A 72,089-nucleotide genomic window follows, 5' to 3' on the forward strand; every position below is an offset into this window, starting at 1 on the left:
AGGGGCAATATTTTTTAGCTATCTGGAGATGAAAGAAGTCCCGCTTGGAAACTAATGCAACTCAGCAAACAAGTTTACTAACAACTGAAACACTATGTATGACCTGATATGACTCTGACGAATAGAAGCTATGTGCCCCAGGTCGACATGAGACGCATTTGTAGCTAACTCTGCAAAATCTTGTGGTTTCATACAATAGCCTGCAGTGCCACAGTCTGCAGAAGGACACACTAAAATCATATTGTGCACAGTCCTTGAGAACAACTAATACTGTCTCATGCTCTGCTCTGGTCTTAGATTATCATTAGACCTTTACAAAATTCACAGATGTCACAGGCTGCTTGCTGCCCCAAAATATTTTAGTAAGGCTGAAACTGAACACTCCACAGTGGGCTATAAAATACAATCAAAACAACCACAGAATGAGATCTGTTGTATTCTGGTTAATGAGTAGGATCCCATGTAAGTATTTGGCTTTTATTAATATCCTGCAGCATGGTTGCAACTGTATTACAGTTTGTATTACAGAACATGGTTTGAAAATCATTTTCTATCATACTTGTGTATCTTTCCAGGAATATAACAAAGATATCAAAAGGAAGTATTTGCATCCCAGTCAAAACACACTGCTCCTCCCCTCTGGAAAAACCCAGAGAGTTTTAACACTCTTTATGTCTCTCTTGCCCAACAGATATGAGTAGGAAAGCAAGAAAGAATCTAAGAAATATTTGATCCTGAGACAGTAGTGCTTTTTATATGCTGCACAGAACTTTTATGCATGCCCTTAAGAACAGGTATTTCATTTTTACAGATGGGGTTTTTCTGACCCAATCATTCTGACTGCTCTTACTAGCAACCATATCTGATGTGACGTGGTAATCCGCTATCTGCCTGTATTCCTGTTCACAGGATAAGCTGGCACTGAGTGATAATTGGGCCACTGACAGTATGTGATGATGACTTTAGACAATCAGTCAGTACAGTTCAAAAGTACTAACTCCCTTTCAAATGTCACACTCCAGTGAAATATCTGGGAACTGGCAATACCACTCTGATAGATCTGATTATAGGAACTGTGGCAAAAAATGTTACTCTCATCTTCAACATATTACAAACCAAATTTAAGAAACGTGATCTTCTATCATCATAGTTTACAAATGTATGTCTTTTATCCCTAAGATTTTCAAAATCCTTAAAAAGCAATTTTACAAATCACATACCAATCTAGGCATATGTATATAACACATGTAGGTCGTAAATGGCAAAATGGACTTACACCACAGACATTGTGTCCACTGCGGAAGTACAGCCACACCTAAGATAAAAAAGGACAGCTAATTTTATAGAATACAGTAGTCCCACACAATAGCACTTGCACAGAAAGAGCAAATGAGGTCATTCATTTAAATTCCTGCAATCACATGGAAACTCCGGGTATTTAGAAACCGGAATTGACCAGAGCACCAAAGGTAATTGTAATGAAAAATACCCAGAAAGAAATCAATTATATTTATCATCCAAAAGATAAATATAGTCTTCATGTTGCTGTAGAAAACAAATCCTATTACAAATACTTTTTGAATTGTATTATTAAAGCCTCTGAACACTAAGAAGAAATATGCAGGCTCATAAAGACATACATGCAAGCATGTCTTTTCACTTCCCTCACACCACGTATCCCACTCACTCACACTTAAGCCACAACACTTACTCTATATGTTACTAGTGATTTGTTTCAGCACTCTTTCAGCACCAAGTAGCCCTACTGACGACTATGCCAGGGCTGCAGCAGTGAAGATGACTGTGAAGGAATACTTGAAACTTTCCCTAAGTTTTTAAGGATACTCATGGAGAATCTGCTTGCTTGTAGAATCTAGTTCTTCCAAGTCACAGCCTAAAGAAGTGTAAAGCAGCAAACTTAGTTATGGAAAATGCAAAGAGAAAAATGGGGACATTTCTATAGCTTTTCTTCTAGGAGAGTGAAAGCCAAGTAAAAGATGCATGCCCCATGTTAGCTCTACTGCTCTTCCCAGTGTCTGCGTTGTACTCTGTGTCAGGAGACCATTTCCCAAACAGCAGCAGAGTTCTGTCCCCGCTTGCTAGACAAACTCACGGAACTTGAGAGGTACAAAGGTACACCTTTGAGAACATTCTAGTGTATATACAGATGTGATCGTTGTGTTTTATGTCTGAGGAAGAGAACAGAAAAGATAACAGTGAGGGACAATGCCTTCTCACTACTGGCCCTACATGAATGTTTATTCATACACAAAGAGGTTCCCCAAACTACATTAAGCAGCCCTTCAGAGGGTGTGACAACTGAAAGATGCTTGGAGCTGCACTTCAGAAGAGAGAAAACATTCCACCTTAAGACAAAGAAATAACATTTTTTGAATGCTCTTAGGAATCTTTTCCATTTTCTCAGAGGTTTATTTTGAGTTCTTAACTTCAGTATTGCTGTGTTTACCTGCAAGTCCATCGTATTGAAAAATCATGGCAGTCAGGTGAAGTTCCTGATGACTGGAAAAAGGGTAATATAACCCCCATTTTCAAGAAGGGGAAAATGGATGACCCAAGGAACTGCAGACCAGTCAGTCTCACCTCTGTGCCTGGCCAAATCTTGGAGCAGATTCTCCTGGAAGGCATGCTAAGGCACATGAAAAACAACAAGGTGGTTGGTGACAGCCAGCATGGCTTCACTAAGGGGAAATCCTGCCTGACCAATTTGGTCGCCTTCTATGATGGGGCTATGGAACTGATGGACAGGGGTAGAGCAGTGGATGTCATCTACCTGGACTTGTGCAAAGCCTTTGACACTGTCCCACACGACATCCTTGTCTCTAAATTGGAGAGACACCAATTTGATGGGTGGACCACTCAGTGGATGAAGAACTGGCTGGATGGCTGCATGCAAAGAGTTGTGGTCAATGGCTTGATGTCCAGCTGGAGACCAGTAACGAGTGGTGTCTCTCAGGGATCAGTGTTGGGATCGGTCTTGTTCAAAATCTTTGTTGGTGACATGGACAGTGGGATTGAGTGCGCCCTCAGCAAGTTTGCCAATGACACCAAGCTGTGCGGTTCGGTTGACACACCGGAGGGAAGGGATGCCATCCAGAGGGACCTTGTCATGCTTGTGAGGTGGGCTGATGCCAACCTTATGAAGTTTAACCATGACAAGTGCAAGGTCCTACACCTGGGTCAAGGCAATTCCAGGCACAGCTACAGGTTGGGCAGAGAAGAGATTCAGAGCAGCCCTGCAGAGAAGGACTTGGGGGTGTTCGTGGATGAGAAAATGAACAGGAGCCGGCTTCAGTGTGTGCTCGCAGCCCAGAAAGCCAACCGTATCCTGGGCTGCATCAAAAGTAGCGTGACCAGCAGGTTGAAGGAGGTGATCCTGCCCCTCTACTCTGCTCTCATGAGACCTCACTTGGAGTACTGTGTACAGTTCTGATGTCCTCAACGTAAAAAGGACATGGAACTGTTGGAACAAGTCCAGAGGAGGGCCATGAGGATGATCAGGGGACTGGAGCACCTCCTGTATGAAGACAGAGTGAGAAAGTTGGGGCTGTTCAGCCTGGAGAAGAGAAGGCTGTGTGGAGACCTCATAGCAGCCTTCCAGTATCTGAAGGGGACCTATAAGGATGCTGGGGAGGGACTCTTCATTAGGGACTGTAGTGATAGGAGAAGGGGTAATGGGTTAAAACTTAAACAGAGGAAGTTTAGATTGGATATAAGGGGGAAGATCTTTACTGTAAGGGTGGTGAGGCACTGGAACGGGTTGCCCAGGGAAGTTGTGAATGCTCCATCCCTGGCAGTGTTCAAGGCCAGGTTGGACAGAGCCTTGGGTGGCATGGTTTAGTGTGAGGTGTCTGTGCCCATGGCATGGGGGTTGCAACTGGATGATCTTAGGGTCCTTTCCAACCCTAACTATTCTATGATTCTATGATACTAAGTTCTAAGATATCTTCATTTTGAGCTCAAGTTCTTGATCAATGATCCCAGGTAAAACAATAAACATTTTATACTGTTCTCTCAGAGTCACACACTGACACTAATTTGGAATGGAAAGATAACCAGGATACCCAGCAGAGTCAAACAGCTTTATCGCAAAAGTACAAAGGCTGATGCACAGAACCAAAATGTTTTGACTCAATTTGGATTCTAGCAGATTAACTGTGCTCTAGAAATTGTTTTTTCGGGCATAGAATTTGCCTTAAGATGAGGAAAGGCTAAGAATACATTCCTTACAATGTAATGAAAGACAGAGAAATGAGGTGGTCTTACAAATCAGCGATATAGGAATTATTAAGGAATAGCTAGATGGCATGAGAAGTTTAAACTGGTGTATCAGGACTAAAAGTTTCTATTTAATTCTGTAGGCAGAATTAAAATTGTTATACAAAGGATATCCTTCACTGTGAGCTCTGGTTCTATAGGCTTCCACTTAAATAACCCTGCTTAGACCTTAAGTCTGCAACTTCTTGTACACAAGACAGTGTACAGCAGCAGTCCACAGGATTTTGACACTAACACAGGGTATTATCACAGGCCTACAGATTACTCTGTTTAGAAATCATCCCAAGAGAAAATTATCTTCCACATGGAAAATGTTAAGAAAAAAATGGCACCTCCTTACTCTGGGCACACATTCCTGGCTTTATTACAATTATATCAATTACTTCAAGTACACAAAGACCAAAAAATGTTACTTCTTTTTGTAACTAAAACTATGACAAATGGATTCATACTGTGTTCTACATTATGCACCATCAAATAGGCATATTTCAGTGACAAAACACACATTACTGACCACAGTGTAATAGGGAGAAAGAACTCAGTTTGACTTTTTAGATTCAAAACTTAGTTTGCAGTGCCTACATTTTAAAAAACTGCACTTTTGATTTGTAAATAGAACTAACTCAGTATAGGATCTATTCAGACAGAAAACATATAGACTACCAGAAGGCCGTTTTATCAAGATACTTTCCTGGCTGCAATTCTTAGAACAAATATGCAGAAAATTGCTTTCTTCCAAAATAGGAAACTGGGTCTCTTAGATTGCTGTTCATAAAGAAAAAAGGGGAGCAGAAGAAACTACATTTTTGTTCTGCTTAAAATGAATGTAGCATGAAATTTAAATCCCAACCTCAGGCCTTTTAAAGACAGATAGTAATAACTGCCATGAGCATTAAATTTAAAAAAGTAAAAATAAAAAATTCACACAAAAGCCAGGGGCATTTTCATCAAGAAGTTATTACAGAACCAGAGTCAACAGTTAATTCCACTCGACTCTGAGTTACTGTCTGAGCTGCAAGTATGGAAGTCTAGTTTTCGAGCTTTTCAATCCATATATTGCATTTTTTAAAATACAGGAAAAAAAGGTATTTTAGAGCACTGTCTGATACACTGGCTCCCACACAGCTGTCCAGGAACTGCCCTGATTACTCTGTGCCAGCTCTCCTTGTTTCCAGCTGCTCAGTCTCATTAGAATCAGCTAAAAATACATCAAACACTTTCCTAATACTACTTTTCTGTAAAATCAATTGTTGTAGTTGTCACATGGATAACAGAAGACAGAAGAACTGGATCAGCAATAAAATGAACTCCTTTCAGAGATGTGTTCAGCAAAGTTAAAATACATGCAGTCTTTGATTTCTGGAGTTATCAGGCACCTAATACCCACTGGATTTTCTTTCTAAATTCTTTAGCAGAGCACTGTCTCTGCTAAATTAAGTTTCAAGACTGCTTAATTTGCCAGAAGCACAATCCTGCTCTCAAATCTGTGACTAGCTAAGGGCAGACAAAAAATACAAAGTCCCTGCAATTTCTGTTGCAATGCTCTGCTTTGAAAGTGCGATGAGTGCACATAAATGAAGCAACTGCTAGATGATAGCCTTTCATTACAGTCTATTGCAGAGGATTACAGAGGAAAAGCATCCTTCACCAAACAAAAGAAACAAAAAAAAGGACTGGCTGCTGATGAACTGAAATGGACCCATGGAGCTCACTGACATGATTCTGCACTGGTTAGCCAATACAAGCTGGAGCTGCAGTATACAGGGTTTACAGGGAGACAGTGAAAAACAGTAAAGCCTTGACTCAGATGTTGATTTGAAAGATTTGGAACCAACAAATGCTAGGATAAATTAAGACATTAACCAGATAACATGAAACACACTGAACAAGCCAGGGCCAGTATATGTAATCCAGGGCACAGAACGTCTCATGTGCATAAGACTCAAAAGCCATACAAAGGGCTGTTTCTGATATTTTAAGAAAGTGAGAGGCTAGAGCTATTGGAACTATTCATTGGGTCTAAAAGCATGCATTTATATTTGGAAATTATGGGGCTTTGCTGGGGACTGTGCACTTCAGCATCTTGATATTAATTGCAATCACAGGATAAGAATCAGTCTCTGTTAGATAACAGTATTGTTGAACTGAGATCCTGTTTACTTCTGGTTTTGCATCTTGCCGCTCCAGAATTGCTGGTCAGGCTTGGCTTGTTTCTGATATAGGGATTAGGATACAGGAATTCCTTAATTAACTTCATGCAATCTCTGACACAGAAGCCAAGGCCTCTGCATACAGAAGATGACATGGAAAGTCAGTAATGGCAATACAAGATCACCCCTTCACTTCCCTGTTCTCTACCAGAGAGACAGAAGGTGGTTACAGGATCTCTGTAACTGCTCTGATTAATTTCAGTGCAATGGAGTTCCTATGATTCTGAAGAACAGTGGTTAAGTAAGAAGAGAAAATAATCCACGTAAAACAGATGCCAGCTAAACAAAAATATTTGAACGCAAAAAAAGTAGGCAACCTGTGACAGCATTTTATCACCTTCATTATAACAATTTCTTCCTCATGTCCAGCCTGAATCTCCCCTCCTTTAGTTTAATACCATCACCCCTCGTCCTATCGCAACAGACCATAAGAGTCTGCTCCCATCTTTCACATGGCCGCTTTTTCAGTATCGGAAGGCGGCAAATAAAGTGTGTCCGCACAACGTACTGCGGACGATAATACTCGGAAGTTTCCAAAACCGCCTAACCATGCAGAGGAGGCGGCTTCTGCCAAGCGGGCAGCCCTCACAGCGGTGCTAACTCCCGTTCGCTGCCTTTCGCTGCCGGATCCCGGCTGCTCACTTGCCCTCCGAACCTTACTTCCCCACTCGCCAGCACCTCTGCGCAGCACCATGGCAACCACCCACCACCTCTCTGAAAACAACTACGGGGAACTTTTATCAAGCGCACTGAGGAAAAGCTCCCGCCGTGCAAACAGACAGAGTGAATACAACAGGCTTCTGCAACCCAGCCCCGCCTACTCCCCATACACATACACACCCCCTCACCACAACACCGCCTCCGCTCAAAGCCCCACCCCCCCCGCCGCAAGTCTCGCGAGGACGTAGCCAGGCGTCGCGCGCGGGCCGCGCCATGTCGGAGCCTGGTCGGCGCAGGCCGGGCTCCTCCCCCCGGCGCGAGCCCGGCGGCCTCAGCGCCCTGCACTGAGCGTGCGGCGCAGCCCGGCGATCCCGGAAGCGCTTTCCGGCCGCGCGGCGCGTTCCAGGACCCCCTTTCCCCTGTTCCCTCCCCCCCATCCCCTCTTAAAGATCAGGTGCCATACGGAGATCCCCCTCCCCACTTCCCTTTCCCCTTCCCCGCTCCAGGCGCCCTCACCGGGGGGGACCCCGTTTGCCTCTCCCGTTCCTTCTGTCCCACCCCCCCTCCCCCCGGCTTATCGCTCAGGAGGAGCGGGAGGGCTCGCGCGGGGCACCTCGTCGCGTGCCGTCCACCACACCACACACACACACACACACACACACACACACACACACACCCCCACACCCGCCGCCTTCCCTACGTTCGCCATCCCGGAGGCCCGGGGCAGAGCCGAGGGGCCGGGCGGGCGAGCGGGCATGCAGCCTCCGCCGGAGCCGATCCCCCAGCGCAGCACGGTGAGGGGGCAGGCCCCGGGACCAGGGGTGGGAAAGCAGAGGGAGAGGTGCGGGGGTCTGAATCTGGGGAGCGGGCAGGGCTGCCCGGCTGCCGAGGGTGTCCCATCAGGGACAGAGTGTGTGTCGGTGGGGGTGATACCTCTGCGCTGTTTCCCCTCTCCAACCGGCTGTGGGGTGAGCCGTACCCCCCCTGGACAGATGAGAGATAGGCTAGGGGGGAGACGGGCTGCCGCGGGGAGACTGAGCTGGCGTGGGCCGTGGGTGCCCGCGGGATCGGCGGGGGCAGGGGTGTGGTGATGGGAGGGTGCTGGTGTTGATACTGGTGGTTGTTTTGCTGCTGCGCTCCCACGCAGCGAGCAGGGAAAACTTTGGTCTTTGTGTTTTGAAGCCCTTCGGAAAGGGTGTCCGCCCGGGGATCCTGTGCCTGTGTCTGCTTAGCAGGGGCTGTGGTGTGTGCTGGGCCGCAGATGCTGCTCTTGCTGTGTAGCAAAGACATAAAAACCAAGTAAACTCACAGGAGAAAGAGCTGCCGCTGCCTTTTCGGCGTGTTGACTGCGGTATGATGATGCTGCTGATGTGGCTTGGCTTCTGCCTTAGAGTTAGAAGGCCCTCAAAGGTAGCAAGACCTTAGTTATGCTCTGTCCAGAGTCTTGCCTTTAGGTCAGATTTGAGATCAAATCCGCTGTTTGTGTTGGCTGTTGAGAACAATAGCTTGGGTCTTATTTTGGTTTGTTTTTTAAATATAGGTGGATATGGTGACAGTAGGCTACTTTTATGGCTTGATATTGTTCCAGTACTAGCGTTTGAGTGTGTAGCTGGTGTGTTTTCCCCTTGTTCAAACAGGACTTGTAATGTGATATTGGCTGTTCATTCCCTTGCTTTAGCAAGGAGAAAACGAGAGGAAAGGCAATTGCTTAAGTGGCTTGAGAATAACTATATTTGGGAGTTTGATAGAGAATCGCTATGACCAAAAATAGGGAATGGTCTGAGTATGTCACACTGGAAGGTAATGGAGAAACTTGAAAGCAAGGCACTATGTTCAGGTAGATATGTGTGAAACTGTATTTGAAGATTTCAGTGATAGCTAATTTGAAGATGCTGTTAGTAGTCTATTGATATCTTTATAGCTGATGAATACAGTAAATATTAGATGAATAAATTAGCTGAAAAGGTAGCTATTTATAGTGCTTTTATGATTGTTTTTATAAGTACATTTTAGGATTTTTTCAGCTTGATTTTGTGCAGTAGGTTTCCTTTCCCCCTTTTCCATGCCAACCCATCCTGCTGATGTATTGATAGGCGCCTGTTATTTTTAGTGCTGGTGTTCATGTTACAAAATTGAGTAGTAATTGTATATAGGCTCATGTTCTGTGGCAGGTCCACAGCAGAACAGACAAGTTCTGTTTTCAGAGAGCTTTGCGTAAAAGAACTCTTAAAATTTACAGGTACAGCCCGCATGGTCAAAGGTCTGTTCTGTTAGTTCTTCTTTTCTGGATCTGGGAGAAGAGCAATACTTTCTTTTGCCCTTTTTCCAGTATATTTTCAGTTAGCATATTTCATGTAAAAAGAAGAAATTTTACATTCATTTCTCTTAGTAGTGAGAGACAAACAGGATTCTTAAAAATAAAGTATTTCACAACATTTGTTAAAGCCTGCCCTTTGTCCTGTCTTGTGAATGGTGTTAGTTGATAGCAGCAATCTGAAGAATGCTGTAACAGCCTGTATGACTGTATGTATAGACTGTCTCAGTTCATCCATAAAATTACTGATGTGTCAGATTCTACACACAGTAGTAAAGAGTAACAAAATCAGCACTTAAGCTTCTCTTTAATCATAAAACTTTTGGTTTAGGTGCAGTGAGTTGAATAAGTGTGATGGATGCTTAGTATGAAATTATACTTTTATATTGCATTTTTGTCTGGCTATGGTCATAACCTTTACTATAAATGATTGCAGATAAATGTAAAGAGGGTATGATGAGATCTGTGTCCGTTCTTTCTTGTTGTTTCCTGGATCTCATCAAGGCTTCTTTTTCCTTTCATTAGCTGTCATCTCAAGGAAGGCAAGACAAGTTGAATAGGTGTTGTAAAAATGTGTCTTCTCTTCCACCCAGCTCTGGTGGTGCTGGTGTCTGTCTGCTGAGTTGCAGAGGAGTAATGGTAAACAGTAATCCTAATGGTAAAGGATTTCTTTGAAGTCATCCAAGACAATACATTAATACGATTCTTAAGGTTAGTCAGTAATAGCTTGTCTCTTTCTGTACCCTCTCAGAAATTATGTAGTGCTTAAATGAAGTTAAGGTTTGGTTGCACTGGACTGTATATGCTTCCTCCTGACTTGTGTGATGATTCATTTTGTATGTATTTTTAAATGGCTTAACTAGCCTCAAAGTATGACCTGCAAAAGTATTCTTGGTTAGGGTCGGATTTACCTGTTTTCTTTATGTACTGCAGTACATAATAAATATGAAACTTAAGAAGATGGGTTTTTGAGTTACTTTTCAAATGACTGATTCTTCTAGTGGGATGATAGTTCAGATCTTTACTTGCAGAGCTGCAGTGACACAGTAAAATCACTAATACCACAAGCAGAAGCCTTCGATATTTTAGTGCTGATCCAAATGTTGAGTAAATGACCAAATCCAGTAATTTTTGGGTAATATCAACTCTATCGTGTACGCTTAGTCATCCAACTCAACTCTGGTGTGACACATTCTCCTCTAGGAGTGTCTGTATGATGCTGCTCTTTCTACTGCTGTAAGCTGAAGTAGGTGCAGCACCTGGTAAGTATGTACCTGTCTACACACATAAATGTATGTGCAGTGAGTTATTTTTGTTACATGGTACCTTTATAAGGCAAGTCACAAATGGAGAGTGAAACTAACAGTTTATACAGAGGCTCACGCTTTTTCATAGGCACATTTTGGACTAAGTGTTTTAATTTACAAGGTAGAAGAAATAACTGTGACTTGTGGTTTCGCAATATTTTTTCCTGTTCCTATTACTGTCTTTTCTCAAACAGAAAAGTAAAGCTAAACTGGAAATTGTTGCTGCTTAGTGCCTAAAGTGATATTAGGGTATTACTTTCAAATCCCTGCCAAACTTTTCTGGTGGTATTTGTCTCTTTTTTTGTTCTTGTTTTTGTTTTCCAAGTAGGGGCTATCCTTCAGTTACCTGTATAGCGTAAACTGTCTGTAGAGTATTATTTCTGTAGGGGCATCGTAGACTAAAATACTGTGTGAAAGGTGGTATTAGCTGTCTTGTTCTTGTGAAAGACCAAGAATTATTTTGTTGAGGTTGAATGTGTGGTGATATCATGGTGCAAATTTGCATGTGTGAAACATTCTTTCTAAATGGAAAGATGAGAGTTTTGAAATACTTGTTTAGGCTTATGTATGTAAGTATTGAAGGTGTTGGTTGAAAACATTTCTAGAATAGGTTCTTAACTGATACTTAAAGTATCAAAGTTGTCGTTTGAAAGGTTTCCATATTGTGAATATGCTAGTAACACTATGTAAATTTGTCTCTTCAGCTTTAGAAAAAGATCAAAGTCCAATTTAGTAGTGTAGATCGTTTTGTAGTACTGAGTATCCATTTGAGTGTGTCTTATTCTGTGTGGTGTGGATAGTTGGTCAGTAACTTCTGATGTGTTGATCAGTGCTTAAAAGATGGCACTGTGATATTAGGGTCCACTAGACTATCAGAGAAAACATCACTGGAGCCTTTTTATTGACCTGAGAAGCTGAAATGCATCTGGCAAAATTCAGTGTGTGATAAGAAGACAAAGTTACAGTGTTGCTAATAAACCATACAGATCAAGATAGGCAGTGAATTCTTAATGTTTGGGGGAGGTTTTTTGTACTTTTTCTTTTTGAAGTTTAATTATACTAGATAGGTCCCACCATGTGTGTGTCTCCGTTTAATGTTGAGTGAAACTAACGTTTCAATATCCTTACACCCTGCTGATTACTATGTTAAATGTTTCTCCGCCTTCAGGTGCTGTTTCATAATGGACAGCACAGCACCACAGTCTAAAAGTGAAAAATGTCATCTCTATTAAGATTATGTAGAGCTTTGTGTTCTTAAAAAGCATTAGTTCTTGAATTCCAGATAGGCTTTATTTTATTTGTGGCTTGAATTTGAATTGAAGCATCTTCAATGCTTTTAAGATGCTTCAGGTTTTGTCCTAACCTAGCTTTATAGTAAGGAAAATTACTTACGCTTTTGCTCTTTTCATTGGGTAGTAATAAGCAGGGTGGCTTCATAAGCAAACAGTAAAGTTATAGAAAGATATAAAGGTTGTTCTGCTACAGTTAGTTTTTGGTAACCTTACTGTCATAGCTCAAGTATAGATGTTTTCCTACCTGCCTGTGGGCTTGCTGTTGGAGAATTAAGAATGTTTTCTTAAAAACACCTTTCAGCAAGTTCAGTCAGTCGTGTTCTACATGCAGTATGCTTTAATGCAATACTTGCTTTCAGATGAAATTATGTATCCACTAAAGTGTGTTAATTTGGAAAGTGGATCAATTTCTGTGAAATCATGGGTGATCTAGGGATACTTTTAGAAAAAAAATCTAATATTTTGAGTATGTCTTGGATGTTGTGGCAGAAAAAAAATTGGATACTTTTCTAAAACGTATTCACTGCCGACTGCTTCTTATCATACTTGGTAGTGAGATCCACAGCAGCACTAGTATTTTAATCTCATTGCAGCTTTAAGCTTTCAGTTTTACTTTTCTTGGTTATGTTCTAAGTTAACTTATCCTGAAGTCTCACCTGTTTGAACAATTCATACTGGTTTAAAACATCATAACTTCCTGAAGATAGCTGGCAATTGGCTTGCTTTGTTCTATGTATGCCATAGCATTTGTTGGATTGGTATAACTCTTTAACTGTATTTCTTTTTGTTCTGTAGTCAGTTTGTATACTTTGGCTTAACACAACCTGTAGGCTTTTATTCCTAGCACTTAAAAAAATATGGATTTGTTTTCTTCTTTGTTTTTTGGCATTGTACATGGGATCAGTAATAGTTCAGAGCAAGTAGAGGGGTGGATATGAGTTTGCTTGTGTTTTTTTGTTTGTTGGGTGTTTTTTCTTTTTTACCTGGATATTGTGCAAGTTATAATAGCAATATAAAAATTGGCTTTCATGTTGATGGTTTTGAAGATCAGCTTGCAAACTTAGTAAGCCAGGCATTAAGTCTTCTGTGGAGCATTGCTGCTGAAGTGTATCTGCCTTCTTTCCGGAAATTCTTAAGATTGTCTTGATGCAATAGTAATTCTCACTGTAATCCTGCTAATGGCAGATCAGAAATGACATGTCCAGATAAGGAGAGGCATTAACTTGGTACAATTTCACTGTGCTGCTTCCTGTTTGCTCCAAAGATGTTAATAGGATATGTTTCTATTGACAAAAACTTCTACATGAAATGTTATCTTTCTTCCTGCTGCTGACTTGGAGGTGGCAGAAACTTTACTATTTTTGGGGTAGTTCTACTGAATGTCACTGTAAGTCCTTTTCTGGTACAAATGAAGTTTCAGCTGCTGGATGATCTGGCACTGTGCAGATGTGTTTTTAGTTATCTTGAAATTGTCAAGCAACTGAACTCAGAACACTTAAATTATATGTAAAAATAGACATTTTTGTCAGTGCTTTTGTGGATTAGTGTGGGTTTTGCAGCTCATTAGTAAGTCTTAAATGGACAGCATGGGGTAACAGTTGGGTCTCTCCTTCATTTCCTGCTGTTAGGACAGCATTGTGAAAATGTGGTTATAAAAGCTTGCTTGCTGTTCCTTCATGAGCATCAGTGTTTTATACAGGTATTTCAAAACAGATCTCACTGCTGGTCTGGGTATGTTTCATGTGTTGTGAGCTTATGAGCTTTTTGAGTAATTGTTAAGGGTGATGTATGCAGTTTTGTACTCTTGCTTCTGTACTGAAGACGTTAGCCTTTGGTGTGTACTGGTTTTAGTAGCAGGTAGTGACAGTGGGATAAGCTCACATCCAGCTTCCTTCTGTGTTGGTTTGAGCTTATTAGTACTTTCTGTAACAAACATATTATCTTACTGTTGTTTTCTTACAATATCCAGTATAAAGGAAGAGAGGACAGAAGGGAAAAGCACTTAGTACTGTATCTGTTGCAGTGGAGTTAAGTTTATAAATGACAGAAAGATCCCTCTTAAATGAAATCTGCCTCTTTGCTTTTGAAGCCCTCTCTCTAGATATAGTAACTGCTGCTGTTGCTTTAAAAGTTCCAAGTCAAGCAAATGTTCGACCTGCCAGTCCTTTTCCGGATTTGGGAGTTGAGGTAAATGAGGCTCAAGGTAGCCTTAGGCCTAAGTGAGACCTAAGTAAGATCAGTTCTTTTGGTCTGTCTTTAGAAATGGTCTTCTACTATGGTGAAAAAAGAGAGGGTGGGGGGAAGGTGTGGAGAGAAGAAAAGTCAAAGTCACCAAAATGTTGAAATAGAATTCCTTCATATAGGAGGAAGGGGTCTGTGAGAGGGAAATAAATTAGTGGCTTGTCTAGAAAACAGCTTAAAGTTTTCCAGAGACAAGAAACTTGCTCTCAGCAACTTTATGCCACAGCTCCTGATGCTTTTAGTACTGTTAACTGGCTGACGTCTTTCTTTAGTAACGTGGACACTGAGGGGTCTTCACTGATCTCTTTCTATTGTTACTCAGCAAGGCACTAGTATCAGCAGCACTGACATTGCTGGTACTGTGACAAAACAGTACTTCTGTTTCTGGAGGAACACGAAAGCTGCTTTTCCCTAACTGAGACCACTCTCTGTAAAAGTTGTAACAAAAATGCATGACACATCTCCTAAGAGCATATGTTACCCAAGATGTGAGCAGGGCATGTTTGTGTTGTTTGTTTCTTATCTGTACAGTTCAGTCTACGCTTTTCATTTTCAAAAGTCCTGGTGCAGTTTGTTCTCACGTATGTCTGTTAGTGAGAGGTCAGAACACAGTGTTAGTGGACAGATGTCTTCAGCGTGATGGAGGATTCCCTTCCTAGAAACAACAGAAAAAATGAGGGAAGAGCTTCTACTTGCTATCATGAGACCTCGCTTGGAGTATTGTGTACAGTTCTGGTCTCCTCAACATAAAAAGGACATGGAACTGTTGGAACAAGTCCAGATGAGGTGCCATGAGGATGATCAGGGGACTGGAGCAGCTCCTGTATGAAGACAGAGTGAGAAAGTTGGGGCTGTTCAGCCTGGAGAAGAGAAGGCTGTGTGGAGACCTCATAGCAGCCTTCCAGAAGGGGACCTATAAGGATGCTGGGGAGGGACTCTTCATTAGGGACTGTAGTGATAGGAGAAGGGGTAATGAGTTAAAACTTAAACAGAGGAAGTTTAGATTAGATATAAGGAGGAAGTTCTTTACTGTAAGGGTGGTGAGGCACTGGAACGGGTTGCCCACGCAGGTTGTGAATGCTTCATCCCTGGCAGTGTTCAAGGCCAGGTTGGACAGAGCCTTGGGTGGCATGGTTTATTGTGAGGTGTCTGTGCCCATGGCATGGGGGTTGGAACTGAATGACCTTAAGGTACTTTCCAACCCTAACAGTTCTATGATTGTATGATTCTACTCCTCTCATCTTTTAAGGAATCCATATCTTCTCAAAGAGAAAATTCTGCTTCTATTTTGATGGTTGGGGGACGTAGAGAAAACTTTTTATTGCCCGACTCACTGAAGCAGTCCCTTTGTGATTGCTGTTCGCGCACTTGGTTTCTCCAAGAAGTGTATGAAGGGGAAGTGGTGTTAGGGAACTGGCGGAGAAGGATCAAAACAAGTTTGTCTCTATTATTCTGTGAATTCAGTTTTAAAATAACCACAAAACCAACCAACAAGCCCCCAGTTCTTTTCTGTCCTGTCCTGTGCCTGTCTCCCTCCTGCATTGATTCCTGTTAAAATCTACGTCATATGTCATTATTTAGTCCATCTTTCTGTCAGAAGAATTCTCTTAATGTCTCTTGGTTTTTGGAAAGGTCTGAAAGGTCAGGGTTTTATAAGTCCCTAGAATGCTAGAAGAAGAGTGGGTTGTGGTGGGATTGTTTAAGTATTTTTCTTTGATTTATAGTCTTTGACTCAGGAGGGGAAAAAAAGTAGCTATGACATTAATGTTTTTTTATCTCTTGTTCTTATGTTTTTATTATGTGCTACGACATAGATTCCAGAAAATACATATGTGCCTGGACTTACGTACAGTGTAAAAGTTACTGTCTTATGACAGTGGCAAATTCCTGCTTTGGGACTATTCTGTATAAATTTTCTTGAGCATAATCATTGGTCTACTGTACGCACTTGTTCATTCACAGAATATCTGAGTTTAAGCCTTGTTAACAGTAGTTTGTAGTAAAGTCTACTGGTATTTTGAATTAGTTCCTGAATGCTGCATTCTGAACTGACCATGTTTATATACTTTTTTTGCCACTGTTAGTTGTATTGCCAACAGTAAAATGGTTAAGATGACTGCTACATGCTTATGTAAGCTGCACTCATTTTTAAATCAAACTATTTATGGTACAGGCTATTTAGTCTGTTCAGAAAATGAAAACTCTTAAATGCATTCCCCCGAGCATGTAGATTTGCTTAGACCTTTCTTATGTCTGACTCCAGAAGTATTTTTTTGTTTTCTTACTGTAGTGGGCTTTTTGTGGTTTTTTTTTTTTTTTTTTTAAATTGTAGGGCAAGATATTTCTGTGTATTGTAGAATTTGAGAATTATGTAAACAAGTTTTGTAATTGTAAATAATCTCAGTTTTCATTAAACTGCAGTAAATGTCAAGCAACCAGAAAAACGTAATGGTTCGAGTATTTGTTCATGAGTAGCGATGATCCCATGTGATGTAGCATGAGCATCCTAGGTCCTTGGTTACCTGATATTATGTAAAGCATGACAGAATGCTGCTAGACGATTATATTGCAGACAGATACTCTACAAAAATATTGATGGATTTTATTTTTTTTTTTTAGTATTCAGGAAGTATTCAGGTGGTTATTTCAGGAGTGCATTCTTAAAAAGCAGTGAAATATTTGTATTGCAGTTGAATTAAACAGTATTTAACTGGGGTTCTTCTAACAGTTAATTACATTGCTATGAAAAAAAGAATGCTAAAACAGTAAATGAGTTTATGATGGTGTAAACCCCCAGATTGATTTATAATGGCTTGTTGTTATGGATATATTTGAGTACATGTATTTTGTCTTAGGTTTATGAATTAAGTTGGATAGTCAGAGGTGCGTAACTTCTGAATTTATTAATGTAATTATAAAACTTTCTGCTGAATAACTTTTCAGGAGGGATCTGTGAAGCTTTCAAACTTTTTAGGTGTTTTAATTCTTTCATGACACTAGGTTAAACTCATATCGCTTCTATACATCTAATATTAAAATACTAAGATTTTTAAGCACACTGTAGGTATTTTTACATACTTTGCCCTGCTGTTTGGGTCATTTTCTCTGTTCTGTGATTCTTTTTTGCTAATCCCTGAAATTCACAACTAATCCAGACTGATCGTTTTTTGGTTTCCTGTGGTCAAGGCTAAGAACTCTTCCTGGTTCTTCCAAATAAAAAGAAAATGAAGACTTAGGCAGGTTTTCAGGGAACCTGTGGGCAATTAACTGTTCACAAAGGTTTAGTTTCCTGGCTTGCTTGAACGTAGGTGATTTGGATTTCACAGGGATGCTCATTGTTCTATCATTTAACCTTGAAAATAAGAGTTCTAGAAATGTTACCTGTTTTCCTTCAGTGGCTAAAACACTAAGTAAACTATGACCAACCAGATACATTGATTGCAACTAAAATTATTGATTGCCTAGTTCATTGCAACTGTGAGGTGCCTGTGTGTCCCAGAAGGAAATCTGTAAATGGAATCAAAGATTTATGACTTGGACTGCTTTTGTAATGGACTAATTTGTAGTAGTCTTTTCTGTCTTACCTAAATGGAGAGTCTGATTCTGAAATCTTCCTGGTGAGATCTCATCATGCCATTTTGTTATTTAACACTTCTGTCTCTCACCCCTGGCTGCCCACTTCTGATTCAATGTTTTGTATCTGATTATAGCACAAGGTTTCATGGGATTTTGAGGTGAATCAGGGAGTCGATCTAGATTGAACTAGTATTTAGGGCTTGTAAATCAAAGTCCAGCTCTAATAATGTTCAGTTCACCATTTCGTCCCTAAACATTTCTGCTAGCACATTGGGAGGGGCAAGCATTCAAAGGAAGGGAGAAGCAAATTCTTTTTTCAGAATCATTGTAATTTTGCTGGTTTAAAGTGATTATAAAACAGTTGGGTGAGACTCCCGATGTGATCATTTTCTCTTGTGAGAACACCCAGAGTTTGCGTTATGGCTAAGCATTTTGTGTCAAGGAATTCTTCCCTGGACGAAGAAATTATTTCCTCCAACCCTCCTTGAAAAGTGTTTTCCTGAAGTTAAAAGGGTTTTGTGCCTAATGCTCGCTTGTTTCAATTTTTTAATGTTTTTCAGAGTTCAGCGACAGTACCAAACCCTATCTTTTTTTTCTGGGATTGCTGCTGTTTGTTCAATGTTTTCAGTTGTGACACTGTATACTGGAGAAAAAAACAGATGCATTTGGATGTTAAGTATTTCTTTTCTTTATAAATGCGTATTTCTGTTTCTCTGCATAGAAGAGAAATAGACTGCAGCCTTATGCTCCCTGTTAAAAAAGTTTGTAAGAAGCTGAGTATTTAGGTGTAATTATGTTGATAATTTTTGGGTTTGTGTGGGTTTTTTTTTTATTTTTTTTCCTTCTGTTAATTATTTTGAATTTCTAATGTTTAAGAATTCCACTTCTTCTCCCTTTTTTCTGGAAATAGAATTCAATAGCACCTTAATCAGAAGTACTAATATTGCAGAATTTGCTATCTGCTTATTCCCAGACTAGCCTAGGTTATGTCTATTCTATTACGTAGTCTTCTCTAAAGAGACATAATTGTTTTACACCAGTAATTTAAAAACTGACTTAAAATGTGAAATACATTTGAAAGTCCAATTTTATTTAGGTTAAAGCAGTTGAAGGAACAGTTCTGTAAATTGCGAAAATGTAATTTTGAATTCTAGTAATGAGATTTCCTTTAGTTCTATGGCTCTTACTTGAAAGTAATAATTTGAATTTTAGAAGTTGCTTTTTTGTAGGAAGTTACTAAAGATTTTCACTCTGCATACAATTTAAGCATGCTTTTAATGATTCTTTCATGTTGGTGTTCAGTTACTGACAGGTTTGGTAAAAGTAATGAGTACTTTGATGTAAATTAGTAGATAGTACTACAGTGGTTGAATTTGTAGCTTAAGTGTGTATCTGTTTTTCTTTATGTGCAGTTTCTGTTTATTCTAGAATCTATTCAGTTGAATTGAGCATATATAAATAAATAATATCTTTACACTCACATACTTGAAAATTTGTTGATTATAAAGGTAGTGTTTCATTAGAAGACTATTTTGCCTGTGTCTGATTAACTTTTCAAATACATAAAAAGTTGCTCTTCTAATCAAAGTGGTTGAGTGTACATGACAAATTATCAAAATAATAGAACTGTATTTAAGCAAGTATGCACAGAGAGTTGAACATAGGTTTTCTTTACATGTGTTCAAATTTGTGTGAAATTTATATTAAACTAATTTGAAAATTAGACAAACTGTGTAATAAGACAGTTGAATTAAGAGTAACTTCATAGGTAAACTGTTGTAGAATTGGTGGGCCTCAAGTATCCATGGTCTTTTGTATACCTGGAATGGAGCCTAGTAATCCTTCTTGGCAGAAAAGTTTGCTAAAATACCATAATACATAAATATGGAAACTGGGGATTCTTTTGATTACGGTTCTCAGGTAAACATTGTTTTAAAAAAAAGATTCCACTCTTTTTTTTTTTTTTCTTTTTTTTTTTTTTAGCAAAGTAAAACCCCAGACTTTAGACAGTACTGGTTTTGATTTGCTAAAATGGAAAGCTGGTGATGTGAAATAGTCATTAGCAAGAAGCGATTACTTGTGCATTATAAGAGTTCTTGACAAGAAATTTTTTTTTTTTTTTTTTTTTTTTAAATCTGATGCTGAATCAAAGGAACAAGTATCTGTCGAAGATATCCAGATACTTTAATGTACATGTTTCTCCAACAATTGGAACAGAGAACCTGCATACGATTATATAGTCTAACTTAACAGTTCTGATACAGTATTGCTTAGTTTTTCTGGCCATTCAAGTATGGAAAACAAATTTTAAATATACAGCCTTGTTTAGCAGAATTATTCTGAAAATGTGCTTATTCACAGCATTTTAGAAGTATGTTTAGATCTGATTTTCAGATAGGTTTGTATTCTGTTTCAAAATAGTGTTTAATTGTCCAGAAGTGTAACATTGCTTTCCATCCTGTAGGGAAAGAATGACACAGAGAACAAAATAGGCTTAAACAGCAGTATATATGCCAAAGATTTTCAGCTCCTTCCCTCTCCTCCCCCTCATCTAAAAGCAGAGAAAACTCAAAGCATACACTTGAGTCCAGGTCATGGAACTGCTTGGAGTTCCAATTTGTTTGTTTAATCCTTGTGAGAACTGGGAAGAAGTCATTGGGTTGTTCTGTTAAGCAGAGAGTGTGACTACTTGTACTAGGATTTCAGAATCAAAGCATCAGATTACAGTGTTATTTTAATGTATTTTTGCTTTCAACCTCTTTTATGTTTCCTAAATGTACAAGTCTGTTGCTGCTTATGCCTAGGGCAGACACTATGTGTTGCTTATTGGCTTCAGGGGAATGCTCTGGTGGCAGTATGTTTGGCTGGCAGGGGCATGACTGCAGATTTTTAAACTTCAGATTTTTCTGCTGTCTAAACCTCTTGTATACAAGACTGCATTTGGTTTGTGGGAAGATACATGACCCTGATTTTTTTAGCTCTGTGTTCACAGCAAATGATGCTCTTCTAAGACGTCAGGGAGTTAGACCAAAATATGTGTTTCAGATTGAAATTCTTAGTGTCTACATGAAGAGCTGGGCCTTGAGCAATCTGGTCTAGTGGGAAGTGTCCCTGCCGAGGCCAGGGGGCTTGGAACTAGATGATTGTAAGATCCTTTTCAATGCTAATTATTCTGGGATTCTGTTCTCCATGCCGTTACTCTCTACAAACCATATGGACACTGCCACTTCCAACAATACAGAAATCAGCAGATTGGTTAAAGAACTAATATCACATCTCCTTATTTGCTGCAGCATCTAAGCAAAGAAAATACCATGTGTACTACTACTACTAGTAATGATAATGATAAGGGAAATAACAAGAGGAAATAATGTAAAAAGGGGAAGGGAAAAAAACAGTGAACACAAGTGATGCACAATACAATCTCTCACCACCCACTGACATATACACGGCCCAAACTGAGCAGCAATCCGTCCCTTCCAGGTGAGTCCCCCCAGTTTATATACTGGGCATGACTTGCTGTGGTATGGAATATCCCTTTGGCTACTTTGGGTCAGATATCCTGTCTCTGCTTCCTCCTGGCTTCTTGTGCCACCTGTCACTGGCAGAGCATGAGAGACTAAGTCCTTTATCGGGGTAAGCATTACTTAGCAACAACTAAAAAATTGGCGTATGATCAGCATTGTTCTCAGACTAAAGCACTGCCCCAGCTACTAGGAAGGAGAAAAATAACTGTTACGGCTGAACCCAGGACACAGGTGAAAGACATTTATGCTCTTGTACCTTGCATCTGCACTACTCAAACTATCGGATGGATATTGGTTGCACTCTTCAGTTCTTGTGAAGGTGCATACCACTGAGCACGACCCAAATAGTAGGGCAATTTTAGCGTAAAGAGCATTTCAAGCAGTTCTTTTACTACAGCCTTACCAAGTTATCCACAAGATCTTGTATATCCCATAAGAATGGAGAGGTCTGTTAAAACAAAAAGGGACAGCACTTTTGGAGGATGCAGCTACCTTGAGCTGCTGGACAGCATCTTTTTTCAGGGAGGTGAAATAATCCAAACCTCTTTAAGAGCAAAATGAGTTAGCAACTATTTTAAGTTGGAGCTGTCTTTGAGCCCTTTTTATTTTTTTTCTTCTTCTAAAGCAGGATTATGAGAATAGCTTCGTAGAAGGGAAATGAAATCAGTGCAGTTTATCCTACCAACCTTAATGGAGCATGGTAGGGCAGATCAGTGCAGAAATAAGAAATACTGATTGCTTTAAGTGTTGTAACATGCATATGATTGCTTTAAGTGTTGTAACATGCATATTTATCTTACATTTGGAAGAATATTTGTCATGTAGAATAAAAATAAGGTATTTTGAAAAGTGAAATTGTGAACACAGACTTCTGGGTGAAATCCTGTGGAAATCCAAATGTGTGCTTCATTCATTTTGTCTCATATTCAGATTTAGACTTTTTTTTCCTGTAGCTGAATCTGATTAAAGTGAAATTTGCTTCTAACTTCACCATTAGACAGCCCATGCAGTGTCAACTGTGGAAAGACTGGCTAGTATTGAAGGACCTTTTCACTTTGATTTGTATACTTGTAAGCCTGATTTTTTTAAAAGCCATGGAGTTGTTTAATATGTCCCAGCTGTAGCCTGTGATCACAGGCTGTGTGAGAGAGGGCTCTAGTTCCATCAAAACAAAATTGATCTTTTTATGCTCAGCTGTATGTGAAAAGTCATGTGTACTCCAGCCAGGAATTGCGTTAATCTCATCACTTGGATCGGAAACTTTCTGGCCTGGTACTAGACCAACAAAAATAAACAGATGTTATGACTAATGACATGAATACTAACAACCTGCCTGCAGACAGTGTCACTGAGTAACCAAGGTGTTAGGACTACAAAACACAGTTTTCTTTAACTTACCAGAAGTCGTGACTGAAAGAGGGGTACAATGTTCTTTGGAATCAGTTTGTGCTGTTATATAGCTATGAGTGACCTATGAGTGATTGTAATTTATAAAGCTCCTAGTTTAATATTCAGTTGTTAGATAAATCAGTTTCCAATCCCATCCTCTGCTCACAGCAGACAGAAGAGCACAAAAGTTATTTGGCAATATGAAGCAGAAATTAATATACTTCGGTGCTGGTGGCTGCCCTTTTACAGCTGCTATCTGTAGTTTTTCAGCCTGCCTTTTCTGGTGTTAAAACACGCAATTTGGTGCCAGGCTCTCTGTAAGGAAGAGGGCATGCTAAAGCTTTTATCAAGTCAAGCTACTGAATACTGTTCAAGTCCTTTGAAGCTGTACAATGATTTTGGCAGGAATGCATCAGTGCATCTTAGGATGAACAATTTTATTCATATTCTGGTCTTTCCATTATCTGTTTTGGCTTGTCCTGTTTCTGGCCTAAGATCATGGAACAAGTGGATCTGAAATAATCTAGACTTCCTAATGGAGATAAGCCATTGAAGCAATTGAACAGAGGGCAGCTACAGCTTTATCTGAGTGTTGATGGTTTAAACATTACCTTTTACTACCAAGGGTTTCCTGCTGCAGCAGTTACAAGGTAGACCTTGCTTATGGAAAGAGGGAAACTCACAGTGTTCCTCCCACTAGACTTTTTTTTTTACTCTGTTCTTTATAGAGAATGCTGAAGTGAGTGAAGAATGAAGACATTTCAAAATGTTTTCTGCACTGTATAATATCTAAGGCACATCTTCCCCAGAAAGTCAGTCTGGGGCTAAGCAGATATAAAACTTCCTGTCTTAAAATAATGTTAACAGAAGATGAATGTGGCATTAAAGGAAAAAAAAAATACATTGCAGAAACAAATGTCTAATTTCAATGTACTCTTCCATCCCTGTTCCCAAAAGCAAAAAGAAAAAAGAGAAAAAGTTTAAGCTATGGCTTATATGACGTTTATATATGCACAAATATATAGCTACATACACACATGTGTGTATTATGTATGTAGTTGGCAGATAATGTTTTAATTTAAGGTATCTTTTCTGTTTCACTAGGAAATTGAGTACAGCAAGTCCTCAACTATGGCCCACACTCAAGTGTCTTTAGATGTACACATGATTATAGATAACATCAATGTGCTAATATGTTCTACTGGAATAAACATATATAGATAAAATACAATCACTATAATGTTATATGTAACTTCTTAGTAGGACCTCTTTTTGTGATACCTTTGTGGGTAGATACTCACGCAATGTCTTATCAGAAGATACCACAAAATAGGCAAGGTTCATTTTATGGTTCCTTATCTTAACAAATTCTCATGGAATGATAGAAAAAACTTGTCCAGTGTATTTTATAGCAGTTAGTTGTGTCAAAGAAACTTACGCAGTCTGACCACCAAAGCTTAATTCAAAGCTTCAAAAGTGGAAGCTGATGTTTTCTGGTGTGTAGGGAGTATGTGGTTCATATTTTTCTGTATTGTCAATCTTTTGCATTGCTCTGTATTGACTCCTGTCTGTTTCTTGTTTTTTTGGTATCTGCTCTCCCAATTTCTTTCTTATTTTTTGTTGCCATTTATATGCCTGTTGTGGTTTAAGCCCAGGCCGTAAATCAGAACCACGCAGTCTACTTCCCCCCCCCCACCTTTCTTCCCTCCGCTTCTGGAGGGACGGGGAGGAGAATCAAAAGAATGCAACTCCCATGGGTTGAGATAAGAACAGTTTAATAACTAAGGTATAACAGAAATCACTACTGCTACCACTAATAGTAATAATGATAAAGGAAATAACAAGGAAGAGAATACAACCGCTCACCAACTGGTACCTCACCCCCACCCCGCAGTCCTCCAGCCCTTCCGGGGACTCTCAGTTTTACATCCTGGGCATGACGTGCTGTGGTATGAAATACCTCTTTGGCTAGTTTGGGTCAGGTGTCCTGTTCCTGCTTCCTCCTGGCTTCTCCTCCTCCCTGGCAGAGCATGAGACTCACAAAGTCCTTGGTCAGTCTAAACATCTGTGTTATCAGCTCCGTTCCCAGGCCGAAAGTCAAAAACACAGTGCTGCAGCAGCTACTAAGAAGAAAAAAAAATGACTGCTGCTGCTGAACCCAGGACAATGCCCCTGTCCACTTCCCTCCTCTGTTTTCTCTGTGTGGAGTCATATGCTCCATCAGTATTTTTTTGCTGGGGATCTTGAAATCGGTTTTCTTATCCCCTTACTGAACTCCACTTCTTTCTAATCTAGGGTTTTTCTTCTAGTTTAAGGTGGCCAAAGTGAGGAGAGGCTAGTGGTAGTCAGGTCACAAAGTGTTGCATAGGTGTTCATGCTTCCCAGTACATTTTCTTTTCTTTCTCAATTGTTCATTTTGGGTGTAAGAGTTGTAGTGAATACATATATATATGTATATATAGTTATATATAATTTATGTATATATATAGTTATATATAATTTAAACCAATGCTAGTCAGTATCTCCTTTTATCTCTGCAGGAAAGTGAATACTCCTTTACAGGTGTAAGTATGTTTTAGAGTAATCTAGTCACTGATGCAGAAAAATGAATGTTTAAGACGGGGTGTGTTACTGGAATTGTCTGCGTCCTATCCACTCTTCCATACATGCGGTTATCAGCAAAACAGAAATCTTTGATTTAGTCAGTATATTCAATTCAGAGTATTTTCAAGGGTTGTCATATAAAAACTCATCAGAGGCTTGACAGAGAAATCATACTGGTCTGGTTATTTTTAACTTGTTTACAGCACTGTTACTGTTAGCCATCACAGAGGTCTGTCAGGGATATTTCAGAAGCAGGAAACTTGACGTTTAACCAGCTGACTCAGAAATTTTTCTCTTTCTACCATAAGAATGGCTTAATTCGTACAGTTTAAATTTTCTTTGGTAGCATAAGCAGTTTAATTTTTTAAAGTTTGTGTTGTCATAAATCGTTGGCTCTGTGGCTAATTCATAGCATGGTTGACTAAAAGGAATGAATTTACACTTTGTAGTTCTTGCACAGCTTCAGCTGATTCCGAGAGGATGGTCAAGCCTTTACTTCACTGTGAAATTGTTTGCTGAGCCACCCAAGTAAATCAAATAAGTGGTTAAAAATTCAAATAGTATAGCCCTTAATGCATGAAGTGCAATAGTGTGCCTTTTATGGAAATACCAGCAGGCTCTGATGACTAATGTGATTGTGTTGCTTTTATTCTGCAAATGGGCAATAGTCTCTTTCAGATTTATTGATAGCAATTCATTTACTTAGAGCAAATGTTTTTAATAGGAAGAAGCCCAAATCAAAGTGAGAAGGTGAAGAGAAACGAGGGAGACATTTAGGCTAACCATGTGAATAGCCGTTTGTATGTGTAGCGGTTGATTTATGAGTGTAGTTAACCCTGAAACTTCAGAAGTTCTGTGTTGGTAAACCAGATGACAGTTTAGTTCATATTCTTTTTAAATTGTGACTGTTGTCTTCAGACTTGTTGAAACTTCTGGCTTTAGTGAATACTTACAGCTGTGAACTCCTGCAAAAGTAAGTACAGTGTTTCATTTTGTGGAAGTCTCCTTGAAAGGACTCAGTGTATTTTGACCAGTGTAAATATGTCTTGCAACAAAGCCTGTTCTGAATGTCTTAAAAGCAAACTCGAAGTGTAGCAATGAATTTGTGATGCAGAAGCAGGAGCTAATGTTGAGAATCACCTTGTGTAGGAGCTATCAAACATCTCTTAGGCTGGAACAGTGTTAAATTCCTGTTGAGATGGTTGAAATTCAGACTAGTGACCTGCAGATAAATCTCTGTTCATAGCAATAGGTGGAGACATTTCTTCAAGAAGCGTTAATCTCACACTTCTGAGAGGGAAGCTCACTTTCTGGAACAACTTGTGTATTAAACAATAGTCAGTATTTTTTGAAGTTTGTTAGCTCAGTTTCCCTCTAGTATAAACCTCAGGTGCTAGTAATTAACTTGTAAATAAGAATAGCAGACTGTACTTAAAAAGCTGAAGTTTATGATCCACAGATTTGCAGTAGACTTTTTCCCATGCCTTATAGTATATACACGGTTTTATGTTTTCTTGAATCCTTTTTTGGTTCATTTTGATTCCAAAAATAGGATATAATGGGGAAAAAAAAAAAGAAAGAAAAAATTAAAAAGATTTAATAATTATAAAACTGCTTTTAGCAGAGCCAACACTTAGAATTTACAAATTAAGAAATCTGACAGTGTGCTGGTTCACTGCCCCAACCCTTATTTCACAAATATTCAGTCAATAATCGTGTATTGTATGCCCTGGTAAGAAAGCCAGTTCATTGTCCTCATAGCTTTTAGTACTAATGTGATACTTGTGATAATCTTGGGATTACCTGTGAGATACAGAAACTCACTTGTGTTTACAATTTTTAGTTGTGTGTAGTATTCTGCAGAACTATTTTGGAAAGTAGTACTTGTTACATCATTACATCATTACATACATGTTACATCATAGCATCATTCCTGAGCTAGCTCACACTGGCTGGAAAACCTACTTGTCTTGTAACCTTTATTATGTAGCAAGAGCTGCTTCTAGTTGCTCTGTGGAGTGAGAGAACCATAAAATCCTAATGAAGTATTTACTAGTATCTGTGGTGGCATCTCAATGTATAAAAGAGACTTATAAGAAAGATGGAGGGAGACTTTTTACCAAGGTCTGTAGTGACAGGAGGAGGGACAATGGTTTTAAACTGAAAGATGGCAGGCAGGTTTAGATTGGGCATAATAAGGAAGACTTTTTTTACGGTGAAGGTGGGTGAAGCACTGGAGCAGGGTGCTCAGAGAAGTGAATGCCCCATTGGGAGAAATGCTCAAGGCATTTGGATGGGGATTTGGGCAACCTGGTCTAAGCAAGAGTGTCCCTGCCCTTGTCAGGGGGGGTTGAACTAAATGATCTTTAAAGGTCCCTTTCAACCCAAACCATTCTCTGATTGTGATCTACTTAGTAGAGGAATTACTGGCCAAGAACCTGTTAGCTACTTGCTAAAATGAGTATCAGCGTTCCAGTTAAGTGGTGGTCTTGTTATCATTCAGGTTTTAGTATCTGCTGGTGTTGTGTACCATGTAGCTGTTAAATTCTACTTTGTGGAGACCTGTATATAGGGTAGAGATGACTTTCACTGCTTTTGCTTCCAGAGCAGTGGGATAAATAAGGTCTCTTATTGTCTAATACTAGTCTTACTTTAAAGGGCAGAAATTTAATCATGACCACAAAATAATGTGTGACTTGTTTTGAAAATGTTAGATCTGTGCAAAGCAATACTTCCAGCTCCTTTTCCGTCTGGTGAACTGGTCTCTCGGTGCCTGATTATTTTTTGAATCTGTGTATATACTAAACTAACTGTATTGTTCCCATGACGTTTTTTTGGTGTCTTCTGTCACAGATGGAAGAGGGAAAACAGTAAATAGATAACACTAGTCCGTTTAGATGTTGTTGGCTCACAAGGATGACAGACCGTAATGAAAGGGATAAAAGCAAAGCGAACGCCAATGTACATGAAGCAACACAAAATATATATCTAAGAGAGAATAACTATTGATCATGATTTTTTTAACTTTAGTAACAACCTGTGTCATTAACATGCTTGCCCACACACCACAGATGAAACCTCATGATGCTTGAGTCCTCTTTCTAGACAGTGTCACTGTTTCAGTTGTACCAAAAATGGATTTTCTCCACCCAGGTTTCTCTTACCTCAAAATTGCATATTGCTTTTGTGTGATGAAGACACACCACATTATATCACAATATTCTTTATTTACAGAATCTGTGGAAATAATTTCAAATACGGATAAAACTGATTATTGCTTAAGTTTAAGCTAATAAAAACAAAACTAACCACCAACACCCCCACCAAAAAACCCATAAACATACAAATAAACAAAACCCACACAAAACAAAACAACAAAACCCCCAACCAAACAGAAAAACCCAAGAGAAGGGATGTTTTTATTGCTTTCTGCTCCCATTTCATCAATGTGATATAAGAGTATTCTTATCATGCAGGCTTTAATGAATTACATGCTATCTCAGCAGTCTTAGCTGCTCCAGGCCATCAAATGATACATCTGTGTAACTACTGTATGGCTGTGTAGCTGTTCTATGGCTAAGTGGACAGGGATATCAAACAAAGAATTGTCAGATGACCTTGTATAACTTTTATCATATGAGTTTTATTTTGCTCGATACTTCTTTATTGTGTACAGTTCTGGTGTCCTCAATATGAAAAGGACATGGAACTGTTGGAACAAGTCCAGAGGAGGTGCCACAAGGATGATCAGGGGAGTTGAGCACTTCCCATATGAAGACAGGCTGAGAAAGTTGGGGCCGTTCAGCCTGGAGAAGAGAAGGCTGTGTGGAGACCTCCTAGCAGCCTTCCAGTATCTGAAGGCAGTGTATAAGGATGCACTGGAATGGGTTGCCCAAGGAAGTTGTGAATGCTCCATCCCTGACAGTGTTCAGGTCCAGATTGGACAGAGCCTTGGATGACATGGTTTAGTATGAGGTGTCCCTGCCCATGGCAGAGGTGTTTGAACTAGATAATCTTAAGGTCCTTTCCAGACTTAACTGTTCTATGATTCTGTATTGTCTTCCTACTATACAGGAGCTTTATGAATCTGTTGATCTTCTATACAAGTGAACAAATGTTCATCACAAGATGACTTGCCAAACCATGAAGTGTTTTTAGTGATGCAGGTATTCATTCAGAACAGGAAAAGCAGCATGCTGAGCTCAGCTTTCAATACTGACTGCTTTTCTTTTGTTGAATTTAATATGTCTATATGAAATGACAAAATGTCTTTGAATTCTGTTGTACATATCTTTCTTACTCTGTGAAGCAATACAGCCCCAAAGCTGTGGGATGTATCACCCTGTAATAAAAAAGCATCCATAACAAAAGGTCATTGTGATTTGTGAGATGGGAGAGTTGTTCTTAGTTATATGTAATCCTAAAAATTATTTTAGCTGGACTGTTGCAGGGAAAAGCGTTTCTTGGTTTTTTTTTAAAAAAAATCCTGTTTAAACAGTGAGTGTGTGACTGAAGGTAATTGTGAAGGAAAAGTTGCTCCCAAGGCACTGTTACAACAGTTTAGTTTCTTGTATTTCTGAGACTTTAAGATCTTCCAGCTAGCAAATCTTTGTAAAGGTTTCACATTGCCATAAAAGTATTCACAGGCCTTTGCTGTAAATGCAATCCAAAGTCTTAGCTGGATTGATGTGTTATTTGTGGGATGAGTTAATTGGTTTCATTTGAACGGTTAAATAGAAACTTAGTGTACAAAATTGTTCTCTTTATTATTCACAATACCAGTATAGCCTGATGACTTTAAGCCATTTACAGTCAGTTTAATATTGTACTGCCTTTGAATTTAGGCCACCAGCGGTTCCAGAGTCTGCTCAAGGATTAGAGGTGAGATTATGTGATTTCATCTGCAGCCAGGTCATGTGCCAGGCATGTTTACAAGGCTATAATTAGGTTCAGATGCATTAAATAGTAGCTACTAAATGAAAATTTAAATAAAAAAACTCCATGTTTTTCCTTAGTTAATGCTTTGTGCAAAGCAACTCAGTTTGAATTGGCATCTTCAAAATTCATGATCTTATACAAGCTTATTTACAAAACTGTTGATGGAACAATATTTCTGCTGTGGGTTTGCAGTCATCATAGGAAGCATCACAGTAATTATATACCTTAGCATCTGCATGCGTATTGAAATACAAAAGTGGCATAGGGATGTAATCATGACTTTGGCTGAAGTCATACTTACTTGTTAAAACCACTATGTTAGGTAAAAATCAAAATATATTAATACTTCATCTAATAACGTACTTTCTAAACCTGTAGGCTGAGCTAATTCCCTTTTTGTCTTTTTATATTTTACTATTGGCATGCAGTGTATGGAGGATATTCTAGCCTTTGGAAGAATGTAACCAATGTGTCAACAGAGATGTAGAAGTTATCATCATATCAGTGATGAAGAGCCGGCTGCCTGTAATCAGTTGGTCTGCCATGGTTTTCAGAAAGAATTTGTGTAGAGAACAGTATTGCATGGAGTGTGGGGAAGTGACGTTGAGTTTGAAGTACAATTTCAGTTCTGACCTCTTGCTGGTGTGCCTTCTGGGCACAGCTGACAGTCAGCTTTCTTGCAGTACCACAGCCATATTCTTTAACTCCAGTATTGACACTTGGCAAAAACCTCATTCCGATTTAATGCTGTTCATAAAAGAACAGTTTCAGTTCTTTCATTCTAAGTCTGCTTTGGGTGAACAAGGTGCATTTTTGTTATGGCTTTAATTGATCAGTTGTCTTATCTTTGCTGAAAACAGGGAGGTGATACTCCTGGTTCTGTATCCCTTCCTACCTTTTACTCTTTTTCTTTCCACAGTGGTGTGATATTCAGTGGGCATTCATTGTGCAAGGTAAGCTTATTAAAATAGTAAAAAGTGGTTTTAATTGTTTTAGCAGGTTAAGTTAGTTCAGCTGAGATGGCTGGCATGGGAGGAAAGGTGGAGAAAATTGTTGTGTATGAGGTGTAACTCACTACAGCTGACCTCACTGCATTTTCATGCTGCCTCATATACAGTAAATCTTTGCATCCTTGAAGGACTGTAGCTGAATCTCTAGATGACTCTGGAGGCAGTGACAGTTTGTCCACATCTATTCTAGAGACTAAATTGATATCTGCCCCCTAAGCAGCCCTTGCTTATAGGATAACTTCATTCAAGAAACTAACAAAAGCATAATTTGCTGAATTGTTTTCAATTTATATACATGCATATGTAAATTAAAACTTTGAAATCCTTTCCCAGTAAGCAGTTTCTAGCAACTTAGCTTGTCCAAATTAGGGGGGTTTTATTCGCAAATAATATAAATGCTTTGGACTAGTTGGTGAATGTGAGTGCTGAAGCTGGAATAGGTGATCTTTTACTTTTGTGAGAGGTAGAATGTTTTCACCTAATTTCTTGGGCCATAGGGTTTAATAAAGACACTTGTAGTAGGGAGGCTAATCTTTTAAATGCAACTTAAATCTTTGTTTATGTTATAGTAATATAATTTTCACAGTTGGGAAAATAATAGACTATTTGGAGGATCTGTTATGCACTGTGCCTGGTAATAGAGTACACTGTAGTTCAGTACCTGGATGACGTTTTGGCGGGATTATTTCAATACAACACAACACCTTTAATTTAGGAATCTAGAAGTAAGTAGTCATGAAACATGAATGTGCTAATATATGTTATTAATAAGTAACTGTTTTTTCAATTATATAAAAAAGTTCTGATCTAGACAAAACTTCTTTGCTTCCTAAACACTCTGTGTAGTCTAACTTTGCTGTATACTTTAGTAATACTACTTTGTAGAGCTGGTCTAGTAATGCTGGGGGTTTTGTGTTGCAAGCATGAATAGTCTGTTCTGTAAGGCTTCTCCAGTGCCTGACCACCCTCACAATAAAGCACTTCTTCCTTATTCTAACCTAGATCACCCCTGTTTATTATTAAATAAATATTTTATTATTAAAAAATATGTTTATTATTAAATAAATAATTTTAGAACCAAAGATGCAGAATGTCACTCCGATTCAGAACCCGTGCCATGGAGCCAGTTAGTTAGCATGGCTTTGAAAACAAAATGTCATGTTTTAGTAAAATCATTACAAATGAGTGTTAGGCTTTTATTATTGTTCTTCCATTTAGGGAACATCATATTTTTCTTTTGGACATGCTCTCATTTTTTATTTACCCTGCTATTTTTGGTGAAAGTAAAATTCTGTATTAATCTAGATCAATGAAACAGAATTTTAGAATTCTGTATCTTTTTCTGCTTCCTCAGATCCTGTCGTCTTTTCATTTCTCCCTCTGTTTACTAGCAGAGAAGAAAGTAAGGTTGCTGTTCATGGAGGATATTCAGACTGTTACTGCTCTTCTGTTTGGCTCAGAACAGGACTGAAGTTCTGAGTAGGACTGATACTAGTGTTCCTTAGAAGTTTAATGCCTAGATGCCAGTAGCAAATACAAACAGGAGGTGCTGCTGTTGGGAAAGAGATAACAATTAGGAATTATTGTCATGAGCTTGGATTATGTAGCTATTTATTGGATTTGCTGCTTTACGTTTACTGCAAATGAATTTAAATGTCTCTTAAAGTCAAACTTTTGCTTGGTGAAGATGTTTATATATTTTAGTTTTCTCTTAGCTTACTGATTTGTGTTAATTTTGTCCTTTCTGTTCTGGAGATTCCATTTTTAAGAAGTTGTTATACTGTTTTGTCCACCTAAATTTCATGGTATCTTCATACTACAGTTCCTGTAATGTTTATACAGAATAGAGCATCCAGCTTTCCTAGCTTTCCCTGAAGCCTTTTCTACCTCTTGGCTAAAAGGCTGTCAGTCCAGTGCAAGTGTTTGAAGGAATTGCCCTATGATTGCTCAAGTAAAAAAATTCTACAATATTTATGAATCTGAAGGCCAGAATTCATCTTCAACACTTTTGAGATAAATAAGGAGGAAGAAAGAAGATTAATTTACAAATATTGGGTTGAGTTCCTTTGAATGTCGTTCAGTAAGTCCGCTTTTTTTCTGTAAGCATCAGCATGCATTTGACTAGAAGTCAGGACAATGACACTTAAGAATCACGTTTGTGTAGTATTCAGAGGAAACTGAGGTTTTTTAATTGACTGTACTTAAATCCATCTGTGTTTTCTCATCCTTGCAATCTAAAGGAGATTTAAATATTTTAAGATGAAAGAATTTATGTAAAAAGCAGGATGCCTCTGAGGTGTTGCTTTTAAACTGATTTTTTTATTATTGTGTTTTGTCTTACTGGGTTTTTTTCTTCTTTTATCCTTCAAGGCCCAACTGCTACTTTAAGACTCTTAACAATTAACTTTAAATTGATGAGGCCTGAGAAACTGTCTTGCAGGTATCATCTTTTCTGGAAGTTCACTCAGGAATTATTTTAGTTGCACCAAACACTTTAATTGCATAAGTGCATACCAGTACATAATTTATAAATGCCAGATAGTATCTGTTGACCTCATTTATTTTTTACTTCAATCCCATTACTGATGATTCATGTATCTTCAATTCAGGTGATTTAGTGCTTCAGAAATAACAGTAGTGAAATGTATTTCCTTTAGCATATATTTGAACACATCTGTGGGGAATATCAAGAAAGTAGTAATTCTGCTTCTTTTTTTTTTTCATTCTTTTAGAAAAGAGGCATCGGTTGATTGATGAAGCTGTTGACTAGTTCCATAACTTGCAGGGTACACAAAGGGTTTAAGGAAAGAAGATAAATTTAAGATAATATTTTGCTGTATATATAATTTGGGTATCTAAAAGGTGTGGAAACCCGATTAGTGTATTTGTTTAGGGCTCAAGTAACGCTTTGCATAATCCTCAGATTCACTAGTGGCTCCCCAGGTCGTCTGCGTGTGTTAACACAGCGGGACCAATTCTGCAACAATATCCTTTGGTTTTGTCATTAGAACTGCCGTGTGTGTAGCAGTGTTAATTTATTTCATCCTCATGAAATACTTTTCAACTGGAGTTTGAGTATTCTCAGTTCGTTTTTGAAAGTTACAGATGAAGTGGCTTGCTTTTATTGTGACTTTGGATTGTTTTTTGATGTGTTCTGCTCTGTGAGCTTTCAGTAATTATAAGGCACTGGTAGTGTAGTACACCTCAGCGTGTCCCTTAGCCTGTGCACGCTGTGAAAGAAAGAAGCTTTGAAGGATTGCTTTCTTAGTCTCTTGTGGCTCAGCAGGAGTTCTTCTCTAAGCATGTTAGCTGTGTAGTCTGTGCTGTAAGCTCTTGGCTCTCTGAACAGCTTCCTTCTCCACCTGCAGGGTGCTGTGGAGCAACGTGGGAAGCAAGTATTGTATTCCAACCAGTTTGTGTTTGCTTAGAGTGGTAAATGTGCAGTCAGCTGTAGGCAGGTCAAACAGAATAGGCAGGACAAAATGCTGGATAATGGGTACAACAAAGTGCTGGGCTCCTGGATAAGGCAGTAGTGAATTCTATGGTACTGGCTGAAAAATAACAAATTTCCACAGTACTGTAGGCATGGAATCCAAAGAGTTCTGAATAAATGTGTGTTCGTGCTTCTCAAGATAACTATTTTAGGTTTCTTATAGTCTTTTTAAGGCTATCTGTGTAACTAGAAGCTTCAACTCTTCAAACTTAATTTTTGTGTGTGTGTGTGCGTGTGTGTTTAGAAAAGAACTGTGATAAAATTCATAGCGGGCCAGTAGCCATTGTTGCATTTGCATTTACATTTGAAGAGAGAAGTGATACAAAGGCTTTTGTTTATGCAAATTAAATTATTACAATTATTATCTTCTATTTCAGATTTTCAGATACTGTCATTTGTTATTCCACAGGAGTTTTTAACTGCAGTTTATCCTGATAGGGTATTCTTCATTACTGCACTTCATTCCCTGCCTCCTGGGAAAAGGAGAGTTGTCTAGAAACACATAGAGCTTGACGGCTTTTCTTTGGGTTTTTTTCTTGGGTTTTCTTTGAGAGTCCTTGTGCTGGTCTGCCTTTCAGAGTATGATGTTTGTCATTTATGAAAAATAAGTTTTATAAAAAGTCCCCTACTGTGAGTGTAGGTACAAAGTTTCAGCTGGCTTTTGTAGTTAGTGGAAACTTGTTTAATTTTAAAATAAAAGGGGTCTGCAGCTTTACTGCAGTGGACAGAGCTGCATTGTGATTATACAATGTAAGTTTACTGCAGCATTTCTTAAATCACAGCAGGGTAGTTCACATATCTTGCTGTTCTTTAAATTGTCTCATTTATCTTGAGAAAGTGAGTGATATGACAGATGTAATACTGGGTACTAGAATTTATCAGATATGACAAAGAGAAAGCCTTCCTGTAAGCCTATGTGTTATTTAATGAATACTAAAAAGCCAGTAAAAAGGTGTCCACGTACCAAGTAGCCACATAGTGGAGCGAACTTGACTTCTGCTTTTGTTGTGGTGATGGTTGTTGTTTTGCCCCTTTCCAGAGAAAAGAAGTACTGTTTTGAAAGGGGTGAAAAAAGAAAGGCATGGTTATTAAGTACTCAAAATAATAATTAAAAAAAAAAAAGAAAAAAAAACCTAAAGCTTTTTTACACTAAATCTGACATTTTGTATTTCTTTGAAGATGTAGGAAAGATACAGGAAACTGTTGGAGTTTATTAGTGCGTAAAGGTATGTATATGATTGTGCTGATCTGTTTTACTGTTCTAAACTGCTATTAGAAGTGGAGCTTAACAGGTGAAAAACTGCCTGTAATACACCGAGGTTGCGATAGCATGATACGAACATGGGACTTCAAGTAGCTAATACATTACTTGAACACCAAGTCTGCGGGTATCTGACTTCCATTTCTGTTCTTGAGCTACATTCTCTGCAGTTAAGAATTCAATTGAGTAATGTTGGAAAGTCTATGAAGCTTAGCAATAATAGATGTGTTACAGGGGCTATTGTGCACTACTTTCATGCAAAGTCTTTGTGAATCTTTACTTAGACTTCAGCTACCTTTTGATTACTACTGTGATGATGAGCCACAAGTGAGAAAAGCATTTGTTGACTCACACTTTATTTGCCTTCTAGCAGTCCTTGGATATTGAAGTTCAGATAGAATCTTTTTGCTGTTGAATACAGTAACCGTGAAATGGAAGGAGGGTTTTTTGTCACGTTAGTATGAATATAATAGGTGCTTTGCAAAAGTCTGAAATAGATCCTCATCATAACCCTAAAAAAGACTTTTTAAAGTCTGTTTAACTCTTGTTGCGTTTTACAAAAATTGCTTGCAGCTTCTTGGATTTGTAGTGATGTAACAAGGAAAGAGTTTAAGCCTTATTACTAGAGGAATATTTTTGGGTAATAGTGCTTCTTAGTTTCCCAGCATGTTATTCCTAGCATTTTGCAAATTACAGACATTTATGCTTTGTGATAACTTCAGGCTTTTCTACAAACTGTTCAGAATTTCACTGGCTGTAAGTATTTAGGAGTTCTATTTCATGTAGGTCAGAAGGGGACTGTGAAGAAGGGGGGACTGTGTAAAGACCTGTACTAGCACATTCCAGGGAAATGTTATATAGGTATACCTGTGATATATTAAGTGGTTTAATATTAGATTTTGAGATAGGATGATTCCCATTTTTGTGTTTAAGCCATTGTCTCTCTTGTTATCTAAACCTAAAAATGTAATACAGTAATTCTTTCACAGATGCAGCTGGAAAAGGAAGAGAAGTTGTTGTGATGGCTTAGAAGATAATTGATTTTGGGTTCTTTCTCATAGAAAATGCTGGAAGCCTCAGAAGACCATAATCATTGGAAGGCCTGTTGAATTCCATTTTTTGGTAATCTGGAACATCATCAGTCTGGCATGGCGCAGAGCAGTCAGCAACTTGACGTTCAGGTACTCCATGATCTCCGACAACGTTTCCCTGAGATACCTGAAGGGGTGGTGTCTCAGTGCATGCTTCAGGTATAGTAAAGAGTTTTTTAAGAGCCTATGTGTTTTATTTTGAGGTATAAAAATTCTTTTTAGTAGTGTGCATGGAGCATAGATTTTCATTCTTCTGATTTTATTTTTAAATGGTGGAAGACTCCACTACTTGAATTTGTGCTCGGTCTTCTATGTAAAAAGATTTTAGAATTCTTCACTTAACGCTTGTGGGGGTTTTCTTGCTGACTATTCTTCCTTTTCTGTGTGACCTGTAACCCTATTCATATAGGGAATAAGGGAAGTGGCTAATAGGATGGTTATTGATGATGGCTACATAAATAACATACTGGAAGAGATTTTAGCAAATAATGACTCAATCTGCTGAGATAAGGAACTGCCCTTAGCTAGGAATCTAAAGGTTTTCTGTCTTCATAGTGTCTTTTTGCCATGGCTGTCCATCCAAAGGTTTGCTTTCACTTCTCTGTTTCCTAATCAGGTGGCAGTTCTTTTTTCTTTTTTTTTCTTTTTTACTTTCTTTTTTTTAATTTTCTTCTTTTCCCTTTCCATTTCTTCCTTCCACCTTCATCTAAAATCACAAATTGGAAGTGATGGAAAGTGATAATAAGTGACCATACATAATAATTTTCATAGTCTTGGTCATGTGGAGATACCTTTCATTAATGGGAAAATTTAGGAGAAGAATAGAAACATTCAAGATCTTTTGGCTTTGTGTGGCTGTGGCTAATGTAGAACCTAATGTAATAACCTCCTGGAGATGAAAGTAGTGGCAGACGAGTAGATTTACTTATAACTGTGGCTGTAACTTCTGCATTGTGTGTCTTCTAAACTGTACAAATACAAATTAATTGATTTCAGACAACTGTAAAGCAGGGGAAGCCGTGCAATGTGAAGCTTTACTTGTCCTGATGTTCATCTCTTCTGTACTGTTAAGTACGTTATCCTTTTGATGAACTGTGTTTGTCATAGACATCTTTAAACCGATAAAATTAAACTGCCCCTAATGCTGCAGAAGCATATCTATATCTGTAATAGTGATATTATATATGTGATGTATATTATGTATTATATGTATAGCTGGTTAATGTTGCATGTATCTGTCATTTTTTTTCCAAACCCACTTTATATTTGTTTTAAGATACATGAGCTGGTTTCCATTAACGTTTTGCAGTACATGCTCTAGATGTAAACCAGTTTGTGGTTTGGACCTATCAAAAATTGAGGGTGCTTTGAAATGGCAAATATATTCCGTACTCTAAGAAAACCACATTTGAGCCTGTCAGTTCTACATTCTCTCTACCTCCACCCTGATTAAGTGACTTTAGGAAGCTGAGGAGTCTATGAAGTTCAGTTTAGAAGTCAAGTGGCTCTTCGTAGTAGTTAGCTTTCTGGTTTTTTTGAGATTGCTGTCTTGAAACTGTGGTGCTGGTTATTATTAAAGGGTCTGATTCCCACATGTTCTGGTTTTATTTTATTCTGTGATATGTCTGGATATTCTCATTGACCATTGGGGTCTAGAAGGAGAGCTTGGCATGGAGGGAAGGTAGTCAGGGAGAAGTATCCGTAGAGTTCATCAAACATAATTGCTGGACTCTTCTGTCTTCTGTCATGTTCAGTAGTAAGTCTTCATCTGAGATGCTTAATATGTAAGTTTGCCTGATAGTGGAATCATATGAAATTCTGGGAAAGTAATCTTTGCTTTAGCATTAAGACTGACTAGGTATCAGTAAAGGACTGATACGACTTTTCAGCTAATGAGTAGGCTGTTGAAAATTGTGTTACAAGGTCATGTGAGTATTAATATGTATACAGACTTTACATAGTGATAGTATTTGAAACAGAAGTGAAACCCATAAATGTCATATATTCCTTAGGATGGTAATCTTGGCACACTAAAGAAGGGGAGGGTGTATGCTTCTATGTTTAATATGTACACACTCGTTCTGGTAGGAAGTGCTGTATGTCACAAAAGGTACTGGTCTTGGATCACATGTAACAAAGTTAGGGTCCTGAGGGCCAGATGCAGTGGAACTTTAAAGTGTGGTGGTGGGGTTTTGGGTTTTTTTTGTTTGTTCAGTTTTTTTAATTTAACTACTGTTTAAATAAAAAACTGAACCACAGCTGATCAGCTGATACAGACTGTTGCATGAGAAACTGTGGAGAAAAAAATACACAATCTGGATGGCTTTCTAGTGGTCCTACTCTTAAAGAAAAGCTATCACTTACATCATTCTTTGAACAAGACTAGATTTAGCTAGGGAAAGATTAAGGGAAAGGGAATTCTGCATTATACTTTTGATTTGCTTCATAATATGTCTGTATAGTTTCAGCTGCTGGCACCGCAGAAGACATGAAACATTTTCAGGGGTTATTTGGTTTCCTCACTGACGTATCAATAAGCATTTTTTTTTTTTTTTTTTTTTTTTTTTTTAACCTTGGTTCTGAAAGGCAATTGAAATTATGTCAGAAAATTCTGGGCTTTTAAACTTTGATGTAAAGAGAAATACTCAGGTAAACAGTAAAAAAAGGTGAGAGCAGTAGATGCTCAGGTAAACATTAAAATGTCATCCGCAACTTTACAGAGTTTGCAATTTTGATCTAGTTCAATTTGATCTGTGTTGCTGCTGTTACAAGGAAAGTGTAGATTAGATACCTGTTCCTTGCAGAAGATGCTGAGACTTCTAACCATTGCTTCCCCCAAATGTGGACTTGATTTTCTTAATATGTCATACTGTAGCTAGTTGTAACCGTAAGATTTTGCTAGATGCCATGTGAGCTAGGTACTGCTTACATACTTGATAGGTACTACTTTTATTTCAAAATTTGTGTTTCTGAAATGTTATCTGTAGTTGTGTTCAAGCTGGGCTTGACTGCAGCTTCAGTTTAATGCTTGTTAAACCTTGAGCAGTGGCGTTTTCTTTTGCCATTTGACAATAATATGTGTCCATTCTTCCTCCTAGAACAACAACAACTTGGATGCCTGTTGTCGAGCCCTCGCACAGGAGAGCAACAAATACTTATATATGGAGTACCATAGCCCTGATGATACCAGAATGAATAGAAATAGCCTTTTGCACATTAATCTGGGTATTCATCCTCATACCAGCTATCATGCAGGGGATGGAGCTCAACTTAATGGTGGTCGTACACTGGTACATAGTTCAAGTGATGGACATATTGATCCACAACGCACAGCAGGTAAACAGCTGATATGCTTAGTCCAAGAACCACATTCTGCTCCCGCTGTTGTGGCAGCTTCTCCTAGTTACAATCCATTTTTCATGAATGACCAGAATAGAAATGCAGCTACTCCTCCTCCACAGCCACCTCCACAGCCATCTTCCATACAACCAGGAATGAACACATCTGCTATGCAAGGCCCTCCTCCCACGTATATGCACATACCTCGGTACAGTACAAATCCCATTACTGTTACAGTATCACAAAACCTCCCCTCTGGACAGAGTGTACCCAGAGCTCTACAAATTCTTCCACAGATTCCAAGCAATCTTTATGGGACTCCTGGCTCTATTTATATAAGACAAACATCTCAGAGTTCTTCAGGACGACAGACTCCTCAGAATACACAGTGGCATTCATCACCGCAGGGCCCAGTTCCACATTATTCTCCCCGTCCTCTACCTGTGTATCCCCATCAACAGAACTACCAACCTTCTCAGTATTCTCCTAAACAACCCCAGATCCCTCAGTCAGCTTTTCGATCACCACCGGCATCTCAGTGTCCCTCTCCCTTTGGCTCTCCTCAACACCAAGTTCAACCTCCTCAATTGAGTCATCAGAGTTCACATGTTTTCATGCCTCCTAGTCCTTCAACTGTCCCACCCCATCCATATCAACAAGCATCCCAGACTTTTCAAAAACAAGGTGGTCACTCTGTATCATATCTTCCTACTTTTGCTGGACCGAGTTTATCCAAAGGTTCCATGAATAAAATAGAAATTACAGTTGAACCACCACAAAGACCTGGGACTGCAATGAACAGAAGTCCTTCACCAATAAGTAATCAATCATCTCAACGAAACCAGCATCCGCTGTATACAGCCACTACTCCTCCTTCAAGCTCTCCATCAAGAGGTATGTCGGGTCAACCCAAACCTCCATTTAGTGTTAATCCAGTATATATTACCTACACTCAACCAACTGGACCTACAGGTGCACCAACACAGTCTCCTCGGGTAATGGTATCTCAGCCAAACCCAACCATTTTTAAAATCACAGTAGGTCGAGCACCGACTGAGAATCTTTTAAATTTAGTGGACCAAGAAGAGCGTTCTGCAGCACCAGAACCTATTCAGCCTATTTCTGTAATCCCAGGATCTGGAGGAGAAAAAGGAAGCCATAAGTATCAGAGAAGTTCTAGTTCTGGATCAGACGACTATGCTTACACTCAAGGTAAATGTTTCACCCTACAAATTGTATTAATGTAAAATGCATTTTCAGCTTGATTTTGCTACTTTCTAAGTGAGAATTTTTGGACCTGTTCAGAGCAAAATAGAGATTGCACCAAAAATCTGTTACTTTCTTTTATTGGTTCTGTGTTCGGGTGCTTTATAAAACCTGAAGCACCAACTTCTGCAGGGAATTTGAGTTCAGTTTATTTGGCTTAGATTGAAGAGTACTAAGTGAAAGTGGAGCGTGGGGTAGGGTTGCAGCTACAGTTACATGTGGTGTCAATAAAAATATTTTTGTTTTGAAAGATATTAAAATAATTGTTTCTAAGAACTTAATCAAAAGTTCACTTCCTTCACTTAAAATTTTCAAACAGGAGGAAGTGATTGGCAGACAAATTTTAGGACATGTGTTCTGCTGCATAGGGATAGAATGTGGTTAGATTTGATGCCATGTATATATGAAGAAATAAGTAATTTAGTAAAAAAAAAAAAATAAATCTGACCTTTAGCTGAAAACTGTTTTTCTCAGAATAATCTCCTTTATAGATTTGAACAGTTAAAATTGAGCAAAGGAATCGGTCTGCAAGCAAACCAATCATTTGGGGTAATGACAGAATGATAATCAGTAGCAATTACTGAAAGGATATGCTTTGTTTCTTGATTTGTGTTTGGAGAAGAGAGTCTATTCCTTCCTTGTTCCTTCTAGCCTTCCTTTCACTTTAGAGAGCTGATATAGTGGTTATAATGTTGCCCTGTAGTTCTTGATTTCTTATTTTACTTTGTATCTTTTGAGCTATTCTAACTCATCAACAAGGAGCTGTTCTGTACCTGATAGATCCAATTAGAAGTGTTATTTAGAGAGAATGAATGCTAGCAGGTGTGTAACTAATAGGCGTTATGTTTTATTTGATGATGTTCCTATTACAGCTTTGTTAAAGATTGTAGGTTACATGAAAAAACTGTAAGTAGCTTCACATAACTGAGAAAAACATTATGAAATGTAGAAATCTGGTTTTACCTTTGCATCTTTGACGGGATTTGTGTATTTGGAAAATAAAACCAATAAAACTAGTTAGTATGTGCTTTCTGGGGTGCATCTGCTTTTGTGGCAGTACCTACCACAGCTGGGACTTTATAGAGCCTTTGGTATTGTTGCACTCTGAACTCTTGATGAAAATAAATTGTAGAAGAATAAATGTTATATTCTTTACTACAACAAAGGACTTCTAAAGAAGAATATATTTAACAGCTTAATATAGGGAACAAGTTTGTTTAATTTCCTTTTGAACATGAACCATTGGGAAATGTATTACCAAAATCCATTCTGATGTCAGCACTTGCACTGTTTCTTTGTAGTGTGAGTCATGTTTGATGACTTGGTCTAGAGTATAATGCAAAGCTATGCAATGTACTCATACTGGGTGTTAAGTTGGAAGGGTCACACAAAAAAAAGGTTTGATAGCAATAGTGCAAAATCATACAGCCTGGCATCTGTACTTTTAATTTTGTGGTCTCTTAGACTACTTTGACTTACACTACTTCAGCAAAGAGGGACCAATTTTGTTCAGTAATAGTGGTGCCTATACTATGAAAACGTCTGATGTTATTCTTTGATAGGATTTTCAGTGCACAGAATACTGACAAACCCCACTCATTTTTATGCTGCCGACTGTTTGGGTTTAAGGGGTTTTTGGTGGTGTTTTTTTGTTTTGTTGTTCTGTTTGGTTTGTTTTGGTTATTTGAGGGTGGTTTTCTGCTCCCCAGTAAACTGTGTCAGATCCTTGCTATTTTTCTAACTTTATTTTTTTTTTTTTACTGCAAATATCCTTGAGATATGATGTGTTTTTTCTCTCCCTGTGTTGGAAAGGGGTGAAGAAAAGAGCAGGTACTGGCCAGTGCTTGTCTGAATACCCACAGCAAATTTATTTTGCTTTTCTCTGTCGTGCTAGACTTTAATTAGGTAAAACCAGCCAGATCAGAAAGTGCTAAGTCTCACACTAACTGTCTTGCCCAGTTCTTGCATCATGATGAAATACTGAGAAATGCTCTTCCTGCAGAAACTGAGTATTATTTTCTAGCTAGTCAGAGTTTGATGTTGAGCTCCCAGAGAAGCCAAAGAACAGTTTGTGACCGAGTCATAAATTTCAGTACCAAACCAAAAATATCAGAGAATGATTACCAGCAGAGAGAGGTTAAAGGACAGTGGATCAGCTCTAGTGTAGAATTGATGACCCTGAAGCACCTGAGCTGCCTCTGCTTTTTATTTTCTGGATTCTCTGTCTGTTTTATTGAACTTGTATAGATTTGCCATTGGGCACTGGGAAACATAGAGTATTGAGAATTACAGTACTCTCTGAAAAATCTAAGACTACTTTAAAGTTGTTATAGCATAATCTGTAATAGCAGTGAAAAACTCTGTTCAGGACTGACATTTGGCTAATGTCTCAAGGCTAGTGTGTCAGCTGCTGTTGAGCAGCAGATACGAAGTGTGTTACCTTCTGATCTTACCTCTGGTATTTATTTTTTTTTCTTTGCCAGTACAGTTTTAATATAACTAGGTTGCTGTTGCATCCCGAGAAGCTGTCTCCTTGTACAGGTGCCTTTGTATTTTTGAGACGAGAAAGACCAAATGCAAAAAAAGCAGCTTTGACCAAAATGGTAATACCAACTTCAAGTTACTGTCTAAAGTGTGTTTTTATTCTGGAAGAACTTTGTTCTAAATTGTAGTTCATTTGGCATGAAAGCATCTTCACACTGATACTTGGCTGCATGTTTATGATCACTTTTTTTTTTTTTTTTCCCAGAAGGGTCACTCATGAATATTATGCGTAAGTTGACAATTCCGTTTTCTGGGGTTTTGTGTGTTAGTAACTATTTTTTTTTCCACGTACAACATTAGCCTTGCTGTTACATCAGCGAGCAAGGATGGAGAGATTAGCAAAGGAACTGAAGCTTGAGAAAGAAGAGCTAGAACGCCTGAAAGCTGAAGTCAATGGTATGGAGCATGATCTAATGCAGAGGCGGCTTCGAAGAGTTAGCTGTACAACTGCAATTCCAACAGTAAGCGATTTGTTAGTATTTTAATTCAAGATACAAAGGTATTTTATATATTTTCATTAATTGCAGTATTACAAAAAAGAAAAATTCCAACATTTTGGGGTATAAAATCTTTGATCGATTTGAAGGTGATTTTTTGTACCTTCTTGGCTTGTTGTAATCCAGTTCGTATAATTTAGAAGCAGATATGTGTCCAGCTTTCTCAGTGTTCAAAAAAATTTCTGAAACTTGTATACATGTGCTTTTCTGGGCCACAAAACTGAATAGATAGTTACTTTCCTAACAACCTATACAAGTATGTGTTCAAGTCTATTTGAAGAGCCCATGCCGTATACAGCTTGGAGTTCATGAAGCCAGGTTTCACTTTTTTGGAGTTATTTTGTTGTATTGAAGCATTTTGTTGTATTGAAGCATTTTGTTGTTTGAGGAGTTGCATCTCGTATACAATCTGTTTGCCATTTGGTATATGCAGATTATGCCAAGTGACTTTGTGGCCAAGTGGCAGTGTTGGCTCAAATAGTTGGCACCTCTCATCTTTTCCATGTTGATATTTTTTATCTGTATGACTTCACACCTGCAACTGACTTTAGCCCAAACACCTGTATGGCTCTGATAAGAGAATTAATTTAACTGAAAAATACCTTCCAGTTTGAGCAGTTGTTAGCCAAATCAGTTCAGGCTTACTCTCTGTGTTGACATGAACAATGCACACAGTTGTAGGCTGTAAGGCATAGTAGGGGCTTTTAGCTGCTTGACTAGTACAGCTGATGTATGTCTCTGCTGTTTCAGGGCAGCTTTTCGCAGATACATTCCAGGGAGGAATACAGAGGTATTGTCTTGAGTGTGCAGGGAGAAGGTTAGGAAAGCCAAAGCCCAACTGGAGTTGAATCTGGTGCAGGATGTCAAAGACAAACGGAAGGCTAGCGAAAATGTGGGCTCATTGCTTAACGATACAGGAAGCCTGGTTACATAGGACATGGAAGAGGCTGAGATTGAATGTCTTCTTTACTTCAGTCTTTACAGGCTTTCAAGAATCCTTACTCCAAGGGAACCCCAGGAAAAGTCCAGAGCAAGGAAGGTATACCTTTGGTGGAAGAGGATTAGGTCAGGGAATACTTAAGCAAAGCAGATACACCCTGAGTTCATGGTCCTGGATGAGATGCTGAGGGAGCTGGCATATGTCATTGCAAGGTCACTCTGTATAATCTTTGATTGATAATGGTGTTTGGGAGAAGTGCCCAAAGACTAGAGGAGAGAAAATGTCACTTCTGTCTTCAAGAATGAATACCCACGGAACTATAGGCTGGTCAGCCTCATCTTGATCCCTGGGAAAGTGATGGAGCAGCTAATCCTGGAGACCCTTTCCAGGCACATTAAAAGCAATCAGTAGTCAGCATGGATTCACCGAGGGAAAGTCAAGTTTCAGAGTTGAATAAACTTCTAGGGTGAAAGTACTGTCCTGGTAGATATGAGGAGAGCAGTGGTTGTTGATTACCTAGGCTTCCTGTAAGGCTTTCAACATCATCTCATTTAAGATCTTCATAGGAAAGCTGATGAAGTGTGGGCTGAATGAACAGCAACATGGATTGAAAATGGGCTGAATAGCCAGGCCAAGAGTGTGGTAATCAGTGGCTCAAAGTCTAGTTGACTGCCAGTGCTGGCAGTATACTGCAAGGGTCAGTGGAGGGTCTGACCCTGGTTAACATCTTCCTTGATGATCTGGGTGATGGGTCAGAGTATACCCTCAACAAGTCTGCTGATGACACAAAACTGAGAGCGTTGTGCTGCCATTCAGAGCAACCTCAACAAACTGAAGAAATGGAGTGGCAGGAACCTAACGCCATTCAGCAAGGGGAAGCAGTAAGTCCTGACTTGGTGACAACCCCATGCACCAGTATAAATTGGAGGCTGGCCAGCTGGAAAGCATTTTTTTCAGAAAAGGCCCTGGTGAGACCAAGCTGAAAATGGGCCAGCAATGTGGCAAAGGCTAATGATACCTTGGGCTGCATTAGGAGTGTTGCCAGCAGCAGGGGGGAAGTTACCCTTCCCCTTTATTCAGCACTGGTGAGGCCACACTTGGAGCATGCTGTCCAAGAGTGGGCTCCCCAGTACAAGAGAGAGGTCGTACTGGAGAGTCCAGTGAAGTGCTGCAAAAATGATTTACCATCTCTCCTGTGAGGGCATACTGAGGGAGCTAGGACTGTTCAGCCGGGGGAAGAGAAGACTTAAGGGGTTCTTGACAATGTATAGAAATACCTGAAGGGAGAGAGCAAAGAGAGCAGAGACAGGCTTTTTCCACTGGTGCCTGCTGGAAATGGACACACACTGAAACACAGGAGGGTGCCTCTGAACATAAGGAACCACTTCTTTACTATGTGGTTGACTGAGCACTTTCACAGGTTCCCCCCAGGAGGTGTAGAGTCTTCATCTCTGGAGATACTCAAAAGCCATTTGTCATCTGGGCTGAGGGGTTGGGCCAGGTGACCTCCAGAGATCTCTTCCAACCTTGAACACTCTGTGATCTTGTGACTCTGTGATGCTAGAATATATCCTAGGATAAGATGGTTATTCCTACATGTGTTAATAATCACTGCTGCTAGCATTAAGAACGCTTTTTATTGCAGTAACTTCGGGTTTCTTAATGGTGTGCAAATATATGGATTTAAGTAACTGATTATTCTGTTAAGAATAATTACTGCCTTGCAGCACTGAACTACTTAAATATACTGAGTTAGAAGGTTTGTCGTGTTGGAGCTCCTTGGGGTGATGCATATAAATAAACCTCTGACCTCACTCGGTTATAATCAAAGAATAACGTGAGCTGCAGCTCATATGCTGTTTCCTAATCATCTCAATGTAGGCTCACATGGCAAGTCTTCAGTTTATGCAGAATTTTGTAAGGTGCATGGTTTTATAAACTTGAGCCTAGAGCTGTCTTCTTACTCATTAATTTTAATATTAAGTAACTTGTTAATTTTTGTCAGTTTGATTTGTTTTCCTCCTCAAATGCCAGCAGAAGAATATTTTTTGAGAGAATAAATTGAGTTGGGGGATCGGCACAGAGAGTGGGCTCATGGCTTTCTTTTCAGTATCTTATCCATATTCAGTTTCTAATAAAGCTGTTACATATATAGTATCTTGTCTGACGTAGAAATAACATTGCTAACTTTCCCACAACTACTATTTTGGGTTGTTTCTTTCTAGCCTGAGGAAATGACCAGATTGAGAAGCCTCAACAGACAGCTCCAAATAAATGTTGACTGTACACTGAAAGAAGTTGATCTCCTTCAATCTAGAGGTATACAACTGACACTTAAAAAAAAAACAAACCCACCGTAATTTGTGGTTTTAATAATAATGACTGGGAGTGTTGATCTCCTTGAGGGTATGAAGGCTCTACAGAGGGATCTGGACAGGCTGGATCAGTGGGCCAAGGCCAGTTGTATGAGGTTCAGCAATGCTTGGTGCTGGGTCCTGCACCTGGGTCACAGTAACCCCATGCAACAAGCTTGGGGAAGAGGTTGTGGTGAGGTAGGTACCAGTCTCTTCTCCCAGGCTGCAAGTGACAGGACAAGAGGAAACTTTTACAGTCCATATACCTCAGGTGCAGAAACAGGCTGCCCAGGGAAGTGTTTGAGTCACCGTGCCTGGAGGTATTTAAAAGATGTGTGTGGGACTTACAGACATTCTTTAGTGGTGGGCTTGGCAATGCTAGGTTAAGGGTTGGACTTGATCATCTTGAAGGTCTTTTCCAACCTAAACTATTCTGTGATTCTAATATAGTATGTGCTCAAATTTGGATACTTGGACTCTCTAAAGTTCACTTTTGTTTATCAATATCAACTTCTTTTTCAGTTGCAACCTGATAAACTTGACTTTCTAATATTTCTGTTGGCCAAGTTAAATTACGTTACCAAGAAAGTGGTGACTTAAAGTGACTTTGTCAAGAGCAAATGAAAAAAAAAAAAACCCACCAAACCGAACACAAACCAACCAAAATATGACCATTTTAAAGTAAAAGTTCTTTGCTTAAATTTTTGCCTGTTTGCTGATGAAAGCTCTGACCATACAACACAAAACAGAGGTACAGGTTGCAACCAAGAAGCTGGCAAACAGAAATCTACTTAGGCCTTTTAAAATCCTTTTTCTATGACAGAAACTTTGACATAAATACATTCAAATAGATTAGAATATGCTTACCAGGAATGTCTCCTGCAGAAAAATTTACGTTTTCACATATTTTTAAAGCAATACAGAATGTTGAGCTGGAGTTGATTCTTCAATATGGGATTGTCCTGTAAAAAAAAATATTAAAATCAATGCAAAACTGAGAATATGTGACAAAAGACTACTCAGGAAAAAGCTAATGTGTAACGTCATAATAAAAAGACGTTTAAAATCTGAATCTCTGAATGTTCATATTGCTGGCATATGTATGTAAATAACCTTCTTACTTGTCTTCTCTGACAGGGAACTTTGATCCAAAAGCTACGTGTAACTTCTATGATAACATAGAGCCTGGTCCTGTTGTGCCACCAAAGCCATATAAAAAGGGTAGGTCAACAAACAAGCATCGAGTTACCTAATGTGTATTGAGAGAGCTTTTTTTTTTTTCTCCTGTTTTTTAAAAAATCCCTGTGATGATGTGAAGCAATTCTAATGTTTGTAATTTTTCTCTCTACATGAACCAAACCAGAATGGTTTTGTGTAAGTACGCTAATCCTGGCTACAGCTTGTTTTCCTCAGGCTGCTTGTTGCAATGAATGCTGTGTTAATGTTGTTTCTAAATACTGTAATTCACTGTTAGAAGAAGACTGGAAAGTATATAAACTTTTACATGTTAACTTGAGCTTCCTAATTAAGTTTTTTTAAATACTTCAAGTTTGAAAGTTCTGTATCAGGTTTGTTTTGCTGTCCTCTAATATATGTTAGGTTGTTATAGTTCAGTTGGTTTATTTTATGCAAGTCTAATTGGTCACAGCAGCTTTTAAAATTTGCATTGTATTTTAACTTACCTGGTCACACTTTCAATATTTTTTGTGCAGAGTATGGATTTCACAGTAGCCCTGAATTTTTAGCACAGCAAGAGCATGAGATGTCTTTAAGGACCAAGACAGAACACGTTTCCTCACATAGCTCCAAGGAGATAACAGTGTCCCACTTGTACAAATTCATTACTGGTTTCTAAAATTTTCTGGGCTACTTGTATAGTATCTAGGACTCATGCATATTGGGACACTTAAGTTTTATGTATGCACAGGAGTTACGTGTTTAATCTCACTTCTTGTACAGTGGAGATTCAGTTAGTATATCCCAAAGTGACTCAACACCTAGTGACTGTTAAGTAGCTTTCTGAACTCCGCTCTATTTAGTGATGATTTTTGTGCAGAATCCTACCTTTTGTCTGAGGTATTTTTGGACCTTTTGGTTTGATTTCATTGTTTTGGTTTTGGGTCTTATTTTACTTGCTGGAATCTGTGAAAAGAATGGTTTCAAATGTTAGTGGAAGCTTTTAAACACTTTCTGTCTTTTTTGCTGAAATACCCAATCTGGGATCCTGTGCTCTGATAAAGAGAAAACAGTGGTCTCATCACATATACCATTTTCAGATAAAAGATTCATATTTGTTTGGTTATGTAGTTGATTTAAGGCCTTGCTACTTCATGATATGTAAAGAGTTTCTTGTTTATTGCACTAGCCTATTTGATTTATTATTGCAAAGCAAAATAACATGCAAAACTTACATGAAATAAGTGATTTTATTTGGCATTTGGAAAGATAATGTATTGTATTGATTTGTACAATTTTTATGACTAGCTTTCTGGTTGTGTCTGTCAGCTTACTAGAGATCAGTTTTAGGGCTAGTGTACTGTCTTCTGAGTTTGGCTTTTAACTTGGAGTCATCAGAATTGTTTGATTTGTTTTGATTTTTTCCCTCCTTAAAATTACGGTCCCCTAGTACTCAGTTGTTGAAGCTGTGGGTAGGCAGACAGATACGAGCAGAGACAACGGTTTGCTCTGTGCTGCTGTCTGGCCAGCCAGCATGATGCAGTCTAGTGCCCAGCTACTTGCTTGCTTAGAAGGAATTTGTTGAGGACAAGCACTGTTAATGTAACTATATCACTTCTGGACTGGAAGAGTGTTTACATCTAAGCAAGGAGGTTACTTTTGTTTTCTTTAAGTATGTCTCTAAAGGCAAATCTAAATACTATTTGCATTAATGTTGCCATCAGCCACCTGCTAGACTTCTTAGCAGATGACAGCAGTGTGTACTTTGAACTAAAAATTGCAGTTCTTTTTTTTCAACATGAGTTCTCTTTTAATGAGGCTGTTCTACAGATGTTTGTTTAGCAGATGCGTATATTAACTTCACCCTCTGGATATGCGTGCAAATGTTGTTTTAAACATTAACATTTTGTAAAATGTTGTTCCCACATCCTAGGAGTATTTGTCACTTTTAGTTGATTAGCTGTGGTCTTGAAGTGGTGGTGGGAGACATCAGGTAACCAAGTCCGTGGGTTAATACCTACATATGATTTACATATCTATTGACTTTATGAGTGAAAACGCTAAAGTGCTGCTTCACATACATACATCCCTGCTGCAAAGCCATGAGGAATTAAAACAATCATCTTGTTTTGGAACAGGCCTACCATTTTATTTTTATATTGTAGTTTCTTCAGCCTGGATGAATGCTAGATAAAGATGCAGAAAATAGCTCATCTCTCAGACTGTTTGAAGGAACTAAGTTAAAAATACTCTTTTACTTCAGGTAAAGTAGGGTTATTGGAATTTAGAATTTGGTAAGAGACTGCTGTATGTAAAGCTGTGAAGTCATTCCTTAACAAGATGGTGTTGCAGTGCCAGTAACAAACTTTTCAGTACATTTTAAGCTATTAAACCTTTGGCAGTATCAGTGGCCTAACAGTGGTGACTGCTCTTTTTGTTTTTATTGTAGTATGGTGACTACTTTCTAGAAGTGAAATACTTCAGTATTTCACAAACTGAAACAGAAGTGCTTTAGCAAAAGACCTGTAATGTTACCTAAGTAGAAAGGTTTCCACTTTCACTTTAAGATAGAATGTTTAAGGAGGTGACAAACCATGGTAGTATGATCTTGCCTATCATCCCTCTCTTCTGGAAAAAGAAAAAAAAAATGCATGTCTTCCTTTGGCTTTTTTTAGAGCATCAAAGCAGCTCCAAACAGACTCCACGGACTCAGCCAAGAGATGAAGATTTTGAAGGGGCTCCATGGAATTGTGATAGCTGCACCTTTCTAAATCACCCAGCACTAAATCGCTGTGAGCAGTGTGAAATGCCGAGATACACCTGAAAATCAGGAAGGGGCTGCATTGGGTTGAAAACAGGCTCTCAAGCCAACAGCTGTAGGAGAAGGAAACACGGGGAACCTTTCAGTCCATCTGCCCGGCCTTTGCTAGTAAACAATCTTCATACTGCAAGGGGTGGGGGTAATGTGGTAGGATGTTTCTGCTGGTGCTACACTGAAAATGAACTGATTAAAGGTGAAATTCTTTCTTATCTCATCGCAGTGAGCACAGCAGAAAATGAAACCTGAAAATGTAAAAGGATTAATTTTGGGAAGAATGTATACAGGAAAGCAAATAACTACTGGTATTTAGTCCTGTGGTTATAGTTACTGCTTAGTGGCTCAAGAAAAAAAAACCACCTTTTTTTTTTTTTTAATATAAAAAATTATAGGATTCTTAGTAATGGTGTGAAATACTACACTTAACCAGAAACTGAAGAGCCAGAGCTGACCTAACCTGGCCACAGCTAGCTGGAAAACAAAGGCTCCCTGTGCTTCTAGATTGTAAGCTACTGAAAAAAGGAGACAGGTAAATGCAGTGATAAATTTTACAATGTATAAAAAAACAAGGAGAAGGTTATTTGTAATTGCTGCTTTTTTTCAGGGTAACTTATGTCTACAAAAAAAATTGCTATTTGAAATAGTAACCTAAGGTGACTAAATGAGATACCGTATGAGTGTTACAGAGAGTTTAATCAGAGGTAATTTTTTACAATCCCTTTTGCTTGTACAGTGCTCACCTGGCTGTGTCAACACTGGTAATAAATTAAGAATGATTTCTACCATATTACAGACAAAACTACTGCTGCATGCTTTCATTAGGCCATTGTATTTCAAAGCTAAAGTATGCTTTTATATACAACAATCTTCTAAGCCTGTGCTGTGTAGCAGCACAGCTACATATGCCAAACGCAGACTACTCCAAATTCAGTTTGGAAGACTTGAGCTCAGCCATGGTTGTGTATGAGAAGAGTTTTACCCAGTTCCTTAGGCCTTTTCAGCTTCCAATTTGTGAAGAATTCTTGATGTTTACAGCACAGAAGGTACTTTGTGCCCCAGTTCAAAGTTAGCTGAAAAATAATTAATTAGCTCTTCAGTAAAGGTTTATTTGCACATTGTTAATAAACCAGCGTGTATAAAATAGCAGATGCCAGATCTTGAAAAATTACACACCGCATTCATTTATTTTGTTCAGGAAATACTTGCCGTAGGTTGAAGAACACAAGACTTGCAACTGAAAATCACACTGGTACTTTCATGCATATGATATACTGTATTATAAAAGTGATGTTCAATTTGTTTGAATGCTTCAGGTTGCTGTAATAAAGCACTCAATACTTGTGAAATTGAACTTGGGTTTGGGCAGCTGAATGATTATGTTACACACCGTGCGACTGAGTAGAATGTTCTTATGTACTGGTGAGAAGCTGGTACAGTGCATTTGAGTTTTTTGCATCTGATTCTTTGTCAAGAGATGCAACCAAGCACGTCAGCTGAATCATGGTAATTGACTTTGCAACTGTGAGGCAAAATGTGCTAGCTAAAATTTAGCAGAAGACTACTTCATTTTAAATAATTTTAGCTCATGGCAGCCACAATTCTCTTGATGTGTGATAAGATGTTAAGCTATGGTAGAACAATCATGTGTCTGAATCCTCTTTTAAAATAAAGCAGCTGTTATAATGGGTGGGTGGAAGGAAACTCATCTTGACTGCACTGCTCAATCTGGTGTCTTCTCTCCCTGCGATTTATAAAGGTAACAGTAAAAAACAAATTGTGATCTTAGATGAGGAACCAATACTTTTATCTGGCATTTTTGTCAATATGTTCTTGCACTAATTAAATCTTCAGCATAATCTTAAATAAGCTAAGAGAACTCCAGCAATCAGTGTGCACCACTGATGAGCAAAACAAAGTCAAAGGCATCAGAGCTAGTTTTCCTTCCGTCCTAATGATTTATATTACTATGTGGGGAGCTCATCACGTGTGGAAAGGAGTAACAAAGTCAGTGTCAGTTGAAGTTAGAAAGCAAATATTAATTTTCGTCATGTAGGTGGACAGTTTGACAAAACTGAGATAACTAGAAAACAGATGAGCAGAAGCATTACACCTAGGATAAGCAGTGCCATTGCTGTTATCAGCTGTATAATGAATTACTCAAAACAATACCAGTAACTTCATGACTTTTCTATTGTGATGCCTTTGCCTTTGTATTATTTCAATTTTCTGTTCATTTGTACTAATGCTGAAGTTCTAGAAGCATTTGTTTTTGCTGGAAGTACAAAATGATAACAACTGAAATGAGAGTTAGCAAATGAGAATAGGTGTGTCATGCATCAATACAGTTGTGCTGTTTTCAGACAGAATAACTGCTACTTTTGAAGGGGGGCAGGGGAGGAATATATGCAGTCCAATAATTCCCTGAACTGTAATAACCATAAATGCAGACTTGGAGTATCTTAGTTGTAGCTTCACCAGACGAAGAGAAAGAAGGCTGCCATGACAGCAAAATGCTTTTTGGAAGACTGAGTGAGTGCAGTTAAATTTCAAATTAATTACTTCATACCAATAATATTACTCCAGTTTTCAATTACTCTCATTTTTTACTTGTACAAAAAAACCCAACGAATGCTTCTGTTATGTTCTTTTCTTGTAAATGCCCATCCTTAAACATTAATAGTAAAGACTTTACATGGTGCTTGAATATTTCTAGTTTGTTGGAATGTAAATTGTATTTTGAATATCGGAAGATCTGTTTTCCTTCTGAAAGCAGGTGGCGCCGTACACACCCCAGATGAATTGTAGATTATACCAAAAAGATTGGTTTATGTAATATTTATTGAATGCACATAAAACCCTAATGTCAGCTGGCATACGAAATGCACTGTATTGTATAAAACGTGTGTGTGTGTGTGTGTGAATGGTGGGATGCTGATGCCATTGTGTTGAGTTAATGCACTACTTGTGTTTTATTTTTTTTTCTTAAGGACTGAGCTTTCCCTCAACCATGTTACTAGATTGATAGAGTTTGTAACTGACTTGGACATTCAGATATTCAAAATTACTTCACTTTTCATGGAAATTTTATAAAGCTTATTTTGTATTTACTGTGCTATTAAGAATAATTCCTTTTAATTATAGAATACTACTGTAGTTCTTTAAAAGTTTATTTAGAGTGGGGCCTGTGGAAAATGATTCAGCATATAGTGAACCAAAAGAAATCCTGAACTTTGGATCTGTTTTTAATTTTATGTAATTATTAGTCTTTTTATGGGTGAAGAGGAGGAAAGGGGTGGGAAGTCAAGCAAAAGGAAGTCCTTTGTAAAATGTAGTCTTAGATCAGATTGAATTGTGTATCTGTGTGTCTGTGGTATGTGTGTGTTTCCCTTGAAAAATGGGAGGTGTGGTGAAAAGGTGTAATAACTCTTAAAAGAGCTGGTCTCAGTACTTTCTGATTATGATATGCTACTAAATCACATTTAAAGAGAATGCAACAACTTTTCATTCAGTTACTTTATCCCAGTTATACATCTCTCATTTCAGTTTCTAAGTACTTTTAATGTTGATTGTAAAACCCCTTGCAACTGAAATAAAAATACTTGAGTTGAGGTGGGGACAAAACCAAACCAATAGAGAATGTTTTAAAAAAGAATGTGAGAATATTAAATATGTTGAAAACAAGCTTGTCATCAGGATGATAGTTTTTGTTTTAAAATTCAGTGGTATACCCTAGAATGTGAAAATTACTATCCTGATGAGAAGTGGACAGTTGGACGTAAACAGTTCATCAGCTTGTTTGGTACCACAGAATTTACATGCTCTGTACTACAGTGACTCTAAATCCCATAAAGAAAGATGACGTGTACAGATATCACATCTCATAGTCAGTGCTGTTTCTATGTGCTGCTGCATTTGTTTCGTTTCAAAACGTCAATATTATACAAACCTAGACATGACTGAATTCTGCTGGACTTCTTCAGTTTGGGGCTTTTACTGCTGTTTATGTCCATAAATATTGATGCAAATATTTTTCTTGGGTTTGAATAATCAGAAATCAGTGGAGTTAATGCAATATTATAATCCTGGATTTTCAGTACCTTTGAAACTGATTTTAAAAGAAACCTGTGTTCTTGAAACTTATTTATTTATGGTGACACCAGTGTATCTAATCCATATTTCCTCCTGTGTGAAACCCTGTTAAATTTTTTCATTAAAAAAGAAGACACAATCTCATTTAATCCTGTATATATGGTGTCTACATTCTAGATTTGTGTATGCTGTGAATGAACTTATTACTAAGAGATGAAATTGTATAAAAGCATTCAGAGGCTATGCATGCATGGTACCTCTAGAAAGTGCATACTCCGAGTTGCAGATTCCTGCAAAAATAAATTAATAAAACTAAGCGAACATCACATCCTGCATTTGTTCTTCTATGTAGTAGGAAACATTTAAAAAGTACAGCCTTTTTGCTTTCATAGCCCAATTATTTCTGGTCTCTTACGAGAGCCCTTAGCAGTAGCAAATTTGTTTCAGGGCTCTTGGGCGTTTCTTTTGGTGATTGATGTAATTCTCATTAGGCAATTGCTAAACATAGAACTGGGGTACAAATCCTGTCCCTGTGAACGTAGACAGCTTTTATAAGCAGGAGTCCCATTTAGATGATTATATTCTGTGAAGCCCCTGGTGTAGAAACAGGATGTAGGATGTTCAAGTGGCCTCATCACTTTTCTCTTACTTTGGAATGGAAAGCTCTCATTAAAGGAAGAGCTTTCCCTGCTCCAGCAGATTGTCACTTTTGGTTTGGAGCCTTCACTGCAGGCTTTCCTGCTCATGCTTGGTTGTAGTATCTGGATTACAAAAATTCCATCTTCTGCTGTAACCTCTTGCAGAAAGGCAGTGCTCTAGGAGAGGATGGAGAATTTGAAATGCATAAATCAGTTTGCAGGCAGTTTCATTAATGTGTCTTCTCAATTATCTTGATTGCATCAGCTCACCATAATCTACAACTTGGAAGCTGTGCCTCAGCTGCGTTTTGTTCACATGCAGTTTCAGTCATTAAACACATTCTGGTCTAACAAAACCACTGCAACTTTGTGTTTGGGCTTTTCTCAGCAAACATATGTAAGGATGTAGTTTTGCATTCCTTTTGCATAATTGGATTTATAAAAAAATTTAGGATAGGTTTGTGTTTTAATCAAGCATTTCATTAACTTTAGAAATTATTGCAGTTGCAACTTAACGTTTTAACAAAAGTTTCAAAGCTTTAAACTAAAGTTAGAAAATGTTATGGTACCTGTAAAATATATGCTGATGGAGGACACACAAAGGCAAAAATCACTAGGTCTAACAACTGAGTGTCTGCTGTTTTGTTGTTTTTTCCCTGATCTCATGAGGAGTATCTGCTTGGAATAACTGCATAAACCTAGTTGACTTATTCATAAGAACTCCTTGGTTTTGACAGTACTGCACCTTATCTTAAACCTGTGGTGCTTAGAGATTTGTCTTAAGATCTGATGAGTGCTCCAGCAATGAAGTGCTGCTGCTTCTGATCAGTCACAATGATCTACAGTGCTGGGTAAGTACTGTGTATTCTTTAACTGCACCCTTTGTGACTGTAAATACACTTTTAGGAAGGAGGTGACTGAGATAACTGATTTCACCTAACAGCTGGATGCAAATGTTTGTATATAAAGTGGATTATCTGATGTTTAGTGGAAACCTTGTGAAGTTGTTACAGAAGGGGTATGTTAGTTTTTGGGTAGATGGTCTGTGATTGTGACGTGTTCTAGTTTGATATAAAAATCAGGCCAGACCCATAGAAGCAGCTTGGAGGAGTGCCACTGTTTTACAAAGTATTTTCTCTCTAGGAACAATGATGTTTTGATTTAAAGAGAAAAAAAATCATTAAACATTCACTCAGCAGATTATTTTTTTTCTAGTTAGGCAAGACTTAAACCCTCAAATGCAAGTATTTGATGATTTTGCAGGTTCCATTTTGAGTATTCTGACAAATTAAGTGTCCTTTATTCCAAAGCTATAGTGATCTTGCTGAAGTTAGCGAGGGCTCCCTTGCTAGTTTTGCTTTTTAAAAACAAAAGGTAGATACAGTTCTGTTACTACTTTGGAAACAAGAAGCCTCTGAATGAAGGACATGAAACACAGGTGCTACTTGATTTTAGGCTAAAAACTTCATCTTTTTGGAAGTGTTTTAGGAAAAAAAGTTTAGGCATGTGGAGGTGTTTTTTCTTTTTAGGAAAAATACAGAATATTTCAGGAAAAATTTGGTAGGTGAGGGAGATTATCGTAGGTTTGAAAAGTGATATTCTGGTTCCAGACTGATACAGCTTCTTGGTATGTTGTATAACTGGTAATGAATTCTGGCATTGGTTACGAAGTCCAGGAGTAGTAGCAGTGTGCCCAAAACTGCTGGTGTAGAGCTGCTCAGCTGAAACAGGATGCATGGCATCTTTGGAAAGCATTTAATGGCCACATACTATGGCCCTGTGTCTCGTGCTTGGACGTGCAGCCAGTTGGTGACATGGGGCTTCCCTACCCTAAATCAAAGTCAGAAGTCACAGCTCAATGAATAGTTAGCAGAAGTGCTCAAGGGTTCTCTGCTGGTTTGTTCTCATGCATCCTGAACCAGCCTTCCATATCCCTGGCACTAGGGAGTATTTCTCACCTGGAGTTTTTCTTCTTTAAATTTGAGGCTATTCAGTTAATTCCAGTGGCTTGGCAAATCTGGAGTTGCTTTTGGCAGTGTAACTTGGTCTTCTTGCAGACTATCCCATGCACTGGAGAGTGCCTAGTGTGACTCTGCCCAGGGTCTCCACGTGTGGTAGTGGACCTAGTCATCAAAGAAGAGGAGAAAAAATAGTCAAATATGCTTTCCAGACAGGTACAGGCAGGGTCTGAGAAAGCTTTGGAGGGAACGCCTTATATCTTTATGATGATTTGTAAATTCTTTCCCCTGATTAGATTTCTGTATATGCTTTGCTTTCTTCATGCTGAACAGCTGTGGCGGTGAAAAGCTTTGGTCATTTCATCAGTGCAGATACTGAAGCCTGATGGGTTGGCTTAGCTGCTGTTCCAGGTAGCTGATTTTAACTTGATTGCTTTTTCCCCCACATTTGTCTCAAATGATTGTTCATAAGCCAAACAGACATTCTTCTTTCTTTTTTTGTCACTGATCATTATATATGATCACGAATCTGTCACTCATCATTATCTTTCAAACTGTGAAATTTTCAAAGCTCCAGTGGGTAGGTAATGAGCTGTGTGTACGTTCACACTCTTCTTTACAGCATGGATACCTCAGGTCAGTGTTGTACCACACAGAAAGAGCTTAATAAATACTTTATATATCTATAAAGCAAATCTTAAAAAACACATAGCATTTTGAAACTTACCTCAGGCTTTACTACTACTTTTTAGTGAGTCTGAGAAGCAGGCAGTCTGACTTGATCCTGTAGCCCTTTCAAGAAGCTCAAGCCAGTGCTGCTTGAAGTAAGCATTGCTATCTCTGGTAAAACAGCAACTGCCAGACAAAATGTGCATACCTTGTTTGTACAAGTGAAATACTTGAAGCAAGTTTATTTAAATATGTATGTTGGCCTTAGTTATCAGATGGTTGATTAAATAAAAAGCCACATAATTTGCATGCAGAACATTATCATCTTGTAGTCCATGTATTATGGTATTAAAGGCAAGAGCCATAAATCAGATTTTTTTAAGACAGCTATAACAAGATCCATTTTATTTGCAACTGCAGTAATATTAAACTTAACCGAACATAGCATGATGTTCTCTTCTATCATGTTTTGCTAGTTGATTGCCTTTCAGCTCTAGTCCAAGTTGAAATACATGTTGCTTTGGCCAAGGAGGTTCCGAAGTATTTGATGGTTCCTTGTCTGAGGTTTTTTGACAGCAATTTTTTACCAATTATAACTTTCAGGTTTGTAGCAGTTCTTGGTGCAAATGTTCACCTTGTGAGCATTACCTTCTCTCCAGCAACACGCTTGTTAATGGAGCAGACTTAAACATTAAAAAAATCAAAGCAGTTTAATCATGAACTTTTAAAGACAGCTCTGTGAGTGTCAGACAGCTGTGTGCATGCAAGATCTGTCATGAAAAATAACCTTTATTGCTGAAACGTTATTCTGAGATGTTACTCCGTCTGGAATAGCAGTTGATGCAATTTGTATCCCAGTGCAAGAGCCACTGTTCATGTAGAACTTCAAGTGATTTCCCCCTCCAGATTTAGTCTTTCAGAAAAGCAGAAAATGGGTTAATTGTATCAATATGCTGTTTTGACTGGCTCTTTCCTAGGTTGCTAGTTAGCCCCTATGTTTGGATTTCCTCCCCCTTCCTCAGTGGGACTGAGGTGCAAAGCCCTACTGTCTGTGATTCTTTACAATGTCTGTTTTTTTCCTGATAAATCCTTAGTAGGAATTCTGTTCTTGTGGAAGGTTGACTATTTCAAATCCAAGTTATGTGTTCTTGATAGCTAGAACTGGGAAGCAAAAGTCATTTTTCCTTCTCGTTGTCTTTCTGATCTGCCAAGATACCCCAGGAAAGAAACATAACAATGATGACAGAGTAATAGCAGGATGCTATGCTAAATATGGCTAAGCTATTTAAGTGTATTCTGGTTGTGACACAAATCATCTATCCACCAAGGAGGGAAATACGGATGTTTTCATGAGCTATGAAACTCACCAACTGTGTGAAATTCCCATGTGGCGATACCTGGCTTCAAAAATGAAAGCACATTCATTGCAGCAATAAATGCAGAGTGTGTAAATCTTTCTCAGTAGCTTTCAAAGCTGTTCCTTAAAACTGGAAGTGAAAGAAAACCACTTCGCTCTTTTTCCAGCTCACTGACATAAAATTTATTGTATGTTAGAAACAGCTTTGAAAGAAATTCTCTGCCCTGACAAATGAGGGATGTGTTTCTTATCCAGAGAAATTAACTTACTGTCTCCCAAAGAGAATTTTGTCTTGTCTGGATTTTTCCAACTCCTGCAGATATTCAAATCTTTCTAAAGTTGTGCTGTTCTTCAGCTGCCACATTTTTTTACCTGTCTTTACCAGCTGCAGGCAAAGTCCTCACTAGCCACCTGCAGGTCATTGGTCTGACACTGAAGACCTGCAGTGTGACAGAGATACACGTTTAATCTAGATATGTTTATAATAAACCTGTCATGCCAGTGTCTTATGGGAAGAGGTGATCCTATTGCTGATCCGTTAGGAGTCAGAAATCCCAGCACCACCTTGGACACAGATTCCTGTCTCTTTGGGACACAGGATCTTCTGATCTTGACCACCTCTCAGAGCTGCTGCTTTCTTTGATTTTTGGGGCAGCCAACCTGATGTACCCATTTTGAAACCACGCTGGCCCAAGTGCAGCATATTATCATTAGAGATATGTGGACATCTCATGTGCCCATGTAATGCCTGGTAGCTGACTCTTGCCTTTTTTCCATGCTGAGCCTGAAGTGAGTATTTTGGAGCTCAGTTCTAACTGTGTGCATGAGTCCTGCTGAAATAAGGATCCTTTGTGTGCATCTGGTTTCGTAAGCGTGTTTTAGCAGATTAAGATTTTAGTGACAGAACATTTGAGAAACTGCAGTCAGTTGCTATTTTAATTCATAATCAGTCTTCAGGGGTGAGAAGAGTCAGATGAAAGGGAGGAACATCAAGAGAAAAAATGTGTAGTTATTTACGTGAAATTCTGTATTCAGGGCATTGCGATTAACTTTTTAGTGGTTCACTAAACTAACCTAACGGTTAAAAAAAACTCAAAAAGAAGAGAGTGGGGAAATTTGAAATACGGGTGCCTTCCTCTCAACCTGAAAACATCAGAGAGATGCAATATCAATCATGCGCAACAGCTGTATGAGCCCACAGAGTTTCTTTTTGCCCTCTGATTAGGAAGGCCTAACCAAGCGTTGCCAGTCTGAGGCTCGCTCTGGGTTTAGCTCTATAATTTTTTCCGCTTATATTCATTTGGTTTCGTCTCATATTGATAAATTTTTAAATTACTGAACACTCACTGAGCCATCACCTGCAAGCAGGAAAAATGCTTTTGGACCATAAGCATCTCATGTATCTTGTGGATAAGACTGGACATGGGAGACAAGCTCCACTCATAATGGGAGGAGAGTGGCTGTGCTGTCTTGGTGTAATCTGTTGTAGTACATTATCTTTGGTTTACCAGCATTTGAAAAATCAGAAATGAAAAGTCTGCAGCACATTAAGACACCTCATAAGCTGCGGGAAGAGACACAACCTAGACTGAGGTTCTGAATGTCACGCCATCACTGAAAACCCCATTGCTTGGTTTTTTCCCTTGTTTTTTGAGTCATTGTTTAGAAAGAAGTAAGGTGGCCCCATGTGCTGCACTACTCCTAAACACTGCAGAAAGATGCACTAGTAGCACTAAATCTACATGACTTAGTTTTACCTGCCAGCTTGCATGGGCTAAGATGCTGGTAAACACCAGATGTTCTGTCACAATGTACCTCTTAGTGGTCAGGTTACGTTTATTCCCACATTGCAGTAGTACGGAATTTCTGACAAGTTGATCCCAAAGCCCTTTTGAAAGATTTCAGCCATTCCCTGCAAAGAAGTGTGTTATCTGAGCACTGAAGCAGCGGCCCAGTCTTCCAGGAGGAGGAGGAGAAAGGGGAAGAGAAGGAGCCAAGAGCATGAGTTCTGTGGACAGGGCAGCAGTTACACCCTGCTGTGCATCTGTTGGTTTTATCACCCTGGCAGATTGTGAAAGCAACAACAATACAAATTAATCTCAAATTCTCAAACACAACTTTAGCTATTGTTTGTCACCTTCCAGTTCATGGAGTTTTGCAGTTTCCTGGGGTGTTGTTCCACTGCAGTTAAATCACTGAATTTAGCAAAGGAAAGCTACCTACAAAGGGAGCGCCCATGATAGGAGCCACAAGATGGGTACTTTTATCTGATTTGGCTTTACTTTCATCTGGTACACAAATATTGGTAATTTCACCTGGTGTTTACCTGCCGTGTAGGCAGGCTATTTGGTAAGGTAGACATATGTGTGTGTGTGTACATACACAACTATGACAGATAGCCCAGTTTACTGATAGCTTGTAGCTGGTCCCAGTGGAGCTGTGCGCTTGCATGCATTGAATTCATGTGTTAAAACAAGAAAAAATGCATTATGGTGTTGAAAAGATAGGAAATCTACCAAAAGGTGTAATAAAAAACAGAATTATAGCCAGATAATTTTTATTGTAGCTTCGGAAGTCTGGCTATATCTACTAAGTTGTATAGGTTTATTTTTGAATAAAACAAACAAATGCTTAATAATTATTTATACTTTATTTTAAGGGTACTGGTGTAGTAAATTTTAAAGCTCCATAACTTGCTGCACTGTGATTGATCTCTTAAACCCCTCCATACTAAATCTAAATAAGTGAGACAACAGTTAGAGGAAAGTTGTTTAACCAATGAGACAGAAATAAAGAAAATAAAAACACATCAAATGGAATTTCTGCAGAAACTTAATTTTATTAAACACAAAATGTCCTGAACGTAGTGCCTGCCAAATAAATCAAATTTAAAAACCTGTATTTCAGGAAGATAATCAGTGTGTATGACACTGAGATGTTGGCTGTAAAATTTCCGGGCATTGACATATAATCACACAAACAGCACTCACAACTTCATGTAATCGTGGAATGGTTTGGGTTGGAACGGGCCTTACAATCACCCAGTTCCAGCCCCTCTGTCACTGGCAGGGACACCTTCCACTAGGCCAGGTTGATCCAAGCCCCATCCAACCCAGCCATGAACACTGCCAGGGATGCGGCAACCACAACTTCCCTGGGCAGCCTGTGCCAGTGCCTCACCACTTTCATAGTGAAGAATTTCTTCCATATATCTAGTGTAAATCTCCCCTCTTTCAGTTCAAAGCCATTCCCCCTTGTCCTGTCCCTACATGCCCTTGTAAAAAGTCTCTCGTCAGCTTTTGTGTAGCCTCTTTTTAGGTGCTGAAAGCTGCTATAACTTGTAGTTGGAAGACTTACTTTAGACAAGCTGAGGTTCAAAAGCCTCCCTTCTTTCATTGCTTGTGTACAACAGCTGTGTTTTGGTTTAAAAGCCCAAAAACTCCCTCTCCCACCTCAACAGCTCTCCCTTACATTTTCCTCTCACTGCTCCAGTCATTCAGCTGCTGAAGGGCACCCAAACCCAGCACCCCAGCACCAGCATTGCCCTCTGTGTAGCCCTGCGTGCTCTTCCAAAGGGCAGGAGCAGGGCTGTGGGCAGCAGCCGCAGCAGTGGCCCCTTGTCTGAAGCATGGGTCTGAGGGGCTGAGCTGTTGCTGTCTGGCAGCTCCTGCACAGTTCGTCCCTTCACAGCTCGAGGGAGGAAGGAGAAGGCAGCCCCACGTCATCAAGAGCCGGTGCAGACAGTGGGCAGCTCCAGCCCACATCCCCAGCTGCGCCAGCCAGCCAGCACAAAAGGGGCTTTTTGGAGGCAGAGCTCTGATCCTGAAATGAAGGCCAAATCTGGCATAAGAGGTTGGTGAAAACAGCAGAGGGGAAGTTGGGAATTGTGCTATTCCGTGCCATGGTGCCTTTGATACATGGCTGGGTCTGAAAATTCACACAGTGCATTTGAAATTGCTGGAAAATATGCATTAAAGATCAATATTAAGGCTCTACCCCACTGCCTGAATGGTGGAAGGGATTCTGACACAAAATCAGAATCCAGTCGTGTCTCCTCTGTAAAGGTCTTTTCTGCTCCTCAGTAAAAACCTGGTTTTCCTGATCCTATGTATGGATCTAAAGGTTGACATCCTTTGTCCTCTCCCTCTTTTGTACCCTAAGACCATTCTTAAAGTGGGCTGTCAGCCTAGGCTTGACCGCAGCATTTCTAATGCTATAGTTATCACTAGGTTGTGACTCACAGATTGGTCAAACCCCAGGAAGCTTTGCTTTTGTCCTAAGGTGGTGCCACCAGTTCCCTGCAGGGATGTGCCACTGTCACCCCATCCCGGCACCTTTCCTCTCCCTGCCCGCCCCACCTGGCTGTCGGGGGGGGGTCCCATTCAGGCTTCTCTTTGCATTCAGCCCTCCTGCTGCTCCTTTCAAATAAATAGGAATCAAAGCTATTTCCATTGGAAGGGACCTCCAAAGATCACGTACTCCAACTGCCGGAACACTTGAGAGCATCGATCACCTCTCTAGGGAGCCTGTTCCAGTGTTTGACCACTTTCCTGAAGAGAAATGCTTCCTAGTGCTGGTCTTTACCAGTTTTAATGAAACTAAAGTAGGCAAATGGAAAGTCTTAAAAAAATACATAAGAGCAATGGAAAGATGTTTGCCTTCAGTCCGTTCAAATCAATTTATCCCCGACACTGAGGATGAAATAGCTGTGAGATTGCTGGGACTGAGCAGTGTGTAAAGCAGGCTCAACAGAACTATTATTTTATTACAGTTTGGTGCATACGTTTGTGCTCACAGAAAGTCATGACCTCAGTTACCAACCCTGCAGTGGCATTTTTCACACGGAAAAAAAAGCTTGTTGCACAAAATTGATTTCAGTGAAAAATCTCAGGACGAGGCATTAGGAGAATGTTTCAAAACCCAGCTAAAAAGGAAGAAAAGAGCTCACTTCCTCCAAAAGTTCTACCACAATCCAGTTTGTCACAGGGATGCTCTCTGTGTTACTGCCCCAAATTAGAACATCTTGGAAAATAAAGAGCAATCTCACTCTAATTCCTCGTGAAGCTATGAAGTCTGGAGCATGACTTCAAAATGAAAATGAGCCTCGAATGTTATAGCCTCTGCTTTCCCTATGCCCATTTAAAGAAAAACAATAGCTGTGATAGGATCTGTATCAAAAAAATACCAAACCCAGACCTAAAAATGAAGACCTGTGCACAAAGTGCCACCCAACAGAGCTCCAGAGCGTATCCTTGAACCCGAGCCGTCTGATATGTTTGAGAAGCTGCCCCTGAATTAGTATGGGGGAAACCTGGCACCTGGCTGGGTTTTAACTGAAACTTTATAGTTCACAGAACACAGCCATTCTATAAGGCCTCAGAGAAAACACTGCTCTTCCTTTTTATCCATGGGTTTGATCCTGTGAGGTGCAGACATCTTGCATCTTCCCAGTTACTGTGGTGGCAACTGGGAAACTCCACACCTTGTGGAGCTGGGCTGGCTGATAAAGGACGATCCACTAGCAGAAGCCTTGCTGGGAAGCGGCACTTAACAGAGTGACCAAGATAGCTTAGACATCCTTCTTTTTAAATTGCTCTTTTTTCATTGTTTTCATAAGTCATCTGAAGATATCTGAATTTATCATTCAGGTATCATTTATCATTAACTGCTCAAAATACGGTAGATCTGCATAACACAAGTAAAACATTTAATGAGAACTAACTTGTGCTGATTTGAATGGGTGATAATTCTTAACTTTACAGGAATATTCATGGGAATGCAGTAACTGTGATGTCCAGCATTTGATGTTCAATGTGCGTTCTTACAATATCTGAACTAGAGTACTAGAGGAGATTACAACATAGAGTACAAAGATATTAGACCAGTACATACAGTTTTATTTATTTATAGAAGCCAATTTAATTTTACAGGAAAGTACAGAGTAAATCAGCACTAACACTGGTGCAATTTCTCACCTTAAAACACCTTTGCAATAATGGAAACTCAGTGAAGAGTGTTAACAGAAAAAGTCTCTTTGGTGTTCATGTTCCCAGTTCCCCTTTTAGTAAGAAAAAGCATTGTTTTGTACGCATCTTCCACAGATTTCAGTGCATCCTTTTCAATCTATTTGACAGTCAATCTTGTTTTGATAGTTTGGGCTGGTTGGGAAAGGTGCTATAGACACAAGCCCAGGCACAACAGAGAATAAATAGCAAAATTTGGTGCCAAAGCACGATGGTCACTTTATCTGGTAAACAAGGCATTTAGAACAAGGCTGAGTATCATCAAAGTAGATAGCAAATACCCAGCAGTCCAATTATTTTCCCTTTGTCTCTATCAGAAACAAATAACCATTTGAAGATCCCTACCTGAAGACCCATTATCTCCAGAACAGAACAACAGAAATAATCACTTCCTTCAAAACTAATACAAAATGAAACTGTACAGACTGGATTTCCCCACACAGAATTAATGTAGCCAGTTTAGCCTTGCTTTATTCACAGCATCCAGGCGGAGCTATTTGCTGGCCCATTATCAGGTACCCCCAAGCCATGTTAGGGGTTTAGCCCACTGCAGTGCTGCACAGCCCTTCCTAGCACATTCCTCCTAATCTTGTTCATACAGCCAGCATTTCTAGTAAATTTGATGTGAAATGTCAAGCTTTATATTTACATTCCTGAAACAACTATTTTTTTTTGGTCTCCCAAGCATTTACTCTCTATTGAGGAAAAAGGGTTATCTGGGGCAGTTCATCCTGATCTTGGTAGGCAATTAAAGGAAAAACTGAAACAAAGTTGTAAAGCAGAACTAGATAGAAGGCTTAATTTGGGAATTTCCTTGTTCCTGCTGTGTGATCAATATTCAAAGAAGATACCTTTTCCCCATGAAGCAATAAAAGAAAAATAAAAGAGCATAACTAAGAAAAAGTGTAGTCATGAAGCAGAGAGAGAAATGAAAACCTGGCACTGAAGTGAACATGACCTGCTGAAAGAGAAGAAGGGATAGAGATTGGTTTTTTTTCCTCTGAGTAAAACCCCACGCATTTAGATTTGTAGTGTAATTGAACAAAAGGCTGGCTGGCAATCTAATATAGAAAACTTGTCAAATAAGCATTGTACAATGGTCAAGTGCTTTGGTTTGGATAAAATAAGGACAGTATGTCCCAACTCAACATCACCAGAAATTAAGTTGTATCTGAATTGTTAATACTACTAGGAATAAAGTTACTTAAACTCCTATCCTTCCTAAGGCTAGCCTAGTCATCTATCACACTTATTTCCTAGCTGAAGGTTTGATATTATGTTACAGTACTGCCTGTGTTGTCCAGAACTCCTAAATGAATGACGTTAAATATTTTTGTGCCTTGAAGCAAGAAAGAAACTTAAGTAAATGGATTTTAAAAGCTAAAAAGTAAAATAAAGAAGGTTTTAAAAATAGGGAGGGAAAAAAGAAGAAAATTTCAAGCATATGCACATGAACTTCATCTCTTTTAGACACACACTGCTGCCCAGCTAAGTAAGCAGCCTCGAGGTCCATCTCCCTGTGCTAAGCCACATTGCCCCTCTGCAGGGGAATGTAGGGCAAGTCCAGATGCTAACTCAGACTGCCCGAGATCCTGACTGCACTCCAGCGGTGACTTCCTGTGCTGAACACTAGCAGGGCTCAGGGCAACATGGTCAGAGCTGTGAAACTTCAGAGTACCTAAACTGGGGTCATGACATAGCTGTAAAAGAAAATAGTTTCCACACTGTAGCTTGAAGACCTTTTAGTATGTATTAGTTAGAGAACATGAAACCCACATCCGAGAACGTCCTCGTTTGGAGAAAGAAACCAGCAGGATTCAATACCTTGTGCAGAACCATCAGTTTCATGAGAGGTAGCCATGGAGGTACTGCTACAACAGGGCTTTAGCTGGCAGGTCTGCATGGGAAACCAAGGGGTGAATGATGCAAGCCCTGAAAGCTCACACACAAATGCAGAGGTTATGAAGTTTCCTCAGGGGAAGTGGAGATTTTTAGCCATTGAGCTGGTATGTGATCAGTATGTTTCATTTTACAGCATTTCTGGTTAGTCCTGTGTTTATTTATACAGGAGTCCCAGATCTAAATTATAGAATCACAGAATGGCTTGGGTTGGAAGGGATCTTAAACATCACCCAGTTCCAACCCCCTGACATGGGCAGGGACACCCTCCACTAGACCAGGTTGCTCAAAGCCCCGTCCAACCTGGCCATGGGTTTAACATAAAATTGTAATAAAAATCAGGTAATAGTGCAGTGTTGGGTAATAATTAACTTAATGATTAACTGATTAACTGAAAAGCCAAAATAACAGAACTTAATAAATGAAAGGCAGATGAATAAAAGAAAGGCAGAAAAAAACCAAACCACCTTTCTTTTCAAACATAAGGTGTATAAGCCCTCACAGACAATAACAGAAACTTCACATTTGTCATCTGGCAGCTGGAGCTCTTCTTCCTTACATACTATGTGGAACTAATGGTTCTCCAAAAATAAACAGTTGCTGTGACCTTGAGTAACAAATATGTAGCTTTTGAGAATGGCAAAATCCTTAACTTTTCAGGGTTCTTCTGTCTAATTCACTAATGACCTGGTAGTGCCTTTCAAAGGATAAATGTAACATAAAAATCAATACTGAGTTACAGAAATTTTTGGTACCTTTCCCATTATTGATTAAACTCTTTTTAGAATTTAAGGCAATAAAACATTCATTACTTTTTCAAACTTCTTTTTTTTTTTTTTTTGCTTTCCTGAAAAATTCTCACTCTGGTTTTGCTGTCCTGTCCTTACATTCACTGATTTCACGTTGCTTCTGGCACTCTGTATTTCAAAGTGTCTGTGATGTGAGATGCACACCAAGATTTTCCGTACTTAAATTTGTTCTATCTATTTTACTTACTCTACTAAAATGACTGCTGGACTGCATCTGCATATTTGTCAGTCTCATTCATCAAGGAGCCCAGGCCTCCTGCCCCAGCTGGGAAGCAGGATTAAGCATGCAAATTGTTCAAAGTTGATTTCTTATTCCTTAAACACACATCTAATTCTTTCTTGCTGAAGCTGATGATAACATCAAAATACAGTTAAACACCTTTTCTGAACAGAGACATTTCTCTGGATTTATGACAGAGCTATGACAACCAGCACTTTGTTCTGGGTATTGGGCTTTCTTTTTCACATTTGCCTTTCCTGAAAAGACAAAGAAGCAATGCACCATCAGTGGAAAGCAGAATCCCTTCCTGTCCTCCATCTGAAAGATGGAAAAAGCACAGGAAGAAATACAACAAAAGTAATGACTAGACATCTTTTGATTTACAGATATTTATTCATCTTGTCATGTTCTAATTATAAATAAAATAGTGATATACTATTCCTTCATGGGGTTTTTTTGAGGCTTTTAAGCTATCAAATGGCAACATGCATTGATATTTCTGTTTAGTTGCAAAATCAAGGTGCCATGTATTCACAACTCATAAAGACTTATTATGATACGTGGTTTTTGTACTTTACCTTTTAAACACTTATAAAGAAATTGGCTTAGGCAGAAAAAAGCCCAACAGTCAAAACACAGGCTATGTCTTGCATTTCACATGCTCATTTGGGGGTTTATATGAAAGAGTATCGAAGATCTGTGCCAGTTTCAAATGAGAGGTACTGTACTTGCCAATACCCCATCACACCAAACTGTATGCTCAATTACATTTTACATTGAGATGCAATAGCAGGTACCAGCAAATTGGTGCATTTGCTCTAAACGCCAGCTTCATTCCACAGAAGAGATGCAGCATTTTAGTGTGGGTTGAAGATGTTACAAATTGTCTGGAAGGTGTTGATGTACCTTATGGAATTTTAAGGCAATAGCTTTTCTTAAAATCAAAGTACAAATCTTTCCTCATTGCATTTACTAAGTACATAGCAAGCATTGAAATAAATGCTGCTCTAAGATGGGTCAAAAATTTTCCCTGTTCAAGTTAATACAAGAACGAAATATTGTCTGATATGAGCAGAATTTGTAGCAATTGTTTGAGGCTTGTGCTTGGGGAGGAAGAGAGTGAATCGTACAGGCACTGCTGTTGTGAGAGTTTTGTCAGGCAGAAAGGGCGACTGGAGCAACGGACTGATGGTTTTTTCTTCATTTTATAGCCATCAACTCATCATCATCCTCCCACCAGCAGTCCTCAGCTCCACTCCACCAGCACTTGTGAAGCAAACGGTGAAAGAGGGCACATACCCACCAGTGACAGCCTCACAGCCTGCTCTCTCCTCAGCCTGAGGAAGTCTGTAGGATGACTGGGAGAATGATGCCAGGCAGTGGGAAGTGCTGCCAGTCAGCTGTGGTTAGCAGCCCAGGTGTGACCACTGCGCCGGGCAAGCCACACAGCAAGTCTTCCGCACAGCTTCCCTTCAGCTACTGACCCGCTGTGGGCAGTAAAGTCACTTTTATTCACACTATTTGCACTGAACTGTCTATTATTTAATTATGGGAAGGACATAAAAAGATGTCCTTGGGCACTGCCAACCTGCTTTTTACTGATGAAAATAAGGAGAAAGCACCCTGTCTTCTCTGGATCCCAGTTCATAGTGTTGGTAACTGTGGAGTAAACCATTTCTTTACATGTAGTCATGGTCCAGTCAACATGTAGGCATGTGCTCACATCCCTAAACCTCCTTCACCTATTCCTGCTCAGTCTGACGACGTTTAAGTATTTGAAAATGTTATTAATGTGCAAACAAGACCTGATCAGACCCCCAGAGACATTTCGACACCCAATCAACAGCCCACTACGTAATATTTATCCTGGAGGTGCTACTAAAACATCACTTGGCTGATTTGAAGTGACTACTCACGGCTCGAAACAGCAATGTTCTCATCAAAAATTACGTCTTACCTGCAATTAAGTTCCGGGGTTTTAACTGCCCCTGGGGTATTTTACACAAGCACTGCTTATGAGCTCCATCAGGTAGAGAATGAAGGTTATTTTTAAAACCAAAGTGATCATGCAAGAAAATAAGCACTTTGGTTCAGAATTCAATCTGGACCTGATGGGTCGACATAGTTAAAGTGTACTTGATCTGTGATACAGTATAAATAATGCAAGTCCCACCATGCATTCTCGAGAGCACAATAATTACAAGGATTTTACATATTCATCCACCTACTCATGTTTTGATTTTAGTCACATTTTGTGAACTTCTTGCATTCTAATAATGAACCA

At 39.0% G+C, this 72,089-nt stretch overlaps 1 protein-coding gene across 9 annotated transcripts; it reads left to right on the forward strand.

Moving 5' to 3' along the window:
• Positions 1–7,535: 7,535 nt before the first annotated feature.
• TAB3 (TGF-beta activated kinase 1 (MAP3K7) binding protein 3) lies at positions 7,536–56,599 on the forward strand. Of its 9 annotated transcripts, XM_080612079.1 has the most exons (9): positions 7,536–7,960; positions 31,274–31,307; positions 37,180–37,368; positions 38,206–38,280; positions 40,308–41,760; positions 44,659–44,819; positions 48,021–48,114; positions 49,287–49,370; positions 52,001–56,599. In XM_080612079.1, the coding sequence occupies exons 5-9, from the start codon at positions 40,371–40,373 to the stop codon at positions 52,147–52,149; spliced, it is 1,878 nt and encodes a 625-aa protein (XP_080468205.1). In that variant the 5' UTR covers positions 7,536–7,960; positions 31,274–31,307; positions 37,180–37,368; positions 38,206–38,280; positions 40,308–40,370; the 3' UTR covers positions 52,150–56,599. The 9 variants fall into 9 exon arrangements, with proteins under 9 accessions (XP_080468205.1, XP_080468204.1, XP_080468206.1 ...); XM_080612078.1 differs by lacking the exons at positions 31,274–31,307; positions 38,206–38,280 and having other exon boundaries at positions 40,308–41,442; positions 41,590–41,760; XM_080612080.1 differs by lacking the exons at positions 31,274–31,307; positions 38,206–38,280 and having other exon boundaries at positions 40,308–41,442; positions 41,623–41,760.
• The last annotated feature ends 15,490 nt before the right edge of the window (positions 56,600–72,089 follow it).

The sequence above is a fragment of the Psittacula echo genome (genome assembly GCF_963264785.1).
Source record: "Psittacula echo genome assembly, chromosome: 3".
NCBI lineage: Eukaryota > Metazoa > Chordata > Aves > Psittaciformes > Psittacidae > Psittacula > Psittacula echo.

What these genes read in the sequence shown, in the direction of transcription:
- TAB3 (XM_080612075.1), top strand. Translation starts at nt 37,267, where the DNA reads ATGGCGCAGAGCAGTCAGCAACTTGACGTTCAGGTACTCCATGATCTC. An exon ending in GTACAACTGCAATTCCAACA is followed by an intron (nt 44,820 to 48,020) that starts GTAAGCGATTTG and finishes GTTTCTTTCTAG; the next exon opens with CCTGAGGAAATGACCAGATT. An exon ending in TGATCTCCTTCAATCTAGAG is followed by an intron (nt 48,115 to 49,286) that starts GTATACAACTGA and finishes CTTCTCTGACAG; the next exon opens with GGAACTTTGATCCAAAAGCT.